Source organism: Azolla caroliniana, unplaced genomic scaffold, assembly GCF_043228905.1.
Source record: "Azolla caroliniana isolate FFs.n. ecotype wild unplaced genomic scaffold, voAzoCaro1.0.p SCAF_20, whole genome shotgun sequence".
In the NCBI taxonomy this organism is placed as follows: domain Eukaryota; kingdom Viridiplantae; phylum Streptophyta; class Polypodiopsida; order Salviniales; family Salviniaceae; genus Azolla; species Azolla caroliniana.
In genome coordinates, this window is record NW_028230455.1 from 11,400,648 (window position 1) to 11,472,736 (window position 72,089).

General features: G+C 44.0%; 3 protein-coding genes across 3 annotated transcripts; 1 reads left to right on the forward strand and 2 right to left on the reverse strand.

Annotated features, from left to right (window-relative positions):
- The first annotated feature begins 19,629 nt into the window (after positions 1-19,629).
- On the forward strand, positions 19,630-25,194 carry LOC147851017 (lysophospholipid acyltransferase LPEAT1-like). Its single transcript, XM_087335643.1, has 10 exons — positions 19,630-19,752; positions 21,233-22,014; positions 22,359-22,472; positions 22,575-22,612; positions 22,701-22,765; positions 23,388-23,456; positions 23,550-23,683; positions 24,322-24,462; positions 24,829-24,892; positions 24,972-25,194. Exons 2-10 carry the CDS (start codon positions 21,400-21,402, stop codon positions 25,016-25,018), a joined length of 1,287 nt encoding a protein of 428 aa, XP_087191769.1. The 5' UTR covers positions 19,630-19,752; positions 21,233-21,399; the 3' UTR covers positions 25,019-25,194.
- A 2,066-nt stretch (positions 25,195-27,260) lies between these two features.
- LOC147851018 (pentatricopeptide repeat-containing protein At2g30100, chloroplastic-like) lies at positions 27,261-29,135 on the reverse strand. The gene has a single exon (XM_087335926.1). The coding sequence runs from the start codon at positions 29,041-29,043 to the stop codon at positions 27,571-27,573; it is 1,473 nt and encodes a 490-aa protein (XP_087192052.1). The 5' UTR covers positions 29,044-29,135; the 3' UTR covers positions 27,261-27,570.
- Positions 29,136-44,605: 15,470 nt separating this feature from the next.
- LOC147851019 (uncharacterized) lies at positions 44,606-46,567 on the reverse strand. The gene has a single exon (XM_087335925.1). The coding sequence runs from the start codon at positions 46,475-46,477 to the stop codon at positions 44,768-44,770; it is 1,710 nt and encodes a 569-aa protein (XP_087192051.1). The 5' UTR covers positions 46,478-46,567; the 3' UTR covers positions 44,606-44,767.
- Between the last annotated feature and the right edge of the window lie 25,522 nt (positions 46,568-72,089).

The window sequence follows — 72,089 nt, forward strand, 5'->3', positions numbered from 1 at the left end:
GATGGTACACGCTTGTTATAAGTCACTACAAATATATTGTATCATCATGCAATGGCATCATTATCTTGGCTATCTCCTAAAACAGAGAAGTTGTGGAATGTATGTAAGTCAGCTGCAAGGTGGTGGAAAACATGACAACGTGGTTAGTGTTAGGAAACAGGTCCCTCCGGATGGGAAGTCAGAAGAATAGTATTGATGAGCAAACTCGGCCGAGGCCGAAACCGGATGAGGAATACCTAGCTACGGAAGACCCGGTGAGAACTGGATGACGAGTACCCGGCTACGGAGAGACGGATGTTGCAGACCCGGTGAGAACCGGATGACGAGTACCCGGCTACGGAGAGCCAGATGGTGCAGACCCGTTGAGAACCGGATGACGAGTACCCGGCAAGTGCCGGATGATGCAGGCCCGGTGAGGAGTGCTCACCGGATGAAGAGACATATTCGTAAATATGTTTCTGAGAGTCCATCGTGGCTATATTTGTAAATAGCCGAAAAATCATATTAGTATAAATATGACTTAGGGCAAACTTTTTGTAAGAGAGTGTGATAGTGTTGTTGTCATTCTTGTTGGTGCAAGACTTGAGAGCGCAATTGTGTATAGAGAGAGAGAGAGAGAGAGAGAAAGAGACGAAGAGTTCGTATCTCTGTTGTAACCACCGCCTATGGCAAAGATAGCAAGCTCGAGGTTGTTGCCTCGGTGCTTCACTATTGTACATTCTGATATAGTGATAGTTTGCAGTCTGTGGGCTGCCGTGGTTTTTCCCTAGTTTGGGTTTTCCACGCTAACATCCTGTGTACTCCTCTCTCCATTGTGTCGTGCTTTCATTTCCCGTTTTTTGTGTATGATTCTAAGCTCGGTTGTGGCCGAGCCTTGCGCATAGGGAGCGTGCAGTTCCTATCAAAGTGGTATCAGAGCGAAACGACATAGAAAATGGACGATTCGTTGGGAGGCATGTTCAAGCTCACCGGCTCCAACTATTCGGTGTGGAAGTCGAAGATGAGGAACATGCTCGTGGTTAAAGATCTTTGGTTGCCGGTTCAGTTCGGGGACAAGAGACCGGACAAAATTGACGCCACGATATGGGAGGTGATGCACATGAAGACAACGGCGTACATACGGTGCATCATCGACATGAGCCTATACAACAACTTCAATGAAGAGAGCAAGGCTCATGAGCTCTGGGAGAAGATCGGCATTATGTTTCAAAACAAAAATGTTGTTAATCAGGTTTCGGTATTCCAGAAGCTAGTTAGACTCCGGTACCAAGATGGCTCTAGCATGGCGGAGCACATGAATGCCTTCCAGGGGCTGATCCACCAGGCAACATCATTGGAAGTACCTCTCGCCGATGAGGTACTAGCGCAACTCCTGCTCGGTTCCCTCTCGGATAGCTGGGAGACGTTGGTTGTCACTTTGGGCAACGCTGGGCCGGAAGGGAAACGGTTATCCCTAGCAAGAGTGAAGTCGAGCTTGCTAGATGAGGAGGCACGTCGGAAAGATAAGGATACGAGCTCCGACTCCAAAGCGCTTTGTTGCCTCTTAGGAAACACAGGCCGTGGTCAGTCCTTCGACCTAGACCCCAAGGTGGGTGTGGAACAACGAACATAGCTTAATCGTACTACGTAAGGAGAGAACCTCTGTGACTCCGCTGTGTGTAAGGGGAGATGGCTACAACCGACTCCTTCTCACAGGTTGCGCTTACGTACTACTACGATTACGTATCCGAGAAACAGACACTGAATTAGCCGTAACTATACACAGAAACTCAGAGAAGATAGTATTCTATTATCAGGCGTTCTTTTTTACAATTCCCAGAATTTACAGACACCTCCTTACGAGGTTTTCTGCCATTTATATATGCAGGGTCTAATTAGCCGTTCACGCGTACCCGCGTGAACCGTTACATACGTTACGCTTTATATAGTTTCTTATTCCTACGCTTTTGGCCGTCGGTTACTATTCCGGCGGACAACACCTGGCACGCTTGTGGGACAATGCCTTTGCACGTCGGACCCATCTCGTTAATCTTCTTCCAAAATGCCCCGGATGTTTGGCTCAGTTGTGGTGTCCTTGGCCGGAGTTGATGTAGGGCCCGTAGGAGCATCGTGGTGCGGCTCCTCTACTTGGTCGGCCTGGTTTCTCCTGGAGTCGCCTTCGCCGTGTGTGGGTGGTTCGGGTACGGTGGGCTCTTCTGTAGTTCGTGGACTAGGCTCCACCGGTAGCGTGCTTGCTGTCGGCTGCTGCTCCGCCTCTGTTGTTACGTCCTCCGCAGTGTTGGCCGTTTTTGTGTGTCCTTGGGCGTGGGGCGGGGATTCCGCCTGGTCCGCACTATTTTCCGCGTTTTCTGAAGATGGCGTGGGCGGCGTGGGCTGGACCTTTTGTTGGTTAATCGTTTCGCTGTTTGGTCTTGTGGGGAACTCCGCTCGTTCGTCCCCGTTATTCTCCTCCGTTGTCCTCGCTGGTGATCGGTCCTGAGGTTCCTCTTCTTCGGCTGGGCCCAGAATTGGTGTGTCGCTGGGTTCCTCGTTTGTATGCGTGTTGCCAGTTTGTGTGATCTGGTGAAATAGCTCCTCCTGACTTTCACCAAAATCATCTAGGAGTTGTGCGAGTTCTTCAAAGTGTTGGTCTGCTAACGCGCGATAGTCTTGCGCTAGGTCCTCCCGTACGATCGCAATGCTCTCCTCGTTTAGCTTATAAAACCCTCGGTCGTCTTTCCGCCGGTTCTCCCAGTCCGCACGATACGCGTGCAATTCCACTGCTTGGGTTGCCCACGCCATCCATCCTTTGTCCAGCACCGTTTTTAATTGCGTTGTGAACCTTTCCCGGTTGGTTTGGAGAAGGATGCGCACGTTATCCGTGATGGCCTGGCAGCGGTTGCGTGCGTCTTCCATCGACTTCTGGAGATTTGCGATTTCCTGTTGTTTAACGGTTGCCGCTTCCTCATACGTGGCCTTCAAGCCCGCCCACAGCTGGGATTCCTTTTCATGCTATTTTTCTAATTTGCCCATTTCATTGTTTAGGCGGATTTCGAGTTGATGCCGTCTGTCTTGTTCGACTACCAACTGTTCATCGAACCATACCTTCTTTTTCTCTAATAAGGCCCGAAGCCCCGCTATTGCCGCCTCTGATTTCCTCGCGTCCTCTCGTAATTGGGCGTTGTCGTATTTTGTCTGGATGTGCTGTGCCACCTCCATAGCTAGTTTCTCTTCAAGCGTTTTTACAGCTTTTCATCCGTTAGCCCGTATCTCCTTTTCTCTGTCCGAGGATTGGTGTAGCTCTACTCGAAGGCAGTCAATTTCGGATTCCGCTAGCTGCACAACCCTTTTTGCTTTTGAGGCGATGGCGGTCTGAGCCTCGATTTCTTCTTTGAGAGCGTCGATAACGTGGTTCGGTGGCGGGGTTTCGTGTTGCGCCGTAGTCGTATGAGCTTCTAACTCAGCGATGCGTGCGTTGGCCTTTTGTAGTTCGGCTTCGGTCATTTTAACCTTCTTCCAGACATTCTTATTTTTTATGGCCATCTCCTTGGCGCCCGTGTTGACCTTTGCTAGTTCCCGATGGACTTCAACTAGGGCCGTGTTTAAGGGTGGTATTTCCATCCCTACTCGTCATACCCCAGCGTTCCTCTGTCTACCGACCCTAGCCAACCGGTCCTCATCGTCGCTCTCCGTTGTTTGTGTTAGGGCGCGCTCTATCATCTGTCGTTCTGCATGCTCCTCGGCCATGCGTTGAGCGGTTTTGACCTGTTGTGCTGCCAGGAACTCCATGAGCTCGAAAGAGGTCCCGAACTACAAGAGGGCGCTGAATTCGTGGGCCGTATCCGGAATATCCGGATATGCCAAAACCTCGCTTTCCGCCGTCAATACGGCTTTCCCTCGCTGGGACTGAGTCGTAATAATCGGCCGCGGCTCCCGGATGATTTCGAAGGTGGTACTCGGCTCTGCTGTTGCGGGGCCTTCACCTGCAGTTGGTGCCTCCGGATCTGTGGGGGTGTTTTTTACCAACCCCCGTCCATCCTTTCTGTCCAATCTACGCCGTTTGGGTCTAGGGCTTTCCCCACGTGCTTCGGTGGCTGGTTCTGGGGCTGCCTCCAAGGGGTGTCTCGGTTGTTCCTCCTGTGTCGCCCGTATATCCGGTTGGTCGGTAGGAGGTGTTGTCCTTGGGTCTGGTTGGGCCAGTTGGGGTTCCTCCTCCCATGTTGGGGCCGCTAACTCCGCTAACCTGCGTTTCGCGGAGCGGGGCGGGGCCGTGGGTTGGCTGCTGGGCTGTGGTGCTGGTAGACCTCGGGGTGGAAACAGTATCGTAAGGTATTGTTGGATGATTGGTCGGAGCTTTTTGCCTGCTTGGTACGCATGCGAGCCTTCCCGTAACGCCGGCCCTGTGATGACCCCCCAGTCGACTGTACGCCCCTCAAAGGTGTCGATAATGATGCCCGCCTTCTGTTTAGGCATCCCGTAAGCATTGACATGGACGCAGCCTACTTCCAGTACGAACTTGGCCACTTCACGGAAGAAGGGATCCGGAATCTGTTTTGTTCTATAGGCTTTGGCGGAGGATGAGTATGGGCCAAAATATCGTTGCAGCGCCTCTGTAGGAGGTATTTCGAAATGTCTTTCGCCTAGTGAAGATAGGTCTAACTTCTTCCGAATGGAAGAGTTTGTGACCGTGTCGATGTTAAGCCGCCTGGCGATGTCCATGGCGTCCGGGTGCGGAGGTGCTTCTGCGACCCGAATATAACCATCCAGGCGCTTCTCCACGAGCCATCGGCGTAGGGCAGTAGAGATGAAGATCGGCATCACCAGGGTAGGTTCGTGGGGAGGCGATGGGTAGTAGTGGTGAGTTAGCGCTCTGAGATGTGATGGGGAAGAAGGTGAGGAGGAGCGATAGGAGCGCTGATAGCTAGACTCTGTGTTTCTGCTTTGTGCAGAAAACCTTCTATTTCCTTCTTTTTGTGGCTTAGGGTTCCTTGGGCGGTGAGCCATCGTGGTGCCGCGTGTTCTTGAACTAGGAGTTTGTGCATGCCTTTAGTCGTTTTAATAGTCGCTATCTTCTCTCTCTCTTTTTTTTTCTTTTTTTCTAACGGTTAGTTACCCCCTATTTTTACATTATAGTACAATTGGGCCTGTCCCTTTTACGTTGCGGGTTCTCCGGCTTTGTACCGTTCGACGGTGGATGGGTTAGGTGGTGTAGGGCCCAGGTAAGGTTTGAGCCGAAACCCATTCACTTTTTGCCGTACTATTTCTCCAGCCAGTGTTCCTAGTTGGAACGTGCCCTGTTCCGCTCCAATTATCCAGTATGGGCCGGTCCAGCAGAAACGTAGCTTACACGGCATCTGGCCCATGCGTGTTTGAAAAACTAGCACCGCTCGGCCCACGACGAACTCCTTTTCCTTTGCGTTCCGATGCCGATCGACAAATGCTTTATGCCGTCGTTGTTCTTCTTCCAACACAACCATGTTGTGGACGCGTTTCTCCCCTAGTTCGAGGAGTTGGTAGAGCCGTTCCTCCTCTGACTTGGCTTCTGATAATCGGTTCCGTACCTGAATGCACAAACTAGGTACCCGGAATTCGACCGGCATTACCGTTCTAGTCCAAACGCTAGCCGGAACGGTGTTGACCGTATGCTTGTTTTGTAACTAGTTCTGTACGCCCATAACGCGCTCTGGAGTTTGGTATCCCAGTCCGTTCTATTTTCATTGATGGTTTTCTTTAAAATGGTCTGTAAAGTTTTGTTCGTGGATTCCGCTAATCCATTCGCTTGTGGGTAGTATGGCATGCTTTTCTTGTGGACGACTGTGTAATACTGTGTTAGTTCCCGAACCACTGTATTGAGGAAGTGGCTCCCCTGGTCACTTATGAGCTCAATCGGGCAGCCGAACCGGCACCAGATGTGCTCGTACAGAAATTTGGTTGTGACGGTCGTCGTATTTTCCCGTAGTGCCTTTGCTTCTACCCATTTGGTACAGTAATCTGTGGCTACCAATATGTATTTGTTACCCGTACGGGCTGCTGTTGGTGTGAAGGGCCCCACAAAATCCAATCCCCACTTTTGGAAGGGGTCCAGTGGTAGCACGGGCTGGTGTGGCATCCTTGCATCCTTGCATCCTCCGGGGGCTGACCCATCCGCTGGCACAAATCACACTTTCTACAATACTCGGATGCGTCCTTCTGTGTTGTTGGCCACCATAAGCCCGCTTGCCATACTTTGTGGGCTGTCACGTTGCCTGCGTAATGGCCGCCGGCCGTGCCGTAGTGTGCCTCCCGTAACACTGCTTCTTTTTCATCCTGATGGACTCCCCGTCGCCAAATGCCGTCACTTCCTTTGTGATATAAATACCCTTTGACCAGGCAGAAGTGACGGCTTCGGACGGCTAGTCGTTTCTTCTCGTCTGTGCGTAATTGTGGTGGAGGTAGTCCTATAGAAAAAAGTACATCATTTCCATAAGCCATCGATCCGGAAAGGTGGATTCCGTTTTTTCTGCAATCGTCGCTACTCGCCAGATGTCGGCGTCCGGAAAATCGTCGTTGTCTTTCTATACTGTTTCTCCACTCTCAAGTCTGCTCAAAAAATCCGCCACTGCGTGTTGCGTCCTTGGATGGTGCTGAATTACGAACTCGAATTCCTGGAGCAGCAGCATCCACCGCGCCAATTTCCCTGTCAGGGCTTGTTTCTCTACCAAATACAATAATGCCGAATGATCCACGTGGGACGTGAATTTCCGTCCTAGTAAATAATGTCGGAATTTATTGATGCTATAGATCATCCCTAGCGCCTCCCGCTCTGTTGTGGAATAGTTACGCTCTGCTGCTGATAATTTACGACTTGCATAGTATACTGGCCTGTACCAGTTTGGTTCGGTGAGTTGCATTAGCGCTGTCGCGAAGATTCGCGCGTGCGTGTGCTACTCGAGCGACCACCGGGGTCTTGGACTGGGGAGGACGTTCGCGGAATTATCGACGCTAGATGACGATCAATGTAAGATTAGATGAAATTGGTTTACTTGAGAAGGAGAAAAATTGTACACTTGAGAAGTAGAAAAACATGAAGAAGATAAAGACAAATATAATTATATTGATGATAGTGGTGTTGGTGATATCACATATTGAGCCCCCCTTACACAAGCCCAACTAGAGGCTTTTATAGGTCTTTCCATGCTCGTGACATGCACAAAACCATGGGCTAAAACCATGGTTTTGTGCACACGGTTTTGCTTATGTCATGCACAAACCATGGGTTTAAAACCATGGTTTTGTGCACATGGTTTTCTATGGTTGTTTCGTCTATAATTTGTATATGAAAAGGAAATACATAAAATCTACACTATATGATAGTTGTCCTAGTGGTAAGGCAATTATCTTGTATCTTAGAGGTGCAAGGTTCAAACCTTGCTTGCACCCCTCTGTATGAACTCAAGTGCCACTAGGCTAGGTTTATTTGCTAAGTGCATGTGCAATGTTGCACATCCTTGGTTTATTCGTCTCACTCGGTTTCACACCGTAGCCAAAAATCGTCACGACAGCGCGCTTCCTATTGCTGTGTTCAAGGCGTCGACGAACACGTGAAATGGTTTCGCCCAAACTGGAGGTTGTACTACGGGGGCCTGTGTAAGCATTATCTTAAGTGCCTCATATGCCTTATCCTCTGTTGCAGTCCATTGAAAAGGAGTCCGATGTACGGCAGCATGTAGTGGCGTGGCGAAGTCCGCCAAATACCGTATCATCCGACTATGCCACCGTATTTGGCCCAAAAACCGGCTAAGTGCTTTGGCATTTGTTGGAGTTTTAGCTTGCGTAATAGCGGTGATCTTGTTTGGGTCGACCGCTATTCCTTCCTTGCTGACTATGTGGCCCAAGAGAGCCCCGCTGGTCACGCCGAATGCACATTTCGCGGGATTCAGGCTTAAGCGTGCAGTGCGACAACGTTCCAGGCAGAGACGTAGGTGCGAGAAATGGTCTTTTGTTCGCCCATATACCGCAAAATCGTCTAAAAAGACTTGCATGAACGCCGGAATATATTCCCCAAAGATCTCTGTAATCGTTCGTTGGAATGTTGTCGGTGTTGTCTTTAGGCTGAACATCATGACGACCACCACATATACTCCCCAGTCCATGACAAATGTCGTCTTCTCCTGGTCGTCAGGGTGCATGTGCACTTGGTTATAGCCACTGAAGCCATCTAAGAAATTGTACATCTCATGGCTTGTGACGGCGTCCAACACGCTATCAGTGAAGGGTAAGGGAAATGCGTCCATAATGGTTACGGCGTTTAATTTTCGGTAATCCACGCATACCCGTATTTTGCCGTTTCTCTTTGGGACAACCACTATCGGGCTAAGCCATGTCGCTTGTTTTACTGGTCATATGAACCCAGCCCTCAGCAGCTTGTCAATTTCTTCTTTCACGCGGGTTGCGTAATTGGGGTTCATGCGGTAGCGACGCTGCTGGACAGGTTTCGCGTCTGTTGCTAAATTGATCTTATGCTAATAGAACTTGGGATCTAACCCCTTCATGTCCTCATGAGCCCACGCGAACACATCTTTATATTTTGTGAGTAGTGCGATCATTGTGGTTCTCTGGTCCGGCCTCAATTCCTTTGCTATGGAGAGGAACCGGGGTTCTGATCCCGTACCCACATTCACTTCGTCGAGAGCGGAAGTGGTGATCCGTCGTGAAATCTCCATTTCCCTTTCGAAGGACGCCCGTGCTCTGCTGAGTTCCAATATGGACTCTGGCTTTGGTTCGTACGGCTCTTCGCTTGGAACAATGGCCGTAGTATATTCTGTCGTAGTTGTGATGACACCTATCTCGAACAGTGGAATAATCCGAGGATGTTCGTCAAGGTACGCTTCCAATTCGGCATCCTCCACCCCAGCCAGCATAATGATGTCTTCCGCATATAACGGTGTTATCCCCTTAGGTTGGGGCGTGTTGCCTTCCGTAGGCACACGAACCTTGATGCGTCCCTGCCGAAAACTGATACACTCGTGTTGCCAGCTTTGCTTGATATTTGCTGTCCAAAGCCATGGTCTGCCTAGAAGCACTGGGTACGCTCCAGGCGCGTCCAAAGCGAGGACGATCGCCAATATGTCGAAGCGGTGTTTGCCCACGATGATGCCTAATTTGCGAATTAGCCCCAACGGCCGCACTGATCGGGTATCTGCCATGCGAAGCCAGAATGGACACGCCTCCCATTCGGAAATGCCTAGCTGTTCGCAAGTTTTCGTGCTAATCACATTGACGCCTGAGCTGCCGTCGATTACACATCCATGGACTTCCTGTCCGTGCAATATTACTGTAATGGCCGGGTTGTGCTGATCTACCACTGGTGGTCCCTCGCTGACGTCAGTCAGGTTTGTGGCAACGCTTGCCCCGGTCATGCCCGCCACCTGTGCTTCCATGGTCTGGCGGAAACGTGGAACTAGCTGTAGCAGTTTTTCCATAGTTAGCGTGATTTCACAGCCCGTTAACACTTGCCAAATGGGGCCCGGCCCCGTTTTTTCGTTCTCTGTTTGCTTCATTGCATTCGCAGACTCCTGCCTCATACGTTCCGTATTGGCCGCGTTTGCTTTTTCCACCCAGCCTTGGGCTTGTCGGTGTACCTCATCCTATGTAGCCCAATCCACCGTTTTCGTTTGATGGCGTGTGGTGACTTGTTGCACCTCCGTCGTAATCGTGTTGACGGCGGGCCCCTTTCCCTTGCGTGCTGGGCATTGTGTGGCATAATGTCCGGGTTGCTGACAAATAAAACAGTGGATGCTTGATTCTCCCTTCTCAGCCCCAGGTGGAGTGTGTCGTTCTCCGGGCGCTACTTGCTCTTCGCGGTCCGGCCTCGTTTGTCGGGACGTACACGGTGGCTGCTGTTGATCCCGTCGTCGTTCTTGGTGCCGCTCATCCCCCGAGCTTTCGTCGTAATGCCGGTGATGCCTATATTGTCGAGGCTTACCTCGATAGCCATTGAAGCCACCCCGTTTGTTCATCGGGCGTTGATGTTCGTATCGCCGGCCTCCTTTGGCGTAACTCGGATGTCCATGATAATCCTCGTCCTCCGGGTCCTCCTCCTCGGACTCATTGTGATTCCGACGATTCCGGTTGTACCTGTCCTCCCGCGGGTTGCGATCCCTATACCATGGTCGGTCTTCTTGCCTCTTTTGTTCCACCCGATGTGGTTGCCGTTGTGTGTCCATGCTGCGGACCGCGGGCGTTGCTCTATTTAACATATTGTACTCGCATTGGTCAACTGTGTGAACCTTCGAGTGGCAGATTGGGCAGTGGATTCGCATATTGCACTCCACTGCGGAATGCCCCGAGTTCAAGCAAATCGTACATTGGATTGCCTGACGAAATTGGCGTTCCTCATCCTAAGGTAACGCTTGTCGTAAGGATAACATTGAAAACCTTTCCTCGTCATCCAACTCAAGCTGTAACGCTCGTTCAATCACCATATCCGCCATTTCCCCTTTCACGCTATTGCTGTTGAGCGTTGCCCTGATGGGCCGGCGTAACGCTGCTAGAAATGTTTCCCATGCCTCCTCCTCCGCAGGGCTTCGATCTAGTTTTCGTCGTAAATTTTGGAACCGTAAGCTGAAGTCTGCTATTGTTTCGATTGGTAGTTGCTTAATTGTATAAAACTGCCCAAGAATCTCGCGTTGTGGAACCCGCCGGTGAAAAAAACGCAAGAAGGCGGACTGGAGCTGATCGAAGGTTGTTATGGCCGGTAAATCCATCTGTGAATGCCAGAACGCCGCACGCCCATCTAATGTTAATCCGAACTCCGTCATTTTCGACTGGTGTGCCACCGTCTCGGAAAGGTTCTGTGCCATGTGGTTCGCATTCCAAACGTTCAAGAACATGCAAACATGAGTTGCGGCGTCGGTTTCGCCGTTAAAGCGAGGGTAGGCAAAGGCCATTGTGGGAGGTATGGCGGATCAGAGAAGGTCATCGGGAGGCTGCGGTAAGCGTGGTCCCCTCGCCTCGTCGATGGCAGGTATTACTGGGGTCGCCGATGCGTGGCTTTTGCCGAACGCGCTCTTCTGCCTGGCGTGTGACGGACCTTGTTACTGGCCGGTCTTGTCTTGTTGGTTCTCTGCGTCGTCTGCGGCTAAACATCCATTCGTTGTTGCTCGTCTGTGAGGAAACACAGATCACCGGGCGTGCCAAAAGTGTTGCCTCTTAGGAAACACAGGCCGTGGTCAGTCCTTCGACCTAGACCCCAAGGTGGGTGTGGAACAACGAACAGAGCTTAATCGTACTACGTAAGGAGAGAACCTCTGTGACTCCGCTGTGTGTAAGGGGAGACGGCTATAACCGACTCCTTCTCACAGGTTGCGCTTACGTACTACTACGATTACGTATCCGAGACACAGACACTGAATTAGCCGTAACTATACACAGAAACTCAGAGAAGATAGTATTCTATTATCAGGCATTCTTTTTTACAATTCCCAAAATTTACACACACCTCCTTACGAGGTTTTCTGCCCTTTATATATGTAGGGTCTAATTAGCCGTTCACGCGTACCCGCGTGAACCGTTACATACGTTACGCTTTATATAGTTTCTTATTCCTACGCTTTTGGCCGTCGGTTACTATTCCGGCGGCATGGCGGAGCACATGAATGCCTTCCAGGGGCTGATCCACCAGGCAACATCATTGGAAGTACCTCTTGCCGATGAGGTACTAGCGCAACTCCTGCTCGGTTCCCTCCTGGATAGCTGGGAGACGTTGGTTGTCACTTTGGGCAACGCTGGGCCGGAAGGGAAACGGTTATCCCTAGCAAGAGTGAAGTCGAGCTTGCTAGATGAGGAGGTGCGTCGGAAAGATAAGGATACGAGCTCTGACTCCAAAGCGCTCCTTACCGAATCGGAACGCGTAAGACATAGAAACCGTAGTCCCCAGAACCGGTGTCGTGAAGAATTTCGGCCATAGGCGGAAACCGGGAAACATTGGCTACATTGGTGGGGTGCAGCGTGTGTACGCACCCATGTACATATAGTGTGAATATCGAGGGCGCCTTTATGGCGCCGAAGAGTAGTCAAGTCGGGGCAGACGATCCCATGTAAGGCGGGATCTGTCCCACATTGTAACGCATCCCTTTCCTTGTTCTATAAAAGGAAGGGAACGCCCTTTGTGAAAGGGTTGCCCATTTTGCATTAGAGGGTATACCGTTAGGTTTAGAGTTAGTTTCTTCATCTTCTTCTCCTTCGTGTTCGCTTAGGGTTTGCTTCAGCTCATCTCCTGCGCAAGACCCCGCTCGGCGCGACGAGCCCGTGAGCTCCCCGACGGTGGCTTGGCAGCTGACGACTACTGTAACCTACCTTGGAACGGCTCGAAGCCGGGAATGTATTCTTCTTTTTATATACATATATACGTTTGCGTCTGTTTGTGTATATTCGCATCTTCGTTGGTGTCGGGTGCTTCCCCTCTCCTGCACTTCCTGTACTTAAGGGTGTGAGTCGGGTTGGCCTGTGTGTGTGTGTGTGTGTGTGTGTGTGTGTGTGTGAGTGAGTGTGCGTGAGTCGGTGTTAAGCGCTCTCTCTCTCTCTCTCTCTCCCTTCGGTTGCTTCTGGTGTGCTTCTGGGATGCCCCGAAAACGGTGAAGCATGACTTCCTACGCTCCATCACTCCCTAGTCCAAGACCCCCGTGGTCCCGCCTTTCTCCACGCACGCGCGTAACAACGCAACACCGGGAAAAGTTGGGGACACGGCCAAAGTCAAGGGGGAGGCCTACTTGCTTCTATTGCGGCAAGCCGGGACACTTCCAGAAGAACTGTCGGCATTTTCGAAAAGACAAGGAAACCGACGGTACCGATTCGAAATGGACACCGGACCGGAACGGTAAATACCAGAGGGGGCCGGACCGGAAGGGAACGACGGCAATCGCGGCAAGTGAAGAAGAGTTGATGCTCATCACCGAGGAGAGTGAGATAAACCTTGTCGGCGACGAGATGACCTGGGTGGTCGACTCCGGAGTGTCGTTCCACCTTACCCCGGACCGGAAATGCTTCTCATCCTACTCAGCCGGTGATCACGGCTGTGTCCGGATGGGGAATGAAGGTACATGCCGAATTGTCAGCATAGGAGACGTGTGGTTGACAACGCCAACCGGATGCAAGCTGCTGCTGAAGGATGTCCGACACGTTCCGGAGGTTCGTCTGAACCTGATATCAGCCGGTCGGCTAGATGATGAAGGCTACACGGGTAGCATCCGGAACGGTGTTATGAAGTTCAACAAAGGGAGCTTGATTGTGGCTCGGGCCTGGAAGGTAAACACAATGTACCTGATGAATGCCCGGTTATGTCCGGAGGAAGTGAACGTGGCATCTGACACTGCCGGTGAGCTGTGGCACAAAAGGTTGTGTCACATGACCGAGAAGGGGATGAAGAGGCTTGTAGACGACAACCTCATTCCAGTGAAGAACGTGCACTTGGAGAAGTGCACTAACTGTCTGGCCGGTAAGCAAAACCGGACCTCTTTCCGACCAAGACCACCAATGAGACGTAATGCACCATTGGAGTTGGTGCATACTGATGTGTGTCAAGTGCACACGAAGTCACATGCAGGATCACAGTACTTCGTAACGTTCATAGATGACCATAGCCGGAAGCTGTGGGCCACACCGTTGAAGACGAAGGATCAGGTGTTATCCGTCTTCAAAGAGCTCCACGCGAGAGTGGAAAGAGAAACCGGTCGGAAGCTGAAGGCGATTCGAGCAGATAACGGAGGTGAATACCGGGGGCAATTCGAGGAGTACTGTCGCTCAAAGGGAATCCTGCTCGAATTTACCATGCCGAAGATGCCGGAACTAAACGGGTTGGCCGAGAGGATGAACCGGACCATAATGGAGAGGGTCCGGAGTATGTTGGCACATGCAAAACTACCCAAGAAGTTTTGGGCTGAGGCATTGTCGACGGCGACATATGTGATAAACAGATCACCCTCAGTACCCTTGGACGGAGACACGCCACAGAGAGTCTGGACCGGTAAGGAAGTGTCCTACCGGCATCTGAAGGTATTCAGGTGTCTCGCGTACGTGCATGTAGCTAAGGACCGGAGAGGAAAGTTGGATCCAAAGACCCGGCCATGCATATTCCTCGGTTACGGCGACGATGAGTTCGGCTACCGAGTGTGGGACCTAGTCGACAAGAAGGTATTCTGGAGTCGAGATATTATCTTCATGGAGGACAAGACGCTCGCCGACTGGGAGTCGGAGAAGAAGATAATGAACTCCGAGTTGACCGGTAATGATCGATTCTACGATGAGCAGATCCAACCGACAAGAGACCGGTTAGCACTCGAGGAACTAGCCGGTTATGGTGAGGATACCGAACCGGTAGAAGAAGAAGTAGAGGAAGCTGGAACCGGAACTGGCCAAGACCCCGAATCGGATTCGGAGGAAGAGCAAATGGAGGAGCCGGTTACCGAAGCCCAAAGACGGAGATATCCTCTCAGAGAGAGAAGGCCCCCCCGGAGATTTCCGGATGTAGAGCATGTGCTGCTAACCGATGAGGGGGAGCCAAAAAGCTTCGAAGAAGCGAAGGATGAGACCCACAACCGCAAATGGTTAAGTGCCATGCAGGATGAGATGGATTCCCTGCATGAGAACCATACGTACGAATTGGTGGAGTTGCCAAAAGGAAAGCGGGCACTCCGAAACAAGTGGGTGTACAAGTTGAAACCGGGAGATGCCGGCAACCCCCTGAGATACAAAGCCAGGATCGTGGTGAAGGGGTTCCAACAGAAGAAGGGCGTGGACTTCGACGAGATATTTGCCCCGGTAGTAAAGATGACCTCCATCCGGACGGTGCTGAGTATAGCGGCAAGCATGGACCTCGAGGTAGAGCAACTAGACGTGAAGACGACATTCCTTCACGGTGACCTCGAAGAGGAGATCTACATGCAGCAACCGGAAGGATTCGTGGAGAAAGGGAAGGAGCACCTGGTTAGCCGGTTGAAGGAAAGCCTCTATGGGTTGAAGCAGGCCCCCCCGAGAATGGTACCGGAAGTTCAACTCCTTCATGACAGATCAAGTGTACCACAAGACGCAGGCCGATCACTGCGTGTTTGTGAAGAAGTTCGAAGGAGATGACTTCCTGATACTCCTTCTATACGTGGATGACATGTTGATTGTCGGACGGGACCAAGCCAAAATACAGATGCTGAAGAAGGCTCTGAACCGGACCTTCTCAATGAAAGACTTGGGTCCGGCAAGACAGATGCTGGGGATGCATATCATCCGGAACCGGCCAGTGAAGCAACTGTGGCTATCACAGGAGAAATACGTGACAAAGGTGCTTCAGCGGTTCAACATGTCAGATGCGAAACCGGTCGGATCGACACTTCCGGCAAATTGCAGGTTATCCGGTAAGCAAAGCCCGAAGACGAAAACAGAGAAGGCGGATATGATGAAGGTTCCATATGCCTCTGCCGTCGGGAGCTTAATGTACGCAATGGTTTGTACCCGACCGGATATAGGATACGCAGTCGGAGTAGTGAGCCGGTTTATGAGCAATCCCGGCAAGGAGCACTGGAACGTGGTCAAATGGATACTCCGGTACTTAAAGGGCACTTCGAACATGTGTCTCCGATTCGGCTCCAGTAAACCTCAACTTGACGGTTTTACCGACTTGGACATGTCGGCTGATGTGGATACCAGCCGATCTACATCCGGGTACGTAATGACATATGCAGGGGGAGTTATTTCGTGGCAGTCGAGGCTGTAGAAGACGGTTGCGTTGTCAACTGCGGAGGCGAAGTACATGGCGGCTGTGGAAGCCGGCAAGGAAATATTATGGATGAAGGACTTCATCGAAGAGCTCGGTATCCGGCAAGATGAATACCGGCTCTATTGCGACAGTCAAAGTGCCATCCACCTTGCTAAGAATGCGGCCTACCATTCCCGGACAAAGCATATCCAGCGTAGGTATCACTGGATCCGGAAAAGAGTAGATGACCAGGAGTTCGCGCCGACGAAGATCCACACGGCCAATAACGGGTCAGATATGCTCACCAAAGTATTGACACTTGACAAGCTGGATGCATGTTGGAAGCGGGTCGGACTAGTAAGACATCCCATGCCGGAGTGAAGGGGGAGTTTGTTAGGAAACAGGTCCCTCCGGATGGGAAGTCAGAAGAACAGTACTGATGAGCAAACTCGCCCGAGGCCGAAACCGGATGAGGAATACCCAGCTACGAAAGACCCGGTGAGAACCGGATGAGGAGTACCCAGAAACGGAAGACCCGGTGAGAACCGGATGACGAGTACCCAACAAGCGCCAGATAATGCAGGCTTGGTGAGGAGTGCTCACCGAATGAAGAGACATATTCGTAAATATGTTTCTGAGAGTCCATCGTGGCTATATTTGTAAATAGCCGAAAAGTCATATTAGTATAAATATGACTTAGGGCAAACTTTTTGTAAGAGAGTGCGATAGTGTTGTTGTCATTCTTGTTGGTGCAAGACTTGAGAGCGCAACTGTGTACAAAGAGAGAGAGAGAGAGAAAGAGACGAAGAGTTCGTATCTCTGTTGTAACCGCCGCTTGTGGCGAAGATAGCAAGCTCAAGGTCGTTGCCTCGGTGCTTCACTATTGTACAATATGATATAGTGATAGTTTGCAGTCTGTGGGCTGCCGTGGTTTTTCCCTAGTTTGGGTTTTCCATGCTAACATCCTTTGTACTCCTCTCTCCATTGTGTCATGCTTTCATTTCCCGTTTTTTGTGTATGATTCTAAGCTCGGTTGTGGCCGAGCGTTGCGCATAGGGAGCATGCAGTTCCTGTCAGTTAGCATTCCCATCTACCATTTCGTGCAAAGGTATTCATATGGAGAGTCATGATTGGTAAGCTCCCATTAGGTTCGACCTTAAAGAGACGAGGACTAGGGTCTGGCATTTTTTTGCACCGTTCCATTGGAGGATAGTACACATAGGTTCATTAAATGTCCTATAGTGTGTACCATTTGGAAGTACTTATGAGACATTTGACAAGTTTTAACCCATTGTTGTTTGAGACCTGAACAATAGTTTTTTTCTCAATATGTTCAAAATGGTTCAAATGATGAGATGGAGATATTGTTCGATTTTTTACGTTATTGGGGACTACAACACAATTGGAATATGCGTAATGCTTTCGTGTTTGATAATAGACATGGGGTGAAAGCCTATATAAAGAAGCTGAAAGGTATTCTCATATGGAATTTTTTGATGTGGGGATCATTTCCTCAAATGCATATTCAGGTTTTTTAATGGCATTACAGGACATCCCTCTCCCTACATAGGCATATGATAGGTAGAGCTAACTAAGAAGTGTCATAACTAAGTGGATTTTACATACAATTAATATAATTGTGTGCTTTTACCAGAGAGAGAGAGAGAGAGAAATTGTGGGTCGATTGGTATTATTAGGGTCAAACAATGTTTTTACAAGTGACTATTAATCTCTTGTATCATTGCTTTGTTGAATCTCTTTGATAACTATCATCTAAGGTTAAACAATAATGGAAAATATATAATTCTAATTATGGATGTTGACATTTCTTAAAACGTAGTTGGCATTCTAAATTGTCACTTATAGTGAAGGTCTTCATTTGGAGAGTTTTGATTTGTGGTTTGCCTTTGGGATTAGCTTTGAAGCAATGTGGACTAGCAACGAGAAATTGCTTATTTTGCATTGTTCAAGTAAAAGTTAGTACTCATTGTTTCATACAATGTACGATTGCTTGTTAGATTTGAAGTTACATTTCTCAAATTTGGCAAGTTCTATCATGACATTATTTGATGGAAAGACAATGGGTGTTTGCACAATTCACACAAGGTCGACCCTAAATCAGAGCTGGAGATCATTTTCCTATTTTTGTAGTATTGGAGATTGTGTCATAGTTGGGATATGCACAATGCTTTTGTATTTGATGGTAGCCATGGAGTCAAATATATATATACAAAAGTTGAAGGGAGTACTAATATGACAATTTCCTTTATTGGAGCAAGTAGAAATTATTTCCTCGGTGGAATGTTAATGTTGAGAGTCTATTGCTAATCAATAGACAAAATAAAAGCAAAAGAAGGGTGAATAGATTGGATAGAAGAATCTGATCCACCTAGCCACCCTTGAGCTATGATTAAAACATAACCAAACTACATGCACAAACATTATGTACCAGTGGATATTAGGATGATTTGTACCTTGGAATAAGTAACACAATCGTCACGACGAAAGCCTACCACCACTAGTGTTTGAAGACTTCAACATTTTGTTGCAATGTGTTTTATGGGGATAGTGACACGTCATATTTATAATTTTGCCTAGGCCCCTTGAATAGATGTGCTTTTCTAAAGGACTCTCAATTCACTTATTGTCAAGATCATGATAATGCATGCCCATATCATTCATTCTATCAAAATATTAGTGAACATACCCTTCACTTATGTTTTGCAAAGATTAGTGACCTACCCTCACGCACCATTCCTTTTATCCAATCACATTCCTCCCTAACATTAGTGAACATACCATTCACTTACGTTTTGTAAATATATCAGTGACCTACCCTCACCTATGTTATGTGTACATAACAGTTCATCTGTCTATTGGCAATTCCACATTTTCCACTACTCATGTAGTGGCGATCATATGTATTCCATCATGATATCCATGGTAGTATTTTTCACGCACATTTTTTAATATAATTTGTGTGTTTTCACTAAAGAGATAGAGATAGAGATAGATAGGAATCAACAACGGTTCGGTTTAGGCTTAACCGGTTTGTCTTGGATAAGGTCAAACCTGTTAAGCCTAAACCGTTTTGGGGTTGTCAAACTTGAACCAAACCGATCCCTAAACCGGTTTGGGACGAAAAAGCTTTAGAGGTGTGAAGAAACCCAAAGAACACCACTACCACTTCTCTTCTTTTCCTCCTTGTAACTCCCACCCCCTTGGCATCCCCATCCTTCTCCAAATTTGACATGCCCCCCCACCCTCCCATCTTCCTTTGTAGTTTGCTACCACCCAACCCTTTCCGGACCTCAATACCGCCCCACCTTCAGGTCGAGCTCGCCGTGTCCTAGGTCCTAGGTCAAACTCAAGAGAGAATTTGGAACTGACATTTCACCTATATGTATAGAAAGAAAGCATATAACAGCAAGGAGGAGGTCCACTATGCAGGCTCCCTCTCCCTCTCTGTCCACTAAGCAAGCTCCCTCTCCTTCTCTGTTCCTCCCTCTCTCGTTACTCAACAATCTATTGCCTATGGCTTCCTGTCAGTCTCTCTCTCAACTTTCAAATTCTAACTTCTAACTTCTAACTTCTCACTGTCTTATTTCTAACTTTCTAAACCCGAATGATTAAACGGCTTAAACGATTTGAGCCGGTTTGGCAATGTTCAAGCTGAGCCAAGCCGAGCTCAAACTGTTTAGGTAGGCTCAAGCCTAAACCGAGCTGAGTTGAGCCACGAAGCCGCTAAATGGTTTAGGCTTGAGCCGAGCTGTTGCCGATCCCTAGAGATAAGAGGGAGAGAGACCATGAAATACATATATGTACATACGTATAAGTACTAAGTAGTGACAAAAGAGGAAGGATGGATATATCATATACATATGTAGGGCCAAAAACGGGTTGGGGCTATATTTGTAAATTAGGCATAAATGAAGGGCCAGGAAAATACAGAGCTATCTTTTCTTTCCTTCTCATTTCCTCCCATCCCTCCCGGATCCATCGAAGCTCGCCATCGTTTCTTCATTTCTCTCGTTCCTTCAATCGCACAGGTAAGAGTTTCTTTCCTTTCCTCTCTCTGATTTCTTTCTCCTAATTCTCTCCCTCTCCGTCTCCCTTTCTTCTTTTTTCTTCTATTCTTGAGCAAACCCTTGTACAGAATCTCTTCTCGATCATTCTAATTTGTTGTTGTTGTTGTTGTTATGGTTGTGGAGTTTTTATTTTATGTTGGGAAAGATTTCCTTAGATAGATCCCTAAGAAAAGCATAATTGTGTGAATTTGTTTTGTTTTTGCTGTCCTTGCTAATGGTAGAATACGTTGGATGGATCCTCAGAAATCGTCAATATGAGATGATAGTTTTATTTTTATTGTTGTTATCGTGTGAAAATTCTCGTATCAGAGATGTTGTACATTGTTATTTCTGAGATGACGATGCTGGTAATGGTAGAAAAATTGTTGAGGTATTAATTGCTGTGGAATTGTTGCGTCTGAAAATTTGTTGTATCCAAGGTTATGTGGCCAATGATGTTGTTAATAATGTAAAAATTTGTTTTATTAAGATGTTAATTGCTGTGGAAATTGTTATATCTGAGGTACTGTTGTTAATGGCGTGAAAATTATTATTTCTATGATGTTGATTTTAATTGGAATGAAAATTGTGGGAACTGAGATGATTCTGTTAATGGTGCGGAAACGACTGTATCTGAGATGTTTAATGATATGTTATTAATGAAAGGAGGAGGCCAATACATTCTTTTTGGTACGACATATGTGTAATGATGGACTTGGAGCTAGACTGGCAGGCGATAAAATGGCTGAGGTATAGAGAAAACATAGATGGAGAAGGAGGAGATACACATAGGTTTTTAGAGCCCCCTAATCTTATGTTTTAAGTGGCAAAAGTTTATCGTTTTAATAAATGTGATTTTAACACACTCAAGCCAGATCACACTGGCCTAGTGACCCAAATATGTCCGAGAAGCTCTCAACTAGAGTGTGAAATGGACTTTATAAATGTATAAATAAAGAATTCTTGGCCTTTATACCCAATAGTTAATGCTGGAAATTATGCATCACATCTGAAATATGCTGTTTATTAATGGTTTTCGGTTTCTGGTTTGATCCTCATTGGAACCTGTTGGATTGTTTCTCGGAAGCATCTGTCAGATGTGGTGTAAACAGTATGCAATCTGTTTCTTTATCTGCTCATAAGCATCAGTTTGAGTGCTGCTAATGGTGTTTTTCAAGAGATTATAATCTGATGTAGAACACGCTGAATCAATACTCGGAAACATCATTCTGAAATCTCGTGAATGGTGTGTTCCCAGATATTATAGTCTGATGTAAAATGTGTTCAGGCAATCTCAGAGCATTAATTTGAGTTGTTAATGGCGTTTGGTTTAGAGACTACAATTTCAGATGTTATAATGGTGTTATGCTATCAAACCCTTGTAAATATTGTGAAATTCATTGGTTTTAATAGCCAGAATCATCAAATTTGAGATATTATTGGTGTTTTGTTTGTTAAAAAGGTTTTGAAACATGTCGGAATCAAGAACCAGAAAAATCAATCTCAGATGATATTAATGGTATTTTACTAGAGGCAATGTGGTCATGCCAGTGTGAGAATCCTCTTCCACAAACAAAAATGCAGTATCATTACTCTGGTAGATTTTAACCTTGGGTTCAATTTTCTGCTATGGACACAATACCCATGCCTCAAATGAAAGATGACATTATCGATGCCAATAGCCATAGATTAAATGAAGATGAATCTCCTCTACTCACTGGAGCAGAGAAGGAAAATGCATTACATGAAGATGAAAAACAGCCAAAGGATCCCAAGAAGATGGTGGAAATCCTTCAAGAAATGGAAACCAAATATGCTGCATATGTAAGAAAAGACACATATGGAACCATGGGAAAAGGCGATCTTTCTGTCCGAGAGAAAGCAGTTCTAGTAGTAGCTCTACTTGTCTTTGTGCCAGTGAAAATAATTCTGATTTTTGCCATACTAGTAGCCTATTACATTATTTGCAGAGTATGCACTATGTTCAAATCACCTCAAGATATGGGAATAGATGAGAAGGATAGTATTTTGACAAAAAATGTCTCTAATGAGGAGAATGATAGCTCTGGAGATCAAAGCTTTTTACACATGAATCAAGGCAATTATGCAAATTTGATTGGCATGAGGAAATCAATCATTGTACATTCAGGGAGATTTTTTTCAAGATGTCTTCTTTTTATAGTAGGTTTCTATTGGATCAAAAGCACTAGAAGGGATTTACAATCGAACAGAAAGGCCTCTGAGGTAATAATAGACCATATTTAAGAAGATTATCATTGACTTTTTTGTGAAATGAATTTGAATACAATATTCAAAGTTAATTAATCCCTTGAAAGTACCACTTTACCTAGTTAAGACATACAAAAACCAAAACTTTATACACAATGTGACTTGCAAAAATCAAAACGTCTGTATTTCCTTTGCAAATACCTTCGAATGTGTATGAAAGGAAAACATGGCTCTGTTGTGTTATTTAAACTTCATGTTGTGGAAAAGATGCTTTCATGGCCGAAATTAATATGGAAATTTTGATCTGTTCATGTTTTCATTTGTAAAGGCCATATGAAGGTTTTTACCCATGCATACAGGTGGGTACTTCTCATACAGCACATCCCCGACCTAGTGCCATTGTGTCTAATCATGTATCATATGTAGACATACTTTATCAGATGTCAGCTTCATTTCCTAGCTTTGTTGCGAAGGTAAGCCCAGTTAGAAGGCATATTTTAATTCTTTGTGACTAAGACAGATGCCTTAATAAGTGTGTTTGCTTCTTTTTTGCATGTTTATGGTCATTCTTAAAGAGATCGGTTGCTAGATTGCCTCTTGTTGGTTTAATCAGGTTCTATATCTTTCTTAGCATATGTTTGGTGTCTGGTGCAAGAGTTCTTTTTTTAACTGTAAATGAATTCTTTGTCTGGATTTTGCAGCAAGTGTTTAGGATGTATCTATGTACAACGTGAAGATAAAACTTCAGGATTCAAGGGTGTTTCTGGTATAGACCTTTGGTTGATTCATCATGTCAATTGATGCGGACATTCTTCAGTTGATGAAAGTATAATTTAAATAATGATTTTCTAAGAAAGGATCTTCATAACCATTGAGGGTGGAATAGTATGGTTTCTATATATTGTTGAAAAGCTTATGCACCCTTTTTGCAAATTTGCTTTCACTGTGGATTCATATGGATTGGAGATATGTATCTGAAATTTGAAACAGATCAAACCTTTCTGAAACGAGACATAATGGTTACTTAATATCTGCTGAGATAGAAAAATGTCATAGGTTCCAGAATTTGACATTCTTGAAGATCTTTAACATGTGGGAATGACAAATGCGTAGTTTTTGAATTTCCTAGAATAGTCAAACCTCCTTTTTGTCCTTGTAAAACCAGGGAGAGACATATATTTTCTATATTGTGTTTGTTTTTAAATAAAATGAAGCGTGGTACCTTAGAGTGGACATTTTGTTAAAGTGATATTGAATGGTGGGTTTCATATGTAAGCTTGTGTCGAAAGCGTCAACCTAGTAGGTAAAAAATATAGTATCACTATAAAATAGAGTTCTATTTTTTCTAGTCTTCTTTAATTTGCCTTCTCAAAATTTCTGTTTTCTAGGAATTCTTCAGAAAAGGTTGGAACTGGCATCTACCAACAGTGATGCACCATTAATGATGCTTTTTCCTGGTTCGGCATAAATCCTCTCATTAACTTTCCATGCATGTGTGCTTATTTTGTCATCTCAGTTTTCCTTAATAATTATGTTCTATAAACAACCAGAAGGGACAACTACAAATGGGAACTATATACTTCCATTCAAGACAGGAGCATTCCTTGCAGGAACACCAGTGCAACCAGTTATTTTGAAGTATCCTTACACACGATTTAGTCCTGCATGGGACACCATTTCTGGGGTAAGTATCCAATTTTTATGTACTCTAGAAGCTTTGATTTTGATATTATTATTGTAATGGGAGTTTGTTGATAATTTGCAAGAGATCTTTAACTTAGCAAGAAGACATTATGTGTAAAACATATTCTGATGCATTGCCTCTTGTGTGCAAATGTAATGATAAATTAACCTCCAGAAATTTGAAATATAAGAGATATGCAACATATGCTTAAATCAAATAACTCCTCTTCCCCTATTTTAGGCAAAAAGTAAATTAAAATTAAAGCAGTATTTCATCCTCCACAAAAACTCTCTAAATTTGAATCTTTCTAAACATGGACTTCCATTTAGTGAGGCAATGTTAAAAGAAAGAGTGTGATTTCGGGAAAAAGAATGCAAAAACAAACAATAATAAGTTCCGCTTCAGACTTAATAAAAGCTTTCCAAACCTGCATTATCTGTGAGCTTGTTTAATAAATGTAGTGTCAAATTTGGCTTACAAACCTACTAAGGGTAATGCAAATTGTGATATATAATGAAGCTACTAATTTTAGCAAAAACCAGAGTTAAAAAAATAAGCTTAGGCCACCTCTTAGTGAGACAGTGAGAATAATGTTTATAGCATTGACAATATTTAAGCACTCAAATTCATATTGTCAGGTACGACATGTGGTTTTGCTGTTGTGCCAATTCATAAATCACTTGGAAGTTGTTTGGCTTCCTGTATATGTTCCATCAGAGGAGGAAAAAGCTGATCCAAAGCTATATGCTAACAATGTGCGGAAGTTAATGGCAGCCGAAGTAAGCAATTTTAATTTTTTGTAAAGTTATCATATACATAAACTGCTGTTTTTCTTCAATTTGTAAAACTAGATTTTAACACTAGCAATGTGGAGAAACCAATGGCAGCTGAGAGAAGAAATTAATTCTATGTAAAGTTATCATATCAACTGCTACTTGTACTTTCTGCTGTAAAATTAGTTTTTAGTATTGAATGGGCAGCCCATGTTTTTAATATTGCTAATCAATAGTTATTTCTTTCAACAACCCTTTATCTTCGTTGTCAATTAAAAGTGATTTACCTTCACATACCCTTGCTTTGTATCCTTAATTCATGTCATGTGACATGATACTACACTTAATGTATTTGTTTTTTCTATTTTGCAGGGTGGTCTTATCCAATCTGATATCGGATTGCATGAAAAGCGTATTTATCATTCCTTTTTGAATGGTAACTATTTTGTGTTCATCCTTCCTTTTCATTTTTTTAGTTTGTATTAAGCTTATGTTGATGCTTCTCATTCATGCAGAAAACCTAAGTTCTATAGCTACTTCTGAATACGAAGCTCTTCATTGAGTATGTCTTGCAGAGATTGGATAAATAACTCTAATCTGGGAGTATATTTTTGAGAAAACTAGTTCTCCAAAGATACAAAGTTAATGCACATTGAAAACGACCTGAATGAATGTATTATTAAAATTGGCCTTCTTCCTAAGGATCATTATATGCTAACCATGCAGCACATCTTTGATGTTGCTGTTTATTGTTCATGTACTGCATGCAGTACGTTGTATGTATGATGAACATTTTTGCTAAATGTTCAGGTCTCTCTCTTTAAGTGCTATTGAATACAACTAATAAATAAGAACAAGTGTCGGCTATTAACTCTTCTAGCCTTCTCATCATTCTATTCTTGGTAAAATGCTTGATACTTGATTGAACCATCCTTTCATCCACGAGTTGGGAAAAGAAACAATTTCTTGTTCTCAAGTATCGGTCTCTTGATTATGTGTTTGTGATCACATGTAACCTGAATTCCATGAGCAGTAGCAAGAGAAATACCTACCAAGGTTATATGCAAATGTGACAGTCATCCTTTTTATGACTCATAGGTGTATTGATCATTACTAACATTGAGAAGAACAGACTAGTCATAATTTGTGTATGTATTTGCTGTGAATTTGTCAGTATAACACATGAATCAATACAATAGATTGATAGTCCCCACTTGCTTCTTATTGTTCTTTTGCCAATCTAACCCCGTACTTATAGTCCAACGGTAATGAAGTTGAACTAGATTGATTCTGCTAAGCAATATCTAACGTGGTGGTAGGTAAGCAATATCTAACGTGGTCTTCAATGTATTGCAATAGAAGACAGTAGACAGGTTTACCATGAGAACAGTCGTTTGGTATCAATCAATGTTACGGTCTGATATTTGATACGAGAATACTTCATTCCATTTTTAGCGCCTTGTGAATCCTCGCTTGTGAATCAATAATGTTAAGGCTCAAGACAATACGGAGATTGAGTTTGAAGCTGTATATGGTGAGGATTCTTGCAGTAGTTTATGCTTATTTCTGACATGCGTTTTGGCATAGTTTTGACAATGCTCAAGGTCATTTTCTACATCATAAGAGTTCAAACTTTGATTTGCTGGCCTGTTACTAGAAACAACTCGACATTTATGTTTTACTAGTGTTTTCTACATTTGGCATGTGCAACATTCACCCATAGATGTATACTGATTAAACATTGGCATGTGAATTAACTTTTAAACCCACGTATCAAAGACTGTTGTACCGTTGCTTGACTTTTAATGTTTTCTTTCATCCATGATTAGTGTTGCATTATTACAAGTTGCAAATAAGACGTGCATTCTTTACTCCTTAACTACACTCTCATATATTCCTTTAATCCAAATGAGAAATTGAAAATGAGGGAGATAAAAAGGTGTATTGATTAAATACTAATCAATTAAAATTGACCTGCATACCATTGTGTCTGACCAAAGTAACCAAACCACTGAAAGGTGAAAAATCTAGAATTTTACAAACGAGTTGTATATAACTGAACAATTGTCAATGCATCTAGATCCGAGGCTTCTTAATTCCCAGTCTACGACTTTTTAGATTGGAGAACTAAGGTATTTTGTGATATCCCAGAATATGCATCACGAAAGAAATACCTAAAAAGAACAAGGGGTCTCAGCAACCACCCATTGCATGTTAGAAACATTGATATAGATTACATATCTGTAAATTAGTTTCGGACAGAGTTTTGGACAAAATCTATCAAAGATGAGATCAATCCTGAATCATGGCCACAATGAAAGGGTTATCTCTGCACAGTCAAATTGCTTTTTGGCTCTGTGCCCTAATTCAATTAACAGTTACCTTATAACCGTCTATTCCCCCTATCACAAATTAAAAGTTACATATAACCACCATCAATGTAGGAGTTAAAACGAAAACCTAAGTCCAAGATCATTTGGAAATATGCACTGTACATCTACCATAAAAAGGAACATATGGACCAGCTGTATGCCATTGACATTTGCTAGCCATGAGTACCAACTTCTAGCAAAAACATATTAGCCAAGCATTTGTGGTTCAGATCTCCAATATGTATACTATTTTAGAGCAATTCCTTAGCCAACCAAATGTGGTTTGTCTCATATTTGTGTACCAATCTCCTCCCAAGGACAGGATATATTATTAGGGCCATTCCTTCTTGCCTTAAAACAAGCACGCTTGGGTAACTTATTTGATCTCAAATGTGCTAGTCATGTTAAAAATGAACTTTCAACACCATAATTCAGAGAATCATCAACTAGCATTATTGGATTATAAGTAATCATGAGGATATAGCCACAGACCTGACTGAAATTTTAGACAAGTGGAGTTCTACCTCAAACAAATATTTTGACATTGGGTTTGAAATTCATACCCTAGAAGAAATACCCTTTATCGAATTCTCAACGTACATTTCCAATGCTTAAAATGTATAAGGCATGTAATAATACATCTTAAGCTTGTAGAATGCTCGTAGAATCAAGAAAAAGGCCTGTCACTTATTTCCCTATATTTCAGTCAATGCCCCCTGATTAAAGAGGACCGCAACACTTCTCAAAGCAAGAGTATAATACTCAGATTAAGTTGATCTATATCAATATATACAACAAATGGATCCACTAACTGAGCCTGTACAACACTTTTGCCAAACTTATATATAAGTTGAATATCATTTACTTTGTTTATCTGTCTCATTGCAGATAAAGTGAGATGGTTGTCAGGAAGGAGACCTTGATCCAACATCTCTATAAAAACATGAATGGCCTCCTTTATATGACCTCCATTAGCAAATCCTCCGAATATAGCTGCATAAGATTTCTTATCGGGGACATGCCCATAGTCTTTCATCATGTTCAAAATAACTGTTGTTAGATTTACGTGGTTACCATAAGCACATATTCCAAGCACAGTATTGAATAGCTTTGCTTGAATGGGCTTTTTTGTGTGGTTGTGTGTCCTTTTCAAGTTCCATAGTGTTTGTGTAGCCTCAACGCCTCGTCCAGAGATACAATACATGGCTAGCAACTTCTTATATATAGAAGAGTCTGAAACATGCTGATGATCTTCTAATGCCCAAGTTGCAATTTGTTCTGCTTTCTTATGCAACTTATTCTCATACTCCCTTATAGCCTTCTCATCAGATTCTTTTAGTTCTACAGTACCTTTTTTATGGTATGCGTACAAATCTCGAACCACTTTTGTAAGTTGTTTTTGCTCAAAGAGAACCGCGAGTAGAGCAATGTTATAAATCCCAAATGAAATCTTCTTTGAAGAATTGACATTCATCCGGAGTCGAAAAACAAGATCAACTGCCTGAGATTGATCATTGCTATGAATCATCCTCCACATTAATGAAACAAGACAATGCTCATCATCAACAATATTATCTAAAGCAAGATCTAATGCATGCTCTTTCAATCCTCTATCCCAATAAGCGATAACTAAGGACTGAAGGATGTCTGGGTCAGGCCTTAACCCTACACATATCATGTCTTGAAGAATGTTTTTCACATCATTTAAAGGTAAATCAGATTCGACCAAGCGCATAAGCCATTTGGATATAATGGACATCATTAGATCTCTTGTTTCTTCATCTTCGGCTCGGCCTGACATTTTCATCCAATCGAAGATTTCTAGAGCATACCAGATATCTCTACCTTCTTGTGAGAAGTAAAGAAGGATGGATTGTAAGTCTTTTGTGGATAAACTCTCTTGCAATTCTTCAAGAACCTCTTGAGGCTCTCTAATGAGCACTTCAACTTCGTATATCGCCGCGGCTATGGCATCATCATCATCATCGAAAGGAAAAGATGAAAGAGAGGAGGAGGCACGTACCGCTTCCTTAGTCTTACTTTTGCTCTTGACAAAGGGAATCATGCAGCTTTCGTTGTAGATGCAGAGAGGGTTTGGTGTGATGATGCCCTTATGCTTGAGTGAGGCTGCAAAGGGTGCATAGCCATAGCCGATGCATGTCCTGGAGAGGAGGGAAGAGATGGTGGTGATGCAGAGGGCCTGCAAGGCAGCCATTAGACCAGTCCTCCATCCACAGGAGGAGAGGGAAAACAAGGGAGAATTGGTGACTACAAGAAACCATGGAATGGAATGATTCACCAAAACTGTGTACAGATTTATTAGAGTCTCTTATGCAATCGCCCAAATGGTTTGGTGTCCGCAGCGACAATCGATTCGAATCGATGGACTTTGTCTGATTCACACTTTTCTATCGGCGAGATGCCAAATCTCGGCACGCACAAAATCGAGCCACCGAATGTTGTCCAACCCAATCAATTCGATTCGATCCGATCTGACATGTAAATCTCTAAGCACTCGGAATCATAAGCCCGAGGCTCCTACATGTTCCGATTCGAGTTGGAAAAACGTTAAGAATTCGGCATCATACCATAATAGCTCCAACCTCCAACATATAGAAGTCGATTCTCATTATCGAAAAGTCTTGTTGAGTCACATGTAAAATGGTTGACCTACATATGAAAACCGCTAGAAGCTAACCTTACTACCAAGCTCAATCCACAGGTAAAACGTATTGAATCTCGATGTGGACAATCAGGTCATGCAATGTCGTGAGTCACATGAATTATCCTCAAGGCTTACGATATGTCATACATTATCTATCTGATATCAACAAGTAGAATCTCATTGTGCAAAAAAGTCAAGCTATAAAATGGCATACATTAGAAATTTCCTAAATGACTTGATTGGTTTTGGACACTATTAAGAACTTGTCCTCTAATCATAAGCACATGATATCCACAAATGCATATAGACAAAGGTGAGCCTTGGTATGGACAAGCTAGGTCTCATCTTGCTTATCATAATAGATGAGACAATACAACAAAGTTGGGGACTTGGTTCCCTCATTTGTTCATTCATTCATTCTCTTTCATCTCAAATCTCTTTTTCTCTCTCATTGTGACTTTATCCCTTAGCATGATTGTGTTCCCATGGATGCTAATCAATATGGACAAGATAACATGTGCTACCTTTCTCCTTCCTTCCAAGTTCCCACTCTCTCGAGTCTCAATCACCTCCTTTAGGTGAGGTTTTGAATGATGGTTCGAATTCAAAATCCATATTTATGTGAAAAGAACATCGTCTACAAAAAAAAGTAGAAAACAATATTCGTAAAATTAAAACGATGAGCAATTATATCATACAAAAATGAGAAAAAGGAAGACAATAAAATTTTGGCACATAAACATGGGGGAACAAACTTATGGCACAATATCAAGGAGTAAATGATTTATGATTATCTTAGATCAATAACTAATAATGCATTAGTAATTCTGTATTGATAAATTGTAATTTATTCAACATGTGAAAGAGCAAATGATGTTGTTACCTCGTATACGAATAATCTTTGGCAATCACAATCGAGGTACTATTTTCAAGTGGATAATGAATCAATTACTTACTCCCATATCCAATTTTATTGACTTTGAATGCTAATGTTAGTGACTTAAAAATATACCCACAACGCCCATGGATGGTTGGGAATGGAATACGACATAGTTTCGACAAGCTTATAATTACTTTGTATGTTGGCACTAGTGATATAGACACACATGCAACTTGAAATGAGAAGCAACCCATTTAGGGAAAGGTGCAAATATAGAAGATAGAAGTATGTATGAAGGGAGAGAAACTGACCAATATGAACACGAAATGACACAGTCACAAACGAACGATATGAAAGAGCAAATTCACAAGAAGATCTCGACGTTGAACCAATGGATTGGGGGGGGGGTCCAAATAGTGGGTGTAAGGGCAAATATGAAGGGAAATGACCTAAAAAGCATCAGAAAAATGTGAAGGGTTATATGCTTGTGTGGTGGTGGTGGTGGTAAGAGGTGTGAAGGGGTTGGGTTGAGTAGTAGTAGTAGTAGTAAGAAGGGATGTGGTGTGTATGTGTGTGGCAAGAGGAAGAAGATGACGGCCAAGGAAAACACAAAAGGAAACAAAACGGTTATGACGGTTGAAAGGTACTCCTTTGAGAAGAAATGAGTTTGGCTCATAACATCATATATATATATATATATATAAACCATAACGGCCAACTAACCAACACACACACACATAATACTCTACCATCACTACTACTACTCGTTAGTTCTTAGGACTAGTGCCACTACTACTACTAGGAGTGCTACTCCTATTACTAGAGAAGAAGAAGAAGAAGAAGAAGAAGAAGAAGAAAGAAGCCCTCGGTGGTTGCCCCCACCCCTCCACTCATCAATATGTCTTCCTCCTCCCACGGTTTCCGTATTGCCGCCGCCGCTCCCAACCTCTCTTCTCCATGTGATGATGCTCTACAAGGAGCTTGTGGCGGCGACAGCTCCGAGCAATCCTATGGCTCCCATCAAACTCCCCCCGACAATGTGTCGGCCATCCATGTCCATGTCCATGAACTATGTCCGTGCCGCCTCGTGGCCACCATCGCGGCACCCGGCACTACTCACACTAACTCCACCGCCCCTTCGCCCTCGTGGTTCGCCCCGCCTACCAACTCCATGGGGGCCCCCGAAGTCCTCACCGTGCTCGGAGGCAAGGCCTCGTGCCGCCGCAAGTTCGTGGTCCACGTCCACCTCCTGGACCCCGAGGGCCGAATCGTCCCCCTCGACCTCCCCATCGTGGCGTCCGTGGCGTTTGCACATGACCGCACCCCCCTCCTCGCCACTGGCCCCCCGCCGCCCGACTCCGGGGGAGAGCCCCCGCTCTTCACCACGTTCAACGGGGTCGAATTCCCCGCCCACGACAACCCGACGTGCATGGTCTCCGGCCGTGCCACTTTCAAGCTCGCGCTCTCACTCCTCTCGTCCAAATTCGACAACCGCCTCTTCTGCATTTGCTTCACGCCGCAATGGCCACCGGACAACAACGAGGAATTCTTATGCGGCCCGTGCTTTTCTTCCCCGATTCGGAGCATATCTCGGAAGAGAGCTAGCACCGCCCCCTCGGCCCCGCCCCCTCTCAATCTCCATGTGAACCACCACCAGCACTATAACCGCTATGTCCCGCCGCCACCGCTCATGGTTGCTACTTCTCCACCTCGCGTAATAACACCTACCCAACTCTCGCCCAATCATTCTAGTAGCGAGGACCGCCATCACCACCACCACCACCACCACCGCAAGGGGCGGCCAACCTCCGCTACCCATCCATCCAAGCCTAGCTTGTTCTCCACCTCCAGATCAGCCAATGTCCCCCCTGGGAATCTATGTACCCAGCAGCAGCTCCTCATGTTGAATATGCAACAGCGGAGGAGCCGCTGCCTCACGCCTCCGAGCCCCCCCTTGGTGGAATCGTGCAGCCCGCACAACAACAACAACAACAACAACAACGATTCCGCGTCCGAGAGCACTTGCACGATCGATCATCACCACCAATTCCAGTATAGCACTAGTAATTCTTCGAGCACCATTGCTGGCCCGCTTCATCATCATACCCTTTACAACCATAATGTATCGAATCCTTTGTGTTCCTCGTGTAATGCCGCCCAAATTAACCTCCACCGCCCGTTAAGCGCACCGTCACCGCCTGTTAGTGGCGGTGTCGGTGGTGCTTCTCGGCTTCTCATACGGCCCCGAGCTAGCATCGGAGTGTGCCGGCTCCCCTTTGTCGTAGGAAACAACAACAATCCTCCACCTGATGTGTCGAAGGGCAGCGTTACTACTCATATCAAATTCAGCCAATCAATGCAAGCACACCATCACCATGATCATGGGGATGCAGAGGCCATGATCATGGATGGAAGCAGCCCTAATAAGGGCATGCTGGTGGCAGTGCAACAAGGAGGCGGATCAACACGAGAGATGTCGGTACATGACAAGTTGTCGAGAAACAACAATTCGGCAATGGAGCCAGCCGTGAGGCACCACCACCGTATGGACGCGGAAGTGCGGAGTGTAAATAAGCCGAGAAGTGCGGGAGGATTGAAAGCATCGGATCGAGCGGCGGCGAGGAGCGAAGTAGAGGAGCAGGAGAGGGCAATTCATTACCTTGAGCTCACCCTTTATGAGGTGAGTAGGGAGATTCACAAGAGGAAGGAGGAGGTGAGGATGAAACGACGGCGGCTAATCATGGCGGGAGTCGTTCCCCGGGAGGAGGAGGAGGAGGAGGAGGAGGAGATGGAGGAGGAAATAGAGAAGGATCTTCATAACTTTTCTATCTCTCCATGGATCAATAGCTTGACTGCAACCAAGCTCACCCACTAGGTTATATATATATATCTACATATAATTTCTCTCTTCTTTTGGTTGGCTTACAAGGTATTTAAATGCTCATGTAAAAGACAAGCTTGCATTTTTATGGTGATGGCCCATGGGCCCATGTGAGAAGCCATATAGATAGCCTAGAGAAACTTTTGTGGACATGGCCTTTAGCCATGGGAAAGACCATATTATCAACAGTATAGTTAAAAGTAGGAAGGACTTTAGTAAGCCTATTAGTATGATGGTTAGCTTTTTCAAGACTCGCAAGTTTGTAATCAAAGTGTCACCCAAGGCCTCATGTGTGAGATATGTTCATTGTCGATGACGTGAGCGAGCACAATGTGTTTTGTTCGTTTATGCGGCACCTTTTAAAGTAACTATCCTATACACACACACACAACCACAGAGGGACATGACACTCTGAACTACATTTTATCGATGTGGTATGTTCGTTGGTACGTTAACATATGGTAATTGACTTTAACACTAGAAAGGGATGTGATGACTGTCAAAGTAGATTGGAGTATCAGAATTGGTGGTTATCTCTAAGGATTAAATAAGTAATACAAGTGTAACATGAGAAAGAGAGGAACAAAAGTCGAGCTGGGATGTGAATGTAACCGGGCACTTTTTCATATCTTCGGGGGAAAGGTATTTTTTTTATTGGTTTCTAAGGTTTATTGTTTCGTATTATAGAAATACTACAAATAATAAGGGTTTACGTTGTAACGTCCCCAGTTAATGTAAACATTCTATACCTTTATCATAAGAAGTCTATAACTAATATTGTGCAACAATTCCGTTGCTTATGGTGTCCTACTAGTTTTGCCACTATGTTGTTGTATTAGTGTAATGCAGTGACATTTCTTTATCTTCCACTAATTCTTTTGTGGAGTGATGGCATGCTCCAAATATATGTTTATGTTGATCAAGGATTTTTAGGTTTATTGCTAACTTTATACACGATTGATAGTCACAAAATAACTTCACTTCACTTAGCTTTAGAATGTCCACTTCATTAACCATAGTTTTTATCCACAATCCTTCTATGATTGTTATAAGAGTAGTTGCCACATATTCCTCTTTAATACTTTGAGAGGGCCATTGATGTACTCAATCAAAATTTATCCAACATATTGGTTTGACGCCATCAACCAAATTGGGAGGAATTCTTTTATTGAAAGCTTATATTTGCCATTTTATTCATATTAACACTTCAAACAAATGACCCTCTTCACCTATAACAAGTACATGAATACCTACACCAAGAAATGAAGATTACTATGTCCATCCATGCTCCTCTATGTCATCTTCATCTCCTTGTCGATATTCACTCATCAATGTTAATCTTCTTATCGATATCCATTCCAACGTATGTTTGATCTTTCATCATCGGAGCGGCCATGTCTCCACGATCCTCATAGTCATTGTATGGTATGCCATGACCTCACTTATTTTCACATGCATTATTGTCACATTTATTTGTCAATGGAAACATGGTTCAATGTCAAAGAAGAAAAAATAGGCGATCTTTGGTTATATTAGAGTATAATATTAAAGGCTTAATGCACACCTATAAATTGAAGGGATTAGCTCCCTTCACAATCGTGAGAAAGACCAACTGTGGAATATACAATATCGTAGAAAGACAGAAACACAGAGCAAATACACGAATACATAGTTTTACGTGGAAACTCTAAATGGGGAAAACCACGGGAACAAAGATTCCACTATAAAGAGAGTACAGAAAACAGTTACAATCTTCTCTGATACACACAGAGGATAACCTGCTTAGGGTTCTTAGCAAGTTCGCTAAACTTTGTTGCCGCTGTTATGCCTTTCGGCTCCGATTAAATAATCTCGATCCGATTTGATTGCCGACACGACTCCCCATAATTCTCTTTTGACTTGTGCATACCCTCGTTGCCTTTTGTTGAGAACCTTTGCTCCAAATCGGATCGGATATCGCGAACCATCCGAGTCGGCTTGATTGATGACCCATCCGATTCCGGTTGGATTTGTGTCAACTGTTACTATGATCGGTCAGTCATAGTTCGGCTTCTTTAATGCTTTTGCCCTCCGTAGTGATCTCTTGAGCTTCTTCACGGCTTTGGTATGCTCCGGTTTCCATTCGAACTTCTTACCCTTCCGCAACAAGTGATAGAGTGGGTCCGTAATATGTGCATAGTGGGGAATCCATATGTGATAGAATGCACATGCTCCAAGAAACCTTCGGACTTCGGATTGTGACTCACATGCTTCTTTCATAGCTTGAATCGCATCGATCTTGGTCGGTGACGGTCTTCGGCCGTAGGGTCCACATAGATGTCTGACTACCAATATTTTCTTCTTGCCCGAAGGCTGATTTCTCCCCGGAAAGTGTAAGGTGCACATCTTCTAACTTTCGAAGCACTTTCTCGCAATCACGAATATGGTTGACTACGAACTTTTGGCATCCCCGATCATCCATAGTCTCATCTTTTTCTTTCACCGCGCATCCTTTTATCGGAATGTCATCTAGGAACGACATTGTTATCTCTGGAATGCAATCCCGGAGCACCTTGTCATTGCATTCATCATATGTGCGATCGAGTTTGTTGCGCCTTGTGGTAGTGTGCATATACAGACTAATCCTATCGGTGTCCGCATGGTAGTGATGTCTCGGCTCTCCATGGCTAGTTGGAATTGGTCATATCCGGAGTATAGGTCTCCGATGGAGTATATCGCGCGTCCGGCAAATGCTTCCGCAAATTCGTCCACTATCGGACCAACTCCAGAGTTCCGGATCATGACCTTGTTCACCGGTTGCAAATCTGGAATAAACTGGAGTGACCCATTCTTTGTCGGAACCGTAAACCATTGATTTGAGTACGGAGCAATTGATGGCTCTAGAATCCCCATCGCCACCTTCTCCTTGAGCAAGTCGATGTTATTGGGAATATGCGCCCGTGGCACCAGAATCGGCTTCAAGTTCCATATCACATGGTCAATCGTGAAGATCACCATCGGCTCCACTATCTTCGGGTCAGCGCATCCTATTTCTTTCGATGTAAATGCAAATGCTCTCCCATGTCGCTCTAGCATCCCACATAATCGTTCTTCTTCATTCTTTAATAGGAACCCACCTCCACCGATCCGAAGTTTCTTTCGGGTCTCATCCGTGAAGGCATGTCCGATATCCATGGACTTCCGAAGTGTCGGATCCCCCGAGACGTCTTTCCTCTTTTGCTCGCTATCGGTGGGTAACGGTCCTGCGGCCGGTTTCACTTTCTTCTCCACGGTCTTGTATTTCGTACTTACCATTGCTTCTTCTTTGCGGAGCACATCTGGCCCCATTTTCACAATGATCTCATACATCTCGACCGATTCCACCGGGACTACCCGGTCTCCCTGGCCTGTATCTTCCGTGAGCTCTTCAAGCCATTGTAGCATGCTCCCATAGAACACTTCTTTGACTATTCCCACGATTTCTTCGTCTTCTTTTATTATTGATGCTGACCGTAACATATCCTCCACTTTTTGGTATTCTTTCTTCATTCCTCCGGTTACGGCCGTGTACGTAGATGCCCCATCTGGACTGATTCGTACTTGTCTTGCTCCGAGAATTTTCTTCCTGTGTGGGGTATCAGGGCTTCTCGGACTATCACTTCCCCACTCCACAATAGTCCGCTCTAAAAATCCATCCTTGTTTGGGACAAGAGCTCTCTCTTGTTCCTTTCATGAATTGCCGGCACCGTTAGGAATTGGACGGATTTCCCTATGTTTTGGCTCCGAATTCGTGCAAAAGCTGCACCGCTATCGAGCACCTTTGTCTCCATCCGTGAAGCCATGATAAAGGGTTGCCCGAGGATCATAGAGTGTGAGACCTCGTCTTGTACAAAGAAATTTTGGTCGATCTCGACATCCCCGATCTTCATCGTCACATCCGGACAAGCCGCAAATAGATATTCCGTTGCTTTAGTGGCCGCCCGGATCTTCCATCCATGATTGGTGTTAATAGGCCACTTCCCCTTCCGGTAGAACTCCTTAGACATCAAATTGATCTCTGATTCATGATCAATCAATGCTAGCACGGGCTCTTTAATGTTGTTGATTCGGACCGGAGTCTCTGTAGTTGCACGTGCCCAGTGTGGCCTTGTGTAGTGGGAGTTCGGAATTTCGTCCTCCACTTCGGTGTCGTTCATCAAAATAGTATTTGCATTCATCATCGGTGCATTTTCCTCCGTAGTTTGTCTTTTTCTTTTCACGAGATCCACAAGAAGATCATGGAACTCCTTTTTTGCTATTCCGAGTAGTTCTCGAAGCAAAAATTCCACTCGACTATCAAGGATTCTCTCTTCGAACACCTTCTTTAGGTCGGTCTGTTGTTCGATGTTCGAACCGAGTTTGAATGCTGGAATTGTTTTTCCTTTCCCCTTCCCTTTACAGTTCGAACTTTCTGGTGTCTTTGATGGTCCGGCCGCATCATCCGTGCGCCGTCGTTTTTCATCCACATACACTTCATGCAATTGACATAGTGCATGCACGCTATTCTTGTCTACGGGGCACTCCCATCCCGTAGCTTCCTGGATACATTCCGCGGCGCTTCTGATTTCATCATGGTCAGCTTTCTTCGAAATTTTTAGCACTTCCGGCCAAAAAGATGCCTTTGCTCCCGATGACTCCCCGACACGTATTCCCGCAGTTGTTGCGTAATTGCTCTTCGTCGCTATTTCTTCCTCTAGGACCTTCATGCCGCCTTTTCGGAAGTTCGGTCGGAGCGGCTTTCGAGAGTCCATCGAATGAATCCAATTTCCCTCGTAGTAGATAAGATCTCGTCGTAGCACTTCCTTGTGCTCGTCGCAATCTCTTCGATCATGTTCGGTGCTATCGCACCATATACACCGACGGTCCATATACTTGGAACTTGTGGGACGGTCATCCGCCTTCTTGACCATCGCGATTTTTAGATTCTCCATCTCCTTCAGCAATTGCTCCATTGTAGTTGTGTCGATTCCCTTCTCGGTCGTAGCTTCCCGAGCCCGCGGTTGATGGTCTTCCGATCCGGATCTAGGTTTCGGAGTCGGTTCCGAAACCCTCTTTTCTTCGTTGGCAAGCCATTGCCCCCTCTTTGTGTATTGCACGACGATATCCCGCACGCTTTCCCATGTTTTGGTGAGGCCACTCTCGGTAGTCGTGTCCTCTAGAAGCACTCCAAGATCCTTCCGGTCCTGGACGTCTACGACTCGTAAGAACATGATAACTTTGTCTGGTGCGAGGATAGCTTGATCTCTCACAGACAACCTCCCAAACCGACTTTCGAATGCTGAAAACACATCGAGGACCTTCATCCCCTTGTCCGGCATTTCCACCCAATCCTCGAATCCTCTCCGCGTTGCCTTGGAGGAGTCCTCGATAGCGAACGTGGTCTTTAGCGCCTCTTCAAACGCTTCCCACATCGGATTTTGTTGTCGTAGCCCGTGGATACTTGCTTGAAGCTCGTCGGTAGCCACCTGGTTGAAGGATGTCACTTGCAGTCCTTCTGAAATCCCGCACCGTATCATTTCCGCCTTGTAGTCCCGAAGATAGCGCAATACGTCCTTTCCGTTGAATTGCCTGATCCGTTGCACGAGCTGCTATCTCCGACATCGTATGTTGTTCTTGAAGCATCCGCTCGAACATCATCATCATGTTGTTAGCCTCCGGTTGGTTTTCCATCTCCTTGCCACCCGTGTTCACGTCGGGTTCACCACTTGTGTCGTGCCTTTCGGCTCCGGATCGTTGCGTGAGTCGGGCAGGAACCATTGAGGTTTTGGACTAGGAGAAAAGAAAATTCTAAGGCAATGAAGAATATGAAATATGTTGTAAGAAGAAAGATATGAAAAATTCGTGAATCCCACGAGTATAGTGTATTAGTGAGTACTCAGATTAAGAGAGAAAAATAGTTAGCAAATTCGTGAATCCCACGATTATATTATATTAATCAACCCTTGTAAAATAAGCAACAACCACTATACATCTTTCTCTCTCCCTTATATAGTGTTGGAAGAGTCTAAGTTTATCACATGCAAGCATCATGCTTTTCCTAAGTTTAGTTTTCATGCACATTGCATGTGCGTGATTAACTTTCTATCCCATCTTTTCTTTTAACTCGAGTGTGTATGCATGAATAACTTTTTATACCATGCATATCTAGAACATTTAGATGGGATAAAGTTTAGTATAATGTTAAAATTCATAATATGCTAGTATAGTGGTAAGGTTGGGGTTTGTTTACGTGGAGGTACAGGGTTCGAACCTTGCCCTATGCATGTAGTAAATATTTTTAATATTTTATTTTATTTATTATACGTACTTTAAATCGGATATAGTATTTTACATATTTCACGTAGTATGTGATTCACACTACGACACCGCTCTCTCTCACACTCACATACTCTCTCTTCTCTGTCATGCTACCCTATAGAGGCTCACACACTATACTGTTCAACACACATACCATGTTTGCCCTAAGTGTATTTATACTTTTACGCTGTATGGGCTATTTACAAATGTAGCCACTACTACTATCATTACTATAATAACAATAATTGTTATTTAGCCGATTGATAAACTAGTTGGTTCGACTAGTCGACTGAAGTGTTGACAGTCCAGTCGGCCCGACTAGTCGGCCTTATCTTCGACCATCTGGTCGGCTTGACCATGGGTGGCGGCTGCTTGGTCGGTTTCGACTATTTGTCGAACCTCCGACTCGGCCCGATGAGTCGGCCCTTCTATGATAAATTTGTCGGTGTTGAAGGAGATTCTTTTGCTGACCGTTTTTGACTAGTTCCACTAAGAGAGAATAGAGTCTTCATTGAAGACTACGTCACTGCTCCGGATCAGTTTCCGGTTCTCTAGATCCTATATCCTATAGCCGAAGTCCCCATCAGTTCCATAACCGAGAAATATGCATTTCTTTGCATGGGGTGCCAGCTTGGTCCTTTCCCCTAGGGATGAATGCATATGATTCACATCCAAATATACGAAGCCTATAGGTCGGTTGTTTGCCTGACTATATTGCATGTGGCACTTCGAGCCTTATTGCTTTTTATAGTGATAGATTGATCAAATATACTGTCATCTGCAATGCTTCGGCCTAGAACTCTAGTTTTAGTCCGGCTTGCTGGAGCATTTGCAGTCACCCTTTCCTAGATCGTTCGATTGATCTGTTCTGCCACTCCATTCTACATGGGTGTGTATGGAACGGTCTTCTAGTGTCGGACCCATTGTTAATTCTCAAGTGGACTCAAATTTCTTAGATTCTTTTCTTGATCTTTTTTCTTCAAAAGGTTTTGATACTATTCTTAGAGTAATAGACCAATTCACTAAGATGACACATTTCTTTTTGTGTATGAGGACTCTAATAGTTAGGATGGTTGATGCAGTTATGGGGAAACATTGAACCATGGTTTCCAAATGATGTTATTATCATGGGCCATATTTCATTTCAAAATTCTAGAAACATTTTCTCAAGCTCCTTGGTATCTCTTGTAAGCTCTCTTCCAATTATTGTCATCCATAGAATGATGGTTAGATTGAGTACACACGAATCAAACCTTAGATTAATATATTCGCTAACTTAACAATTACGAATTAGATGATTTGGTTTTCTTATATTGTAGAGAGATTTCTTACAATAATTCAATTCATTCTTCCATTGGATATCCTCCATTCGTTGCAAGTACAAGTCATCACCCTCATTTGAAAATATTTCAGCATCCTCAAGTCTACAAATCCTATTACTAGCGCGCCACATGAAGATTAATATGGTCTAGAATCTTCAATAGACAAACCTAAGTTCAAATTGAGATTGTGTTTAGTTGTTATGATGTAATGTGAAGAACACTAAACCACACGACAAGTTATATTATCAATGCCTTGGTCCATTCTTAATCTTTTGATATCAATGATGTTTTGTTTTGTCTAGATCTCTCTTCCCATATGTGTCTTCATATGATGTTCTGTGTATCACCTTTAGAACCTTATGTTTAGACGCTTATTCCCAATCAAGTTATTCTTCCCATATCTCATGTTCAACTTGCTAATAGACTAGAGTATGAGGTGAAGCCATTTTGGATTTCAAGATCATACATAACAAACTACATTACTTGGTGGATTAGTTATGCTATATGCCAAATGACAAAACCTAGGACATCACCATAACAAACAATATTACTTGGTGGATTAGTTGGGCCATGTGCCCAATGGTTGAACGTGGGAGCCTAAGAATATTGTTAATGCCCCAATTCTTGTCAAAGAATTTCATCATTATTATCCTCTAAACCAAGTTCCAATACATGCCTTGCCACTTGCAAAGCTCATCATCAAAAGGGGGATAATGTTAGGGGCAAAATGCACAACCTTTCTAGAGATTTGAGCTCATGTCCACCCAAATTAGGGCTATCATCCTTAACTATTGAAACATTTTGCATGAGAACGAGTTGGCTAGTATGACGCAAGTTTAACATGATTATACATATGAAAGCTATTTTCATTGTCAAACCATTCTAGTTCAACCTCTTCGACACAATCTTGAAGTCTTGTGCTCATGTTCATATTCTAGTTTCCTTTCTCCTTGTTCTTGTTCTTGCTTTAACCCTTGACATGATGCATTGATTCCCAACCTTCTATGTACATAAATTGAAGTAGCTTGGTGGTTAAGAATTGATAATCTAAATTATTCACTAAGTTTTGAGCTCTACATATGGGATTCCCGAAACTGAAATTATAAGTGTAATGTGTTATGAGAAAGGTGTAAGTTGATCTACACCTAATATCTTAAATATAATACAATTTAATTTCTACTCTCTTCTCTATCCAATCCATAAGGCAAGTATGTGAGATTTGTTCACCTTGTTTGCTTTGTGCTCAATCTCTCATTGCTATTTGACTTCTATCTTTACTTCTTTTCTCATAACTTTGGGAGATCCTTGGGATAATTTTCTCCACATTGTTAGACCATGTATTGTTAAGTGAGGTGAATTTTGAAATGTGTGACGCCTACTTATTTCAATCTTTTACATGATGCTTGCTTTGTTTTCATGTAAACATATATTCTTCTCAAACTTTCTAGAAGTAGGTACAATGTTCTTAAAGGACATATTGTGGGTTAACTTTTTTGTTACCTTATTCAAATAAAATAATCAAGAATTGTCTATGTTTTCCATAAATTAACCTATACCCATGCTAATACTTGATATTTCTCGACCTGTCCTTGATGCTTTGGTTTGTCAATGGTCATCATGTCACCTACATGGATACATGTCACCTACACTTGATATTTTTATCCTACCATAACACTTTGCTTTGTTTTTACATCACATTCTCTAGATATTTAATTTAATGTGTTGATATGGTATGCAAATAAGTTAATTAGTTGATTTCACGGGAACAATTTTTTTTTGGGTCAATATTTCTCTTACAAAAAAATAAGAATACACAATATTTTAATGATGGTTTATCCATTTAATTTCTAACCTAAACCGAGGATTGTTTCATGGTAGAATCTAAATCACAAGAAAATTGACATGCATTCCCCTTCTCGCAATGCTTCGTTATGTTTCTTATATTGATGTAACATAGAAAATTTAGGTACTTCATGGCCGAGGATATGAGCATTGTAAGAAGAATGTGTATTGCATGACATCTAGTTTGTCCAAGGCTATATGATTTTGTTGTTTGAGCTTCGTGAACTAAGTGTCTTTGCGACGATTGCCTTTTATAAGATTAGGCTATTGTTTTCAAAGTGAACATTTTTAAGATAAAATTGTTAGTGTATATGATAAACTAAAAATGCTAGTTTGAAACCACAACCTTAAGTATACTATAGTCTAGACTCTATAATATTCTAATCCATTTTGTTTCAAATTTTGCATGGAATGCCATTCGAGCTTGCATATGAAGCACCTCGCGATTACGTACTTCATTACCTATTTATAATATGCTTTCATGATATCTATCTAGCTAGAAATGTTGGTGTGCTCCTCACGATATGGCAAATGCCATATGCATTCATGATGTTCTTGCATGGTTTGGATGCTTGTTAATGTCAATCCTTTATTATTTGGTTAACAATATGTGTTTTAGTTACCATTGCCTTTTATCGGACACTACTATCATCACTAGTCTTGTGCAAAATATCAATGTCAATGGTGTAAAAGCTAGTTTGAGAAGCAAAATGCAAATGTGCATGACTACATAATTATGAAGAGTTCATTATCATGATTTCAGCATCAAACTCATTGTTGAAGACTTATGCATCATGTTGAAAGTCTCCTATATGATCTGAAGGGCAGTGCTTTCTTCTTACTTTCTATTAGTACTGCAATTCTCAAGACATGGAATGCCTCTAAATCACAAGGAAAACCTAGATCACAATATTTTACCCTCGCCCATGGAATAGTTTCAAGTAAAGTAGAGCTCCAAATACATATATTGAACGTATTTTGACAAGTAGAAGATCAAGCCAACACTTTTTAGATGCGATATTGTCGACTAGTTATGGAAACATGCATGCAGCTTGATACAACATGAATGTGAAGAACTTGGATTCAAACATCTCTTGACTAGTAACCATAAGATAGGCATACTTGTAAGGTCTATAGCACATGCATCAAGATGCTTGACAATGTCAAATATAGCTTTTAATGATTCATGTAACATATCCATAACACCATGATGCTTGATGCACACCATGATTATTCATCCCAGAATTCATGTTTGATCATGACTTGATACACCATGATTATTCATCGCTGAAGTCATTTTTTTATCACGACTCAAGACTTGGTGCAGCTTATTCTACATGTCCTTAAGAAGACCTGGTGCATTTCTCAAGTATCTGTTGGTAAGCCAATGGATTATTTATATGCGCTAGAACCACTAACTGGTTTCTTATAGAGAGGAAAAGAAGTGTCAACATCTGTGCACAGCCTTGTTTACCCTCAGATTCATGATCAACATTTGTTTCATTAATAAAGAGTAAAGTGCTAACATGCTATTCTGTGATTTATAAGTGACATTATTTGCCTCTTTGTATACTAATCTCTTGATCGATTGATATGCTTGTGGCAATTGCCAAGCATGAGTTTAAGAGAAGACCATCAGTATGCTCTTGAAAACATGGTCTTCTATATACATGGATGCAGAAGTGTGATGGACAACAATCAACTAGCACTGCACAAATGGAGGAATGTCAAGTAAAGCGAAATGGCAACAATGACAATGCAAAGGTTTCGACTATTAGAAATACCTCTTAGTTATCAACTTCAGAGCCACTGCACCTTCATGAAACAATAAAGAAAATGACAGATACACAAGAGACAACTATTAAAGGTAAAGATCACAAACATTAAATCAATGATAAGATATCAATATACTAGGTGCATAGAGCAGCCATATAAAATCAACAAAATACAATTGAATACTGTGACTATGTTAAGAACAATAGCTGCAATTTTGCAGCAATGCCCAATCAAAGAAATGAATTATAAATATGATCCTTACATCAAAAGATTGAAGCCAAAAGGAATAAGAGCCATGTCATCAGCTTCCAAATGAGCTATACAAAACCGTTTGTTCAGCTTCTGCAGTGTCTCTGACCCTTTGAACCGATGACTCATCACAACATAGTGAAACAAAGGGCAACTCATAACTATTTCGACCAACCCAGGTCCTTCCACTGAGTTGCAATAAGAGATCCTTAAACTCCGAAGAAATTTACATTCCGTAAGGTTATATAACCCTTTGTCGGTTATTCTTGTAGAACCTAAACTCAAATGAGCCAATTGTCTGCACCCTTGGGAAATTGTGCCGAGGCCTTCATCACTCACCCAAGGGCATTCATCCAGATTCAGTGATTCTAAGGTCGAAAACCTAGCAACTATCCCAGCATCGGAGATCGATTCACATTTCACTAAGCTCAATCTCTTCAGGGATTTGATGTTATTCGCGATGGCCATCAAGCTAAGATTATCCACTTTAGTAAAGCTCAAGTTCAAGAAGTGCAAATTGGTACATGAAGAGATTGCTGAGAAGCCAATTGGCGATAATCCATTGCATCCTAGCAAATCAAGCAATTCCAGGTTTTTACTACCTTGTACTAGCATTTGGAGCTCAATGTCTCGGATCCCTCTTCCTGATCTCATTGATAGATGAGTAAGGTCAAGTCCACAAAGACCAAGACTGATTTCCTGTGCTGAGTTCTTGAAATGAACTAATGTGAGAGATCTAATAGACTTGCAATCCATTAAGCATTGCAATGAAACTCCAGTTAATCTTGTCGCGTGGATATGGAGTTTCACTAACATATGGCAACTCCGAATTATCTCTATCACAGCCATATCACTGATAGGTTGATGCTGATTCATAATCATTATCTCTTTAAGATTCTGATTTGATTGCACGATGGAAACCACCGCTTCATCTAATTGTGGCCATTGATTTGTATCTACCCTGAGAGAAGTCAAAGTTGTAATCCTTGCAACATCTCTAAGGTCTACATTTCTGACTTTAACAGATATTTCTTGCATGCGGGAACAACTATGAGAGATTGATGCAATGGCAAGTCCAATATCTAAGGAACTAAACTCAAAACAAACTCGATGCAAAGTTGAGCAGTTTTGGCCAATTAGAGATAAGCCAGAGGGAGTGAAGTTAAACTTTCCTCTAAGAGAGAGCTCTTGCAAGTATTTGCATTTTGCAATGCCCCCATTGATGCTCTCATCTCCAAGATTAACACAATTCTGAAGAGAAATCGATTGAAGAAGTGGACATCCTTCAACTAAAGATATGATGGCCTTATCAGAGAGATTCGGAATAAAAAACAATCCTATTTGCTTGAGATTAGGCCATCGATTTGCGATTAGATCAAAGCTATGATCTGATATTAGGGTTTGATGACTATCTGGATGTCCGATTGATAAACTTTCAACAAATTTGAAGTAGAATGAAGCAAAATCTATATCAGAGTCTTCTATCTTATCACAACATTGATCCAGATTGAGTTCTTTAATGTTCGGGAATCGATGGGAGAAACGATTCAAAAGTGTTTGTGATTTGATGGAGATTCGCCGAATTTTGAAGCTTACCGATTCATTCCATAGTTTGTTGACAGAAGAAGCGGACACCAAATCTTGTGAGGAGACCAAAAGAGAGACAATGTGAGAGACAATGTTGAAATCTTCCAAAGCTGTGAGAAGAGAAGGTCCCATAGCTTAAAAACTAGACAATGAGATTTGATGATGATGATGACGAATCCTTCATACAGAGCTTAATCAGTTCAAACTTCAGACAATGAAGACAGATCAGTAGAAGAAGAAGAAGAAGGTGAAAGAGAAAACAAATGTGGTAGTCTTCAGTGATAACTCTTCCTTGTTATTCTTCTTCTCCTTCTGTCTTTTAAATTCATTTTCCTTTACCTCCTTTTCTTCTTCTTCGTCTTCTTCTCTCGCTCTCGATCCCCCCTCAATTCCTGATTCGTTCTTCTCCTTTTCTTCTTCTTCTCTCTGATTCTTGTTTTATCTCTCGCACTCTGTCTCGGGAAAGCGATCCGACTCCTTCAGTCGGGGCTGTCTACTTTTCTCTGACAAAATCTGGGATCGAAGGACAAAAGGTCTGTCTCAGAGATCGCTTCTCCGTGCTCGATAAGTGCCAATCTGTTTTCTGCTGAAGGAAGGAAGGAAGGAAGGAAGGAAGGAAGGTCCCATGGCGATGATGGTGTCTTCCAAACTTCTTTAACTGAGTCTGCAGAAAGGAAAAATGATAGATGAAGGCCTCATGTTCTACATATTTACAAATCTAGCCTCTCACATACATACACATATATTTCTCCTTCTTCTTCTTTTTCTTCTGTTTTTTCGTAAATCAATGTTTTGTTATTAAAACAAGATGATAATACAACCCTTGCTATCTTCAGTACATTATGGGTAGTGATAATGCATGGGAAACCCTGTCAAGTGTTGCAAAACTAGATGGCATACCTCTATCTCCTCTCGGGACAATGTCCCCAAACAACATAGTTGCGAAAATCGCCAGATCAATTTCCCTTTCATCCTACGAAGTTGTTGTGTTACCCTGGCGTGTGAAGTCCATCAAACCAGAACCCATTTCTCATGGTCCAATTAAACCACATCCCCCAATACCTAAGGTAGTCAGTCAAACACGACCTTATATGATGGTGCAGGCATGCCTTTTATCGTCATCAATAAAAACCCAGTTAAAAGGTGACCAAATATTGCGTGTTATCGATGCCCGAATTTGTGATATAACCAGCCAAATGGCTTTAGCAACCGGACATGTAATGAACCTATGTCTGGCATCTTCCTCAACCACCGTGCAAAAAAAACATGTCCCATTTGAAATATTTTGCCGTTTTAAAGCCATCGCCAAAGGCAACCCACCAACAATCATGCCAAAGAAACACCTTAGCACGAAACGGAAGATGAGCCTAGCATCCTGCATCCAAAACTCTAGTCCACCACTTTGCATGTCGAGTAATATACCATGTGTTTGCAACCTTGGTTGCTAACCAAGCTCTATCTTCAGCCAACTTATGGTATACATCATTAGTGTTCACCACAAAAATTGATTGTCCAATACCAAATGACCAATCTTTCCATGGGTTCGCAACCAGCAACATTGGAATCGGGAAAACTAATCTAGGCAATGCCAATATTGATTCCCAAATGTATCCATATCCCCGTGGTATATGAAACTTATTTCTAAGTGTCCTAAAGGCCATCATTTTCCTACATGACTGTAATATACCATCTTCCACTGTTACCAATCCCAGCCTGGCCATTCGATTAAACTGTGTATTTAGGCTTTTGCCGTTTTAAAGCCATCGCCAAAGGCAACCCACCAACAATCATGCCAAAGAAACACCTTAGCACGAAACGGAAGATGAGCCTAGCATCCTGCATCCAAAACTCTAGTCCACCACTTTGCATGTCGAGTAATATACCATGTGTTTGCAACCTTGGTTGCTAACCAAGCTCTATCTTCAGCCAACTTATGGTATACATCATTAGTGTCCACCACAAAAATTGATTGTCCAATACCAAATGACCAATCTTTCCATGGGTTCGCAACCAGCAACATTGGAATCGGGAAAACTAATCTAGGCAATGCCAATATTGATTCCCAAATGTATCCATATCCCCGTGGTATATGAAACTTATTTCTAAGTGTCCTAAAGGCCATCATTTTCCTACATGACTGTAATATACCATCTTCCACTGTTACCAATCCCAGCCTGGCCATTCGATTAAACTGTGTATTTAGGCTTTCTTTTCCATCCCAATGTAGTAGCCTTGAAGATGCCAATACCTCTGCTGCCAAGGAATTAGTATCTTTTCTACACTCAGGGGGGCTCCAATGAAATAATTCCAAGCATCGCTGCCAAGAAAGCACTAATTGCAGGACCATAATAGATTCTGAACATTTAAATGCACGGGTACTATTAACAACATGCCACCACGATGTTCTAATTCTGGTTTTCCCATGGTATATACCAACCTTTTCCACAAAATAACGAATTATTTCTGCCCAAGGTTGGGTACCTATGCACATACCTTGCAACAGATTGAATCTTCGAGCCACCTATGATCCTCCAAATTTAGTAATGCAACTCCCCCTAACCGTTTTGGAGTACAAATTTTGTTCCATGATACCCAACTCATGCCCAATCTTGATTATTTCTTCCACAATGTATATTTAAGTGAACAAGCTAATTGATCAAGTGATTTCTTTGTCCAAGGTAATAATGGCAAAAAATAAGAAATCATTGGAATCATTATAGCTTGTACCACTTTGAGACGAGTACTAAATGGCCATGCTTGAGACTTCCAATACATAAATTTGTCTAAAATGGTCCCCGATATCCAATTCAAACTTTGAGACGTTGAGATATCAACACCAATAGGGTAACCTAAGTGCTGACACACATTGCCTTGATCCAATATTTGGCCACACCATCCAAGATCCACCAAATCACTCTCAGTGCATCTAATGAGCATCGACTTTCACATATTGATATGTAATCCTGACGCCAATGCAAACACATTCCACACCTCCATGGCTTTTGCTATATTATCAGGTACCGCTTTGAGAAATAAGAACGAATCATTGGGCAATGCTTGTGCTATCAATTGTTTTCCTGATGGCAGAGCTAGTCCAACTATTTCCCCACATGTTGCCAACTCATGCATCTTCACCAAAATCGGGTGTGTAGCAATTGCAAATAACAATGGACTCAATGGGCATCCTTGTCGAAGTGATCTTGCCAATGGTATTGCTTTAGTTACTCCACCATTTAACATAATGTGTGACACTGCACCTAATCCCACCAACAAGGGGATGCACGACATCCTTTCCCCAAAACCCATATGGGACAAGAGTTGATTAATAAAAGACCAACTTACATGATCATATTCCTTCTCGATATCTAGTTGTATCATTACAATTTGTTGTTTGGATTCTTTTGCATAATCCACTGCCATTTGCACATTCAAAATATTATGCAAGATATCCCTTCCTTTAATAAACCCATATTGCATTGGATGAACCACAAACGACAATACCTTTTGAAGTCTATTTGCAATTACTTTGGCAAAAATCTATTTGCAATTAATGATATCGGTTTCCATTGAGCAAAAGACATAGGAGATGCCAAATTTGGTATAAGCTTAACCAGGCCTATTTTCCATGAATCAGGCATTTTACCAGAACTCCACACTTCTTGGAATAACATTGTTAGAGGACCTTTGAGTTATTGTACAAATGCTTTAAAAAACTCATTCGTAATGCCATCCCAACCCGGGCTTTTATCAACTGAGAGATGTGACAATAGATATTCGACCTCGTCCTCTTGTATATCCTCCTCCATGGTCCACATGTCATGTTGCCCACCAATCGTTGTAATTGAGTTAAAGAACATTGATCTCGCTTGTGTTATCTCATCATTTAGATTACCTTCTTGTCCAAAAAGATTCTTGAAATGCTTAACACACTCATCAATAATTACTTGTGGGTTTGTATTTAAAGTTCCATCAATCTCTATGCATACCACATTCATCCTAGCATGAGATGCATGCAACCCATGGAAAAACTTATGTGAATGACAATTGTGATCATGTACTTCACTTTTCATAGCCATCACCCATGATTGTTGATAACTACAAACCTCTAACACTTGTAAAGCATGTGACAATGCCTCTTGAATATCCAACAACACATCATCAAATGGACATTTCACCAACAATGCATTACATTTGTCTAGAAATTGTTGGATTAAACTCATCTTTTGTTTACAGATGGAAGCTTGATGAATTCCATAATATCGTGTAAAGTGTTGAATATTAGAGAGATAAACATCCCATGATGAAAGACCATGAACATTGACTTGTCTAGTTAACTCTTCCACCAATTGGCCCATAGCATGTTTAAAGTTATTATGTCCAAGAAAAGATGAAGTAAACCGCAATGGTGGTTTTCCCAATAACGATCTAAAATCATCCATAGTTTGATGTGTGCAGTCCAACACAATCGGGAAGTGATTTGATAATCCAATCCCCCTATACACTTGCATAGTCATAAGCGATGGCAAGAATGTCTCATCATGCATAATGTAGATTCGATCCAATCTACTCCAAGTCGATCTATATTGTGCAGATTGAAAAGTATAACCAACCTCATGTCCATTAATCCAAGTCCATGCATCATACTTTAAGACCTCCATCATAAACAAATCCCAAACCTCTCGTTCAGGAGCATCCATGAGGCCATGCATCGAAGTAGATTGACCCACCTCTGAACACATGTTAAAATCACCTAACAAAAAACCTGCTCTTCCATGGTGTAAAACTTGATGTAAACCTCTCCACAGATTGATACGTTGTCTTGCAACATTTGGTGCATAAATACCTACCACCCAAATCTTATTCCCTTCATAATTAACTTCAACCACCAAGAACCGACCATGAACATCTCTTTGAACCACTGTTGGTTTCAAGTTGTCCCTTACAATAAGCATTATGCATGAATACAACCCTCCAGTGACCCCAACATAAAACACATGATATTGCTTATACTGAAGAGAAGACCCAAACCTAGCATGCTCCTTATGTTCCACTGCACATAATACATCCCATTGACTAATAAAAACAGTTTTCCACATAGTATATCGCTTAGACGAAGAACAAATTCCCCTTACATTCCATGTGACTATTTCCATCAATCACTAATTAGGATGTTTGTTGGCCTGTTCATGTTCCCATTGTGCCAATATGTTGGGTATATCCCCGAAATAATCACTTAAAACTACAAATGCATTTTGCACAGATGGTTGATGTCTATTGGTGGATATCATTGTACCCCGCAAACTATTTCTTTTCCAATTTTGTTTGTGTAATGGTAGATTGATTTTACCATTATTATCAAATCTAAGGTTGAAAGGTTTTGTCCCTTGATTAGATTGTTGATACAGTGAACCTTGCCACGGTTTTGACCTTCTTCTCAATTGATCATAATTAGGTGCATAAGACACCCCCATAGGATCTTTAGAGGAGCTACCCCTCTCTTGGCCATAATGTTCACGAACCTTCTCTTTTTGGTGCCTTAGATGATTGACCTTAGAGGCCACCTTAATCCAAGTCCCATCATCATCTATTAAGTCTTGTCTTCTTTCTTCAATATATTTGTCTTTATGTTCCAAAATAGCGACACCTTTACCTTTGTCAACATTTGGTTCCTTAGTTTTGGCACCTCATTGTCCTTTGTGACATACTTTGGAATTAACACATCACCATGGGAAGTATCAGTCATCTCTACTACCGGTGTTTGTGGACATTTTGCCATGAAATGACCCAAACCACCACATCAGAAGCAATGACCAGCAAATGATCCCCAATGCAATTGGTAGATTCTATGTTCCAATTAGAACAAAAAGAAAAATAGTAGGATGATAATTAACCTAGAATCAACAATATGACATCCGAAATGTTGGTAGAGGAAAAATGTTGCAGCACTCTCCAAATTATGTTGCTATAGTCGTGCCTCCTCCTTTTCCTCTCCAAATTATGTTGATGTAATCATGCCTCCTCCTCTTCCTCTCGAAATTATGTTGATGGAACTCTTCTCTACTTCCCTCCTCTTCTTTCTTCTCTCTGCCTCTGTTCTTCTTCTTCTTCTTCTTTTTCCTTCTCTCTCTCTCTCTACTTCCCTTCTCTCTCTCTCTCTCTCTCAAGACGTTAATATTTCTCCTTCTCCTTCTCCTTCTTTCTCTCCTTCTTCATCCTGGGCCCTAGGCCTCCTTTCCAAATGGGAAACCAGAAGAAAAAGAAGCCACGAACAGGAAAAAACACCACGCATGCGCTTGCGTGTATGTAACACGAAAAGACCATGGCATCGCAAACATGTGCTTTCCAAAATCACACACTTCTACACTGCAGACATCGCATAAGGTCCATCCCCCCCCCCGCCACGAACAGGAAAATAATGCATTGAATTCTACAATCAATGTTACAAGAGAATTTGTTTCATATCTTCTGTACTATAGGTAAGTTTTGATTACAATACATATATATATTGACATTGAAAATGAAATAATAGACTGTGTCAATGCAAATGCAAATGAATAAAAAACTTAATCACATTCTCCTTAAAGAGATTGATGAATTTATAGCACAAACTTCCAACACCAATGAACCACTTGCATATGATGAAAACAATGCAGATTCTGAGTTTGTTGATATGCAAGTTATGCATGGATGCTCAAGGGAAGATGATGTGATTATTCATGAATTGTTGCAAGATATTGTTGATAATGAACACATGCTCAATTCAATCATGATGACAACTTATTTGTGTTTAGAAAAAGCAAATCAAGTAAAATCAACTTTATTGAATGCTTATAGAATTATTTAAGAAGCAAATTTTGTCATTATTTCTATGCATATAGCTAAAACTAGGCAAATGTCCTTAGTGTCAGGATTAGTACTAGAGATAGAGAGGAGCGAGAGACTATGAGAGAATCACAAGAGAGAGAAAAGGAGAGTGTGTGTGTGTGAGAGAGAGAGAAATATAATCACTAGAATTATATTATATGAAGGGAAGTACAAGGATAGGAATAGCTAAGAGGCTTAAGATTGGCATTGAACCGACTTGGTTGTGAATAGTATAATATGTCGTTATTTATAGGGTTTTCAGGAGTATTCCTGAAGTTTCTAGTAGTTTCTAGAGTATTCCCAAAGTTTCTAGAATGTTCCAGAGTATTCTAGAATATTCATGAATTTTGCGGAATGAAATTACAAATGAAAATAACATTTTGTGTATTACAATAGGTATCTTAATTGTAAGGCCTCGATCTGTGTACTATAAGGTCACGGGTTCAATTCTTGTTTGAGGCCATATTATGACACTATCTTCCTCTTCGAATGACGAGTTTTACAAGTTGTCCTTAGGTGAGGACCTAGTTTGTTTGGATATTGTTGATGAAATCCCTCAAGAAGGGCTTGAGCATTTGCGACATTCTCTGTTGGTTCCCAAGTACAGTCACTTGGACTATATATCCTAGCCAATCCACCAAATAATAGATCTTATTGAGAACAATCTTGGAATCAAGGATAATAGTAACTTCGTGCTCTACTATCTTAAAGTTCGATTGGGGGCGGAGCTGGTGTAGTACGATTTGGAATAGAACTTACTTGGCATGGTTCTAAGAGAGAACTATGAAATACTAGATGTATCCATAATCGTGGAGGTAGATCAATGCAAAAGGCCTAATTGTTGATTATCCAACTTGGCACATGGTCAGGTTTTCTTTATATGTCATCATAGTATTCATAATTGATCTCCAACATCAAAATAGGATGGAAGCCGATGAAGATATGGATTGTCTTTCTATGTCAATTGAGCTTGATGTAGATGACTAGAAAGTTCTGACTGAATTTGCCGTAGTCGATCCAAATGATCGTGAGCACTAGAATTTGTTGGTAATTGGGGAGTTTCGAATAAACACCATTGAGAACATTGGTGTCGTGAAGATGCGCATGCATGCGTGCTTCGCTTGAACGGGACCACCGGTGTCTCTGACCAGGGAGGACGTCCGTCAAGTTATTGAGAAGAGGACGATGTGAATGTAAGATTTGAGGAAACAATGCTACACTTGAGAAGATTAGAAATTTGTACACTCGAGAAGAATATTATATTGATGGTGATGGTGATGATGATGATATCACATATTGAGCCCCACCCCTTACACAAGCCTTACGAAGGTTTTTATAGGTCTATCCAGGCTTTTAACATGCTCAAATCCATGGGCTTGGACCCATTGTTTTTGGGCACACGGTTTTTCTTGTGGCATGCACAAAACCATAGGCTTAAAAACCATGGTTTTGTGCATATGGTTTTGTACATTTGTTTCCTATGGAATACTGAATATGACAAGGAAATATACAAAATGTAGAGCACTTGGTAGTAGCTTTAGTGGTAAGTTAATTGCCTCCTATCTTGGAGGTGCAAGGTTGAAATCTTACTTGCACCTCTCTATACACACTCAATGCAATTAGACCCTAGGATTATTTATTATTGATTTATTTTCATTTTTACAGGTATTTGTGTAATGTGCGTGGAACCACACTATTTCACTTTTTCTCCCACTGGACGTGCAACATCACGACATCCACCCCCACCAAACTACACATCCTCTGGTATGTGCCAAGAAGAAAAGAGTGATGTGACGGGGTCAAAGGTGGTTGGTCTTTGATTTCCTCCTTTTTGTCCTCTACTTCAAACATGTCTCTTGTTTCTACCCAAACTGTCGTTGCCATCTGATCCACCATATCATTCAGTCACCTTTTGCATTGCTATGTTTGGTTGTCATGGCTCCCTTTGCTCCTCCCGAGCATAATGCTTCATGCCTCATGCATGTGCCACCTTCATCTCGGCCATCTCCTTGGTCACCTAAATTTTCTTGTTCCATACATGCCTTCGCAAGGCCTTATCAGAATACTGATGTTGACTATGCTTGGTGGCCCATTCTTCAATTGCATGCTCACCACTAGGTCCTTAAGTGACCATATTGCATGCTTCCCACTTTGTCCACATTCGTGGTATACTCTCGTGTTAGAATTGACCACGATGCTAGTGTCATCCTTGTTAGATGTTGTGATCACATCCTTCGGATCCACCTGGCCCGCTTGGCGCTCGTCATCCCTTGTGGAGCTTTGCTCGGTCTCTTTGTCGTATACACCGGCTTTGTCAATCCCCTTGCCACCACCTTCCGTCTCTTGGGTCTCACATTGTCTTTCGTATGCAACTACCCAAGTCTCTAGAACATGTGTGAAGGAATTCTCATCTTGATTGGTGGTTTCCTTTGTCGTGTTGTCCATAGCCATCTCCTTGGCTATCTCTCTATCGCACGCATCGACTTCTGTAATTCTGCTTTGCTTGATCTCCTTGTCGCATGCACCAGCTTCAACCCTTGCTTCCTCACCGCCATTGTCCTTCTCTTGGGTCTTACATCGATTAATGCCCAAGTCTCTCAAACGAGTATGCAAGGATCCATACGTTTTTGTAGTCCACCTTTGTTGTGCTACCCTTAGCCACTTCCACCTTAAGGTTGTTCGCATCAGCTTTGACCTTTGCTTCTCGCCACCACCTTCCGTCTCTTGGGTCTTACATCGGTTAATGCCGAAGTCTCTAAAACCATTGTGGGGAAAGTCTCTTCATGGTTTCCGTCTGCCCTCTTCGCCTGGACATCATTCTCCATGGCTATCTCTTTAGACTCATGGGCCTCGTACCCATTAACCCTCTCAATTGAGCAAGCCTCAATTATGGTTCCCTCTTCGTCGCATGTATCAACTTCAACCTTTGCTTCCTCGCTGCCACCTTCCATCTCTTGGGTCTCATGTTGGCTTTCAGACGCAACTACCCAAGTCTTAAGAAAATGTGTGGAGAAAGTCTCGACACGGCCATGCGCCATCGACTCGTTCATAGCCACCTCTGATTCGATGCCATTTTTCGTGGCTATCTCCTCAATCATGTTGGCCTTGCACCTTTTATCTACCTCGATCATGCAAGCTTTGCTAATTCTTGCACCTTCATCACTTGATGTTTTGGACACAACATGTGTTCCGAAACGCTCGTCCACTCTCAAAGCGGCGTTCCCTACTCTCAAGTCTTCGGCCTTATCCTTGAACGTTGTTTCTCTGCAATATGAGAAGGTGAATTGTTCTGCACCTTCTCTCTCGGTATTGTCATACTGAATCTAAGCTTCAGTATCAACGACTTCATTAACCCACATTTTTCGGGAGGTCTCTTCTTCCTCGATCACCATTTGCCTCAGTTTTTGCTCCATTTTAAGCTCCTCTTCAACATCAACTTGCACCTTTAAGTTCTCGAATGCTTCTCTCATCAAAGCTTCTATGTTGAGCGTCTTCAAAGCTTCACTCTTTGAGCTCTCTTCCTTTGGTGGTGGTGTATTGCCACATCTCATCCTCTGGTCCTCCCTTGTGGACCATGATGTTGTCGATAAGATTCCCATCTTTCTCACATACTCTTTCAACATAGGCCCAATTTTCGGTGAGACTATTTGCACCATTGTCATCCTCAAGCCGGATTCTAATGGCCTTCCTTTCCTTCAGATCTATCGATTTCACGAACATTAGAACTTTATTCACTCCCACCAATCTTCGATCCCGCTCTGAGAGTTGAGAAAAGGGACACGCGAACTCAATGAATGCATGCATGGCACTTTGGTGGGTCTTTAAGGATGATACCCATTGGTCGAACTCGTATAGGCTTCGTCTCTTTGGCTCTTTGTATCTATGTGCCTCTCGTAAAGTTTCTTGGAAGGACCCCCACAAGTCATGAGCATCATGAAGCTCTTTCATCTCTTTCTAAATCGTTTCAGCCACCACCCGACAAAAGTACTCTAGCTTCATGGCTTCGTTCACACCTCTCGAATCCATCTCAATGTTATAGGCTTTTAGAAATTTTTGGACTTCAACACCGTTGAAATAGCTGACTCGCTTGCCGTTCTTCACGTCGGGTTCACCAGAAGATGTTGTGAAGATGTGTGTGCATGCATGCTTCGCTTGAACGGGACAACCAGGGTTTCTGACCAGGGAGGACGTCCGTTAAGTTATTGAGAAGAGGACGATGTGAATGTAAGATTTGAGGAAATAATGCCACACTTGAGAAGATCGGAAATTTGTACACTCGAGAAGAAGATAAACAAGAAGAATAATATTATATTGATGGTGATGTGATGATATCACATATTGAGCCCCCCCCATTACACAAGCCTTACGAGGGTTTTTATAGGTCTATCCATGCTTCTAACATGCACAAAACCATGGGCTTGGACCCATTGTTTTTGGGCACACGGTTTTTCTTGTGGCATGCACAAAATCATAGGCTTAAAAACCATGGTTTTGTGCATACGATTTTGTACATTTGTTTCCTATGGAATACTGAATATGACAAGGAAATATACAAAATGTAGAGCACTTGGTAGTAGCTTTAGTGGTAATGTAATTGCCTCCTACCTTGGAAGTACAAGGTTCAAAATGTACTTGCACCCCTCTATACGCACTCAATGTCATTAGGCCCTAGGATGATTTATTATTGATTTATTTTCATTTTTACCTGTATTTGTGTAATGTGCGTGGAACCTGTATTTTCACTTTTTCTCCCACTGGACGTGCAACATCACGACACCAGGTCATTTGAAACAGGTAATATGTCGTAATTTAAGAACAGTGCATCCAAAAAAGACACAAAGTAGGCCATTTCACAAAAAGGACCATCACATGCGTAAAGGTTTTTGGAAATTGAATCAAAATATATTTATTTATACCATGTGCAAAAATTTAGGGTTTTCAAAAAATGACACATATATTTATACATATTTGTGAATCTTCATATTGATGTAACATACAATATTTTAATTTCATATATGAGAACCATCACTTCCTAGAGACGCCTTCCGCTTCAGACCCACCCGATGAACAAGAAGAGCTTTGTGAGGTCTCATCCTCATCATCACTAACAGCCAATGCATTGTCTTCATCCAATTGCAATCCAACGTCACCGTGATTATGAGACATACTCCTTGTTCGTATCTGTAATGCGTCATCAAGCATATTTGGGACCTTCTCTTTTATTATCTTGATTGTTTATTGCCGCCGTTCTTCTTTTCGCTTCTAGTTGTCGACATTCCCGTTCATATCACTCGAACTGAAGTTGCGTTCCGAGCTAATTATCATCAAGCCTTGTAATCAGCCTCCGAACGGCTTCAAGGTGAGTTTTGGCCAAGGAAAAGAAGTCGTCTTGCAAATCCTCCCGGATGGTGACAATACTTTCATCATCCATCTTGTAGAAATAGTCGCCATCCTTCTTCCGATTTTCCGCATCGACTCAGAGAATTTGTAATTCTGCCGCTTGCTTCGACCATTGATTCCACACTTTCCCGCACAATCATCAATATTGGTCTTCGTCCGGTTTTTCCATGCTGTGACTATCATCTGGATTTGTTCCACACCGAGCTTGATACTGTCCTCTGTAGCTTGCTTCTCGTCCTTCATTTTCTTGATAAGGGTGGCAGTGGCCTGTGCCTGTACATCATAATCCAACAACTTGGTTTGGTAGGTAGTTTGGACCTTATCCAAAGCCATTTTTGCATGTTCTAATTCGTCATAGTGCTTACTGGTGAGCTGTATTCTTTCTCTTGCCGCTTCTTCCAACATGTTCGCCGTTGAGACAATCATCCTGTTGGGAGACAGGTCCCTCCGGATCGGAAGGGAGAAGAACAATGCTGATGAACAAAGGCCGAGGCCGAAATCGGACAAGGAGTACCCAGCTACGGAGGACCGGATGGTGCAGACCCGGTGAGAACCGGATGAGGAGTACCCGGCTACGGAGAGTTGGATGGTGCAGACCCGGTGAGAACCGGATGAGGAGTACCCGGCTACGGAGAGCCGGATGGTGCAGACCCGGTGAGAACCGGATGAGGAGTACCCGGCTACGGAGAGCCGGATGTTGCAGACCCGGTGAGAACCGAATGAAGAGACATATTCGTAAATATGTTTCTGAGAGTCCATCGTGGCTATATTTGTAAATAGACGAAAAGTCATATTGGTATAAATATGACTTAGGGCAAACTTATAGTTACTGTTGTTGTTATTCTTGTCTGCGCGAGATTAGAGCGCGTAACTGTGTACAGAGAGAGAGAGAGAGTGAGAGGAAGAGGTCGCTGCCTCTGTTGTAACCGCCGCGTGTGGCGAAGATCGTGAGCACGAGGTCGTTGCCTCCATGAACTCACTGTTGTACATTCTAGCATAGTGATAGTTTGCAGCCTGTGGGCTGCCGTGGTTTTTTCCCTAGTTTGGGTTTTCCACGTAAACATCCTGTGTACTCTTCTCTTGTTTGTGTCGTGCGATTTATTCCCATTCTCTATGTATGATTCTAAGCTCGGTTGTGGCCGAGCGGTGCGTATAAGGAGCGTTGAGTTCCCGTCAAGTGGTATCAGAGCGAAACGACACAGAAAATGGATGAATCGTTTGGCGGCATGTTCAAGCTCACCGGCTCCAACTATTCAGTGTGGAAGTCGAAGATGAGGGACATGCTTGTGGTTAAAGACCTCTGGCTGCCGGTTCAGTTCGGGGACAAGAGACCGGACAAAATCGATGCCGCGATATGGGAGGTGATGCATATGAAGACAACGGCGTACATACGGTGCTTCATCGACATGAGCCTGTACAACAACTTCAATGAGGAGAGCAAGGCTGATGAGCTCTGGGAGAAGATCGGCATAATGTTTCAAAACAAAAATGCTGTTAATCAGGTTTCGGTATTCCGGAAGCTAGTAAGACTCCGGTACCAAGATGGCTCCAGCATGGCGGAGCACATGAATGCCTTCCAGGCGCTGATACACCAGGCGACATCATTGGAAGTACCTCTCACCGACGAGGTACTAGCGCTACTCCTGCTCGGTTCCCTCCCGGATAGCTGGGAGACGTTGGTTGTCACTTTGGGCAACGCCGGGCCGGAAGGAAAGCGGTTATCCCTAGCAAGAGTAAAGTCGAGCTTGCTAGATGAGGAGGCGCGTCGGAAAGATAAAGATACGAGCTCTGACTCCAAAGCGCTCGTTACCGAATCGGAATGCGGAAGACATAGAAACCGTAGTCCCCAGAACCGGGAGAAATCGGGGACACGGTCAAAGTCAAGGGGGAGGCCCACTTGCTTCTATTGCGGCAAGCCGGGACACTTCCAAAAGAATTGTCGGCATTTCCGTAAAGGCAAGGAAACCGACGGTACCGATTCGAAGGAGACGTGTGGCTGTCAACACCAACCGGATGCAAGTTGCTGCTGAAGGATGTCTGACACGTTCCGGAGGTTCGTCTGAACCTGATATCAGCTGGTTGGCTAGATGATGAAGGCTACATGGGTAGCATCCGGAACGGTGTCATGAAGTTCAACAAAGGGAGCCTGATTGTGGCTCGGGCCCGGAAGGTCAACACACTGTACCTGATGAATGCCCGGTTATGTCTGGAAGAAGTGAATGTGGCATCCGACACTGCTGGTGAGCTGTGGCACAAGAGACTGTGTCATATGAGCGAGAAGGGGACGAAGAGGCTTGCAGACGACAACCTCATTCCAGTGAAGAACGTGCACTTGGAGAAGTGCACTGTTTGTCTGGCCGGTAAGCAAAACCGGACCTCCTTCCGACCAAGGCCACCGATGAGACATAATGCACCACTGGAGTTGGTGCATACGGATGTGTGTCAGGTAGACACGAAGTCACATGCCGGAGCGCAGTACTTCGTGACGTTCATAGATGACCACAACCGGAAGCTGTGGGCCACACCGTTGAAGACGAAGGATTAGGTGCTATCCGTCTTCAAAGAGCTGCACGCGAGAGTGGAAAGAGAAACCGGCCGGAAACTGAAGGCGGTTCGAGTAGATAACGGAGGAGAATACTGGGGGCAGTTCGAGGAGTACTACCGCTCGAAGGGAATCCGACTCGAATTTACTGTGCCAAAGACGCCGGAACTAAACGGACTGGCCGAGAGGATGAACCGGACCATAATGGAGAGGGTCCGCAGTATGCTAGCGCATGCAAAACTACCCAAGAAGTGTTGGGCTCAGGCACTGTCGACGGCGACATATGTGATAAATAGATCACCCTCAGTACCCTTGGACGGAGACATGCCATAGAGAGTCTGGACCGGTAAGGAAGTGTCCTATCGGCATCTGAAGGTGTTCGGTTGTCTCGCGTATGTGCATGTAGCTAAGGTCTGGAGAGGAAAGTTAGATCCAAAGACCCGGCCATGCATATTCCTCGGTTACGGTGATGATGAGTTCGGCTACCGAGTGTGGGACCCGGTCGACAAGAAGGTATTCCGGAGTCGAGATATTATCTTCATGGAGGACAAGACGCTCGTCGACTGGGAGTCGGAGAAGAAGATAATGAACTCCGAGTCGACCAGTAAGGATAGATTCTACGATGAGCAGACCCAACCGGCAAGAGATCGGTTAGCACTCGAGGAACCAGCCGGTTACGGTGAGGATACCGAACTGGCAGAAGAAGAAGTAGAGGAAGCTGAGACCGAAACCGGCCTAGACCCCGAATCGGATTCGGATGAAGAGCAAATGGAGGAGTCGGCTACCGAAGCCCAAAGATGGAGATATCCTCTCAGAGAGAGAAGGCCCCCCAGGAGATTTCCGGATGTAGAGCATGTGCTGCTGACCGATGAGGGGGAGCCGGAAAGCTTCGAAGAAGCGAAGGATGACACCCATAGCCGCAAATGGTTAAGTGCCATGCAGGATGAGATGGATTCCCTGCATGAGAACCATACGTACGAATTGGTGGAGTTGCCGAAAGGAAAGCGGGCACTCCGAAACAAGTGGGTGTACAAGTTGAAACCGGGAGATGTCGGCAACCCCCCGAGATACAAAGCCAGGATCGTGGTGAAGGGGTTCCAACAGAAGAAGGGCGTGGACTTCGACGAGATATTTACGCTGGTAGTAAAGATGACCTCCATCCGGACGGTGCTGAGTATAGCGGCAAGCATGGACCTCGAGGTAGAACAGCTGGACGTGAAGACGGCATTCCTTCACGGCGACCTCGAAGAGGAGATCTACATGCAGCAACCGGAGGGATTTGTGGAGAAAGGGAAGGAGCACCTGGTATGCCGGTTGAAGAAAAGCCTCTACGGGTTGAAGCAGGCCTCCCGGCAATGGTACCGGAAGTTCGACTCCTTCATGGCCGATCAAGGGTACCACAAGACGCAGGCTGATCACTACGTGTTTGTGAAGAAGTTTGAAGGAGGCGACTTCCTGATACTCCTTCTGTACGTGGATGACATGTTGATCATCGGACGGGACCAAGCCAAAATACGAATGCTGAAGAAGGCCCTCAACCGGACCTTCTCAATGAAAGACTTGGGTCCGGCAAGACAGATGCTGGGGATGCATATTATCCGGCACCGGTCAGTGAATGAATTATGGCTGTCACAGGTAAAGTACGTGACAAAGGTGCTTCACCGGTTCAACATGTCATATGCGAAACCGGTCGGATCGACACTTCCGGCAAACTGCAGGCCATCCGGTAAGCAAAGCCCGAAGACGAAAGGAGAGAAGGCAGATATGATGAAGATTCCATATGCCTCTGCCGTCGGGAGCTTGATGTACGCAATGGTGTGTACCCGACCGGATATAGGATACGTAGTCGGAGTGGTGAGCCGGTTCATGAGCAATCCCGGCAAGGAGCACTAGAACGCGGTCAAATGGATACTCCGGTATTTGAAGGGCACTCCAAATATGTGTCTCCGATTCGGCTCCGGAAAACCTGAACTGGACGGCTTCACCGATTCGGACATGTCGGCTGATGTGGATACCAACCGGTCTACATCCGGGTATGTAATGACATATGCAGGGGGAGCTGTTTCGTGGCAGTCGAGGCTGCAGAAGATGGTTGCATTGTCAACCACGGAGGCGGAGTACATGGCGGCTGTGGAAGCCGGCAAGGAAATATTATGGATGAAGGACTTCATCGGAGAGCTCGGTATCCGGCAAGAGGAATACTGGCTCTATTGCGACAGTCAAAGTGCCATCCACCTTGCTAAGAATGCGGCCTACCATTCCCGGACGAAGCATATCCAGTGAAGATATCACTGGATCCGGGAAAGAGTAGATGACCAGGAGTTCGCGCTGATGAAGATCCACACGGCCGAGAACGGGTCAGATATGCTGACCAAAGTGCTGATACCCGACAAGCTGGATGCATGCCGGAAGAGAATCAGACTAGTAAGACACCCCATGCCGGAGTGAAGGGGGAGTTTGTTGGGAGACAGGTCCCTCCGGATGGGAAGGGAGAAGAGCAATGCCGATGAACAAAGGCCGAGGCCGAAATCGAACCAGGAGTACCCGGCTACGGAGGACCGGATGGTGAAGACCCAGTGAGAACCGGATGAGGAGTACCCGGCTACGGAGAGCCGGATGGTGCAGACCCGGTGAGAACCGGATGAGGAGTACCCGGCTACGGAGAGCCGGATGGTGCAGACCCGGTGAGAACCGGATGTGGAGTACCCGGCTACGAAGAGCCGGATGTTGCAGACCCGGTGAGAACCGAATGAAGAGACATATTCGTAATTATGTTTTTGAGAGTTCATCGTGGCTATATTTGTAAATAGCCGAAAAGTCATATTGGTATAAATATGACTTAGGGCAAACTTATAGTTACTGTTGTTGTTATTCTTGTCTGCGCGAGATTAGAGCGCGTAACTGTGTACAGAGAGAGAGAGAGAGTGAGAGGAAGAGGTCGCTGCCTCTGTTGTAACCACCGCCTGTGGCGAAGATCGTGAGCACGAGGTCGTTGCCTCCGTGAACTCACTGTTGTACATTCTAGCATAGTGATAGTTTGCAGCCTGTGGGCTGCCATGGTTTTTTCCCTAGTTTGGGTTTTCCACGTAAACATCCTGTGTACTCTTCTCTTGTTTGTGTCGTGCGATTTATTCCCATTCTCTGTGTATGATTCTAAGCTCGGTTGTGGCCGAGCGGTGCGTATAAGGAGCGTTGTAGTTCCCGTCACATCCTTTGTTCTTTCGCCAACACCTCCATTTTCTTTGCCAATTCCGTCCGCACTTCCTTCAATTTCTCTTGCTGCGATCAAAATCTGACCCCAGCTTCTTGTGTTCTACTTCAAGCTGCTTGTGGGCCTGGTGTAGCTTTTCGAAATCGTTCATTTTCTACTTTGGTCGTCGGTTTAATTGGGTGTGCTCGTTCCACTCTCCTTCTGTTGCCGGGTTTTTTCTTTTAGCCATTCTATTTCGGTTTCCACCATTGTTCGTCATCCATTCAGTCATCCACATTGGATACCTACTCTCCTAACCACTTTAACAACTGGCAGTAGGTTCCGTGTTGTGTTAGGGTAGCAAACTGTTGCACTGGCTCTGGTTCCGATCGTGCTCTTCCCTAAGCCATTGGATCAATGGTTCGTCCTCCGATGTCCGCTCCGGACGACGTTCCTTGTGTTGTTGCGCTTGAAGGCCCGGTGAGGTAAATTGTTCTGTAACCGGTTCCTATTGAACTGTTGTCATCGCTTCTAGTCTTTTTACCAGTTCTTCCTCCGTCCTAGGTTCCACCACCGCTGGGGCTTCGAGGTACTGTCCTGCTCCGGACCCGATCCTTCCCCATGCTGCTCATTGTCTCGCATCCTTGGGCGACGTTGAAGGGTTTCGGTTGGTTCTTCTTCAACCTCTTCCTCCGTGGTTTCCTGGTTCACCCTCTGGACCAGGTCGTCCGTGCCCCTGTCATGCCGGCGCAGCTTGATTTTAATTGGTTTAGCCGGTTTCTCCGAAACTGGCTCCATCAGCTCCTATCTCTGGGTCGTTTGTACTTCTTCCTACTGAGATGAGTCCCTTATTGTCCATTCGGGGTGTGCTTTGATAGGAGTTGCTGCCGTTTGGATGACTTATTCAGTGTGATTTCCGACCGGGCTCACTTCTTCGGCTTGATGGCGCGTGTTGGGGGTACCAATAATGTTAGCCATTGTGCTAACCCGCACCATGCTTTCTTCCCATCAACTACGGACACGATGCGTATCTGTAGAGAGTCGGCTATAATTACCGGCCAGTCCACCCTGAGGCCATCGAATGTTGCTATGATGAATCTGGCCCTATCCTTTGGCATGGTTAGGGATACACAAATTCGTATTCCAATTAAATGTGAGCCACCTCCCTAAAAAGGGGATCCTTGCTGCCCTGTGTTTGGTACAATTTGCTAGCGATGGAGTATTCCCCGAACTATTCGGTCAGGATGTTTGTGGAGGGGTTTTCGATGGAACACAGTCCTCCGACAAGCAATCCGACGAGAGCCTGCATCGTGCCTTTGGATATTTCATTGAGGTCGATTGTTGATGCGACCTTCCCCGGTTCTTCGTGTGGTGGTGCATTTGCTACCCAGAGGAATCCTTCTAGGCTGTGCTTGTTGAGCCAGTCTCTGGTAGCGGCCGAGAGCGCCATTGGTCCTATATCTTCTTCTTTGTCTTACGAAGTTGCTGGTGAATGCTTGGGCTCTATTGATTGCATGTGTGCTCTGTTATGCTCTCAAGATCTTGCGTTCTCGAAATGAGACTCCTTCGTTCGTTTCGAAGTTTTGTGGCCCCATCTTTCGTCGTCGCCTCTTCTTGATTCCCGCGCATGCATGTCGTGTACAATAATAGCATTATGATTCCGCATGGTGCGCTTTAAATGGGCTGATGTCACACTTTTTCATTGTGGCCATTCAAAATTTCGAATAGTTTCTCTTTATATATATATATATATATATATATATTTCCCGCGCATGCAACTTTTGCATGATGATCTCTTTTTCTTCTTTTTTTCTTTCGTACAGCCTGAAGTACCTCGTCGTACCAAGTGCCGTTAGGTCATTCTTTGGTGTCTGGTTGGACCGGCTCCATTGTCGACGGAAGTTCACCAGTCACTACGTATCGCCGGTTTGCTGGTTCTACCGTTCCTCCGGTTCTTGGAATGGGTTTTCCGGCATTGGTCCTTTGTACGGTTTAGCTGGAACCCGTTAACCCATTTTTTCAGTATCTCACCAACCAGCATGCCAAGTTGGTAAGACCCGTTGAACTCCCTTGTAATCCAGAATGGTTCAGTCCACCGGAATCGCAGATTCCCCGACATGCTGTGCATCTGGGTTTGGAATACCAATACCAGCCTTCTGATGCCAAATTCCTTCTCATTGTCGCGCCTATGCCGGTCCACGAAAGCTTTCCTTCACCTTTGTTGCACCTCCAATTGCAACAAGCTAGCTATCCAATGTTCCTCTAATTCGCACAGTGTCGCCAACTGTATCTTTTCAGACTCCATTTCACTCAATCGCTCCCGAACCTAGATTCGTAAGCTGGGGATCTGGAACTCCATAGGCATGATGGCCTCTAGCCCAAATGCCACTTGGAACGGTGTCGTCCAGATACTCGTTTTATACGCCGTCCGATAAGCTCATAATGCGTTGTATAATTTGGTGTCCCAATCTGTTAACCGTAAGAATATACGGGGAGGCATAAGGGTATGTGTAATGATGTGGTTGTTGTGTATGTGTAAAGTAAATGAGTGTGTGAGGATGAATATGTGTATGGACACATGCACAATTATGTGCATGTGTACAAGAATGTGTAACTATCTTATTTATAACGGTCATGTAACCGTTACATTGGATGTATTATACATTTTCCCCCCTCTCATTTTGTGTCATTCTCTATTTTCTTTATTTCTCTCTTTCCCTCACATGTAACCCCCTTGGGAGGGGGGTGAAGCCATTCTAGGCTTCACCCCCCACCCCAACAACACAATCCACCCGGTTTTCATTTACAATTTTCCGGAGAATGTTCTAGAACGTCTTGTTCGTTGATTCCGCCAATCCGTTCGCCTGTGGGTAGTATGGCGTATTGCGTTTATGAACTACCACATTGAATGTTGTTAGGATTTCCACAATGTGCTCGAGGAAATGTTCTCCCTGGTCGCTGATTAGCTCGATCGGACATCCGTACTGGCACCATATATACTCATACAAAAATTTCATTGTCGATGTCGCGGTGTTGTCCTAGAGAGCTTTTGCTTCCACCCATTTTGTACAATAGTCAATGGCTACAATGATCCGGTTTCCTATGCGCATTGCCGGTGGCGTAAATGGTTCCACGAAGTCTAGCCCCCACTTTTGAAATGGTTCTAATGGCAACACCGGTTGATGGGGCATCCGAACCTATTCTGTTGGGTGGCCCAACCATTGGCAAAGATCGCACTCTTTACAATACCGGACGACATCCTTGAGGGTTGTTGGCCACCATAACCCGCTGCGCCAGATTTAACAAGAACTCAATGCCCTGCATTAAGTTCCCATTGAAAGCAACACTCATTCAACGAGAACTCGATGCAGTGGTTGAAAGAGGGTGGCGTTCAACGAGAACTCAATGCAGTGCATCAAGCTCTTGTTGAATGTGTGTTGCTTTCAACGGGAACTCAATGCAGTGCATCAAGTTCTCGTTGAATGAGTGTTGCTTTCAACGGGAACTCGAGTTCTCGTTGGAGGAAAATTTTAGGATTGATATACTATAAATAGTAACTTTTTTGCTATTTTATTACCGATTTCTTACGTGTTTTTTATACAAGTTTACATTTAAATTTGAGTGTTTTTCTACTAATTTTGATCAACTTTACCTTTGTTATAAGGTTTAAAGTGTTTATTTTTAAGAATATGTTTATATCATTGTGTTTTAACTTGTTGTTTTCAGTGAACCGCGTAAGAAGGTGCCATCTTTCAAATTGAAGATTCCTTCCCCAACCAAACATGTTGACCACATGCATAAGCAAGAATCTCGGAAAACTCTGATTGACTCGGGAGGTGATGGGACCTCCAAGTCTTCGGGCAGAAATACGATCATGAAGACTTTAGCTGAAAAGACTAGGGAGCCTCGCCTCAAGACCTACCACCTTGTGGAATGGACAATGATCTATTCCAAGGAAGAAGGGGATTTGCTCCTCATACTTGCAAAATCCGAAGGGGGAGGAAAGCTTCAAGTGGGAAAGACTTTCAACTATGAGCAAATAAAGAACGTAGAATATGAGGACAATGACTCATCAAACCTGCTTTTACATGTTGATAGCTCAATGGGGATGCAAAGAGTTGTGGTTGATGAAGGCAATTTTATAACAGACTCCTGCCACCCCAAAGCCTTAAAGAAAGATGTACAAATAAAAAACAATTTGATTGTTGCTTTGCGCCCGTATATCAAAGGAGAACTCATGGTCGCGCAAGCATGCACCCCACCGAAGTCTGCCAAAATAGGAAAAGTAGAACACAAGAAGTACAAGAAACGACAACATCCTGAGGAGGACGAGCCCAAAGTACTCGAGTTCGAGGAAGATACACTACTCGAAGTAATTCCTCCAGGTGGCCAGAATGCCTCGAGAATCCTCACCTCAAAGCAAAATCGGATTCGAGAAAATATTGTAAAGACGAAGCTTGTCTGTAAGGGACAACTATTTCATTTACCGATTTGTTCTATTCAGAGGCCACCAATTGGTCCGGAAACAAGACGAAGAGCTCTAGAGATAAAAGAGCCACATTCAGTGCATGTGCACAATTTGAAAAGAAAAATGAAGATAAATCCACATGCTATTGTAGTGCCATTCTTAGTAATGGTAGATCAAGATTAGTGTCGAACTGTAGTTGACTTCAAGTATAGTTCAGCTGATGATTACACATACTACGTGATTGGAGGATCCCACTCTGCTTAAGCCCGACGTCAACTTGTGAAGGAGTATCCTCTTACCTCGTTCTTCAAATATGCAGAATGTAAAGTGTATGTTGGGTTTACACATGAAGAAGCCAAGTTGCTAGCTTGGGACCACAATAATGATAATGACTATAGAAAGAAGATGCCATGTATAGAGCGCACCAGACCACAATAATGATAATGACTATAGAAAGAAGATGTGATGTATAGAGCGCACCAGGTTCTTTCGTCACGAGTACGTTGATGCTTTGCAAAAAATTGGTCCTAGGCTGCATCCTGGATTGCGACGACAATGTCTGCTTGAAGTGGTGATAGTAGTTGACGAAAGCACAAAGTCTGAAGGCTTGAGGAAGTTGTCGAATACAAATGTATAATGGACGTATTCACACTATCCTCTTAGAGAGCCCAAGTTCGGGCTATTTCTGTAAATAACATAAAGGGCAGTTGCCCTAAGTGAGTCACTATATAAAGTGACCTTCTAACCTTTTGTAAAGGTTGGTTGTTCATTGTTGTAACGGTTGCCCTTTAATGAATATAGACATATTCTTTGTGCCTCTCTCTCTCTCTCTCAATCTACGTATTCTGTTCTTCCTTCTCTCATACGCAGGTAATTTATTCCTCATCGATTCAGAATGTTGTGATCTCTTCCGCACTGACGGCCTTGTCCATTTCCTGCATTTGGTATCAGAGCTTGGATGTCCTTCATCCCGCTGCCGGCTGCCATACGAATCTTTGGATCACAACATTCTGTTTTTTTTTGTTTTGTATTTTGAGGAAACAAAGAAGAAGAAAAACGATGCTTGCATCTCATCGCGTAAGATCATCTTCGCTTGGAGTAAGCCAGCCGGCTGTACTCTGTTCCTCGTGATCGTAACCGCTCGAGGTGAAATCCCCTTGTGCAACATTGACACGATCGTGCTCCACTCGGTTAAACGGCATCCGAACAGGTCACCGAACGCTGCTCGCCGCCCGTTGTAACCACTCGGTGCAGATCAGTCTCAAGACAACAATCCCAATTCGTGCTTCATCCGGCTGATCGACATTCGGGAGGATCAATTGGATCCGTCTCTCTCGTCGCTGCAGTCACCCGAAGCAGAATTGGTCTAGACAATCGGTTTCAATAATCGGTATTTGGCATATATATTCGGAAGCGATCCGGGCTCACTCCGACTCGGCAACATTCGGGAAGACCAGTCGGCTCTGTCCCTCAAGTTACTGATGGGAACTAAAACACTCCTTCTACACGACGCTCGGCCACACCCGAGCTTAGAATCATACACAGAAAACGGGAAATAATGAACGACACGAAGAAGAGACGAGTACGCAGGATGTTTACGTGGAAAACCCAAACTAAGAGGGAAAAACCATGGCAGCCCACAGGCTGCAAACTATCACTATGTTAAAACGTACAACTGTGAGTTCACGGAGGCAACGACCTCGTGCTCACGATCCTCGCCACAGGCGGCGGTTACAACAGAGGCAACAACCTCTTTCTCTCTCTCTCTCTCTATACACAGTTACACGCTCTCTCTCTCCTTGCACCAACGAGAATGACAACAACACTATAAAAGTTTGTCCTAAGTCATATTTATACTAATATGACTTTTCGGCTATTTACAAATATAGCCACGATGGACTCTCAGAAACATATTTACAAATATGTCTCTTCATCTGGAGAGCGCTCCTTATCGAGCCTGCATCATCCGGATCTTGCCGGGCACTCGTCATCCAGTTCTCACCGGGTCTGCACCATCCGGCTCTCCGTAGCCGGGTACTCCTCATACGGTTATCACCGGGTCTGCACCATCCGGCTCTCCGCAGCCGGGTACTCCTCATCCGGTTATCATCGGGTCTGCAACATCCGGCTCTCCGTAGCCGGGTACTCCTCATCCGGTTATCACCGGGTCTGCAACATCCGGCTCTCTGTAACCGGGTACTCCTCATCCGGTTATCACCGGGTCTGCACCATCCGGCTCTCCGTAGCTAGGTACTCCCCATTCAGTTCTCACCGGGTCTGCACCATCCGGCTCTCCGTAGCTGGGTACTCCTCATCCGGTTTTGGCCTCGGCCGAGTTTGCTTATCAGCACTGTTCTTCTCCCTTCCCATCCGGAGGGACCTGTCTCCCAACAAACTCCCCCTTCACTCCGGCATGGGGTGTCTTACTAGTCCGATCCTCTTTCGGCATGCATCCAGCTTGTCGGGTATCAGCACTTTGGTCAACATATTTGACCCGTTCTCAACCGTGTGGATCTTCGTCAGTGCGAACTCCTGGTCATCTACTCTTTCCCGGATCCAGTGATATCTTCGCTAGATATGCTTCGTCCGGGAATGGTAGGCCGCATTCTTAGCAAGATGGATGGCACTGTGACTATCGCAATAGAGTTGGTATTCATCTTGCCGGATACCGAGCTCTCCGATGAAGTCCTTCATCCATAATATTTCCTTGCCGGCTTCCACAGCCGCCATGTACTCCGCCTCCGTTGTTGACAATGCAACCGTCTTCTGCAGCCTCGACTGCCACGAAACAGCTCCCCCTGCATATGTCATTACATACCCGGATGTAGACCGGCTGGTATCCACATCAGCCGACATGTCCGAATTGGTAAAACCGTCAAGTTGAGGTTTTCCGGAGCCGAATCGGAAACACATATTTGAGGTGCCCTTCAAGTACCGGAGTATCCATTTGACCACGTTCCAGTGCTCCTTGCCAAGATTGCTCATAAACCGGCTCACCACTCCGGTTACGTATACTATGTCCGGTCAGGTACACACCATTGCGTACATCAAGCTCCCGACGACAGAGGCATATGGAATCTTCATCATATCCGCCTTCTCTGCTTTCGTCTTCAGGCTTTGCTTACCGGATAGCCTGCAGTTTGCCGGAAGTGTCAATCCGACTGGTTTCGCATCTGACATGTTGAACCGGTGAAGCACCTTTGTCACGTACTTTTCCTGTGACAGCCATAATTGCTTCACTGACCGGTTCCGGATAATATGCATCCCGAACATCTGTCTT

What these genes read in the sequence shown, in the direction of transcription:
- LOC147851019 (XM_087335925.1), bottom strand. Translation starts at nt 46,477, where the DNA reads ATGGGACCTTCTCTTCTCACAGCTTTGGAAGATTTCAACATTGTCTCT.
- LOC147851017 (XM_087335643.1), top strand. Translation starts at nt 21,400, where the DNA reads ATGGACACAATACCCATGCCTCAAATGAAAGATGACATTATCGATGCC. An exon ending in CGAACAGAAAGGCCTCTGAG is followed by an intron (nt 22,015 to 22,358) that starts GTAATAATAGAC and finishes CCATGCATACAG; the next exon opens with GTGGGTACTTCTCATACAGC. An exon ending in GGAAGTTAATGGCAGCCGAA is followed by an intron (nt 24,463 to 24,828) that starts GTAAGCAATTTT and finishes TCTATTTTGCAG; the next exon opens with GGTGGTCTTATCCAATCTGA.
- LOC147851018 (XM_087335926.1), bottom strand. Translation starts at nt 29,043, where the DNA reads ATGGCTGCCTTGCAGGCCCTCTGCATCACCACCATCTCTTCCCTCCTC.